The following is a 72,089-nucleotide window of genomic DNA, read 5'->3' on the forward strand; positions in this document are numbered from 1 at the left end:
GGGGCTCACCAGGGCGAACTGCTCGGTCTAATGAACCCTTTGTCTAACAGCTCCTGCAACTGTGTAGAAAACCCCTGCATCTTGGGAGGAGCCAACCGATATGGTGCCTTGGTTATCGGAGCTGCACCAGGGACTAGGTCGATCCGAAACTCCACCTGTCTCTCCGGAGGTATCCCAGGTAGTTCCTCTGGGAAAATGTCCGAGTATTCTTGCACCACTGGTACATCACTCACAGTCTCCTTATCCGCCTCCCGGGTATCCATAACGTAGGCGACATACCCTGCACAACCCTGCTGAAGGTAGCGCCTAACCCTCGCTGCCGAACACATAGCGGGTCCACGTTGCAGCCTCTCGCCCTGAATCACCAGCTCTCCCCCACTTGGGGTCCTAGAACATACCTACTGCTGTGCACAGCCGATCACCGCCCCATTTGTCACACCCCAAACCGGAACGGTGGAAACGTTCGAGGGCGGAGGATGTCATGTCAAGTATCACAACACATGAATTATAGTAATCAAAGTACAACAACCATTGCATTAATAAGGTATAAGTTTTTACATAAGTGTTTAAACATTACCTATTCAAACATCAAAAGTAGATATAGAAAACGACAAAAGACACAGCATGGTAATAGGATGTCTTCTGAAAATCTCCGGGAGTATACCTGTCTACTGGATTCCTGAGAATACAAGTTATTTTGAAAGAGAGGATCAACATTTAAGCTGGTGAGTTCATAAGTATTAGTTATAGTTTCTCTAGTTTTAAGAAAGTGATTGATTAAGTTCCAGAAAATCCTATATTTCCTGCTTTACAACTGAAAAGTAGTTTTAATCCCATAAAACCGTTCTGTTTAAGTATTATTGTACTTATAATAAAGTTTATCATAATTTTAACTATCCATAAAATTATAAGAAGAATGTCTTCTGTTTTGTTGATGAAAATTAGTTTTAATCCCATAAAACCGTTCTGTTTTGATTGTGGAAAGTGATTAATACAGTAGTATTTCTTAAAAATAAACTACTTGTGAATAACTACCCTATTATTAAGTTGATTAATTAGGGTTAAAATGTGATAAAGTTGTAACCATGCTGATAGACTAGAATAAACATGACGGCCTGCTAGAGTCGAAACTGAATATGTGACATTTGTCACCCGTAGATCGATAGGTCCCACTGTAGCTAGCAGCGAGGTGTGGGATTGTCAGTCCCGTATAGATCTATACACACAATGCACGGTCTCCCTCCAGGAGATTCTGGTTACAAGAGTGTAACATAGCAAGTATATTGCTATGTCCTGAAAACGTACCATCACATTTAGGTTTAAGTAAAGATCGAATTATAATCCTTTTCTTGACAAAGCAGTTTAAACCTGGTATACTTATCTAGTAAAATAGATTTCCGATTTTTTCATAAATTATACATATTATAATTTATACGTTCTATCTGATTAGAATGATCTCTCATGGATGAACACTTGTACTGGGATGCCGTTCACATGGAACGATCCAAAACAAAACACATAACATAGCACATAAATATCATAATCGACATGAAATTAGAGTTAGGGAGAAGAAAACATAACTGTCACCACATCCGGTACAGTAAGTGCCTCCTCGGCGGTTAGCTGAAATGATCGAATACTCACTACTTGAGCATCCGTGTTGCCCTGTCGGCCATCCGTGATCCGTAGGGTCGCTGGAGCTAGCGCCACCACTGGCGGTCCTGATGTCGGTTGAGGGCAGTTGGCCTTTTTATGGCCCCTTTGATCGTAATGAAAACATATCAGGTACAACGTATGAATGGTAGGGGTAGGGGCTGTATAATCTTTGCTAAAGTGCCCGGTCTTGCCGCAATTGTAGTATCCCGAGCCCCCAGCTCCTGAAACCCTAGTAACCTGCCCAGCCTCCGCCTTCCTCTTCCGGAGGTGCTCTATGTCAATATCCCTCTCCCTTGCCCTGGCTATCATATCCTCCAAGGTCGGACATGCCGAGTAGCTGACATGTTTCTGGATGTCCGCCCTCAACATGTCGTGGTACCGAGTCTTCCTTATCTCCTCATCCCCTGCATACTGAGGCACCAATAAGGCCCTCTCCCTGAACTTGGCGGTAATCTCCGCCACCGAATCAGTCGTCTGCCTAATATCCAGAAACTCTTTGGCCAGCTGCTAAAGCTCCACAGCCGGCATAAACTTAGCCCTAAACCTGGTCACAAAGTCCGACAGGTCATAGCCTCAATGGTTGGGTTCCCAATGAATCACTGACCGCCTCCCACCAATCTCGAGCTCGGTCTCTCAAACAACCCGCAGCATACCGGACCTTCGACCCTTCAGAGTAGAAGCTCGTCAATTGGGCAGACTCCATGTCTGCAATCCACCTCCTGGCCGCAATGGGGTCCTTCACCCCATGAAAGTCTGGCGCACCACATCCCCATAAATCCTTGAAGGAGAGTGTGCGCGTCCATGTCTGGCCAGATGCCATGTCACTTCTGAACGTCCTAAGGCAATCCTCCATCAGCTCGATGAACCTTTCCTTGATCGACCCGAAAATCACCGGGGTCGCCTCAAGGATGCCTCTCGTAATATCTGATGCGATAAACTTGCGTAGTCCGTCATCAACCGACTCGGAACACGCACCTGAACCTGAACCTGAACCTGATCCCTACCCTTAACCCCCTGCTCCGAAATGTGTCACCACCATTCTGAAACAAAATACATAATCTTCAGGGTCATATATAATGTCGAGAGGTCTCACGCACTCTACAAGTTCCCTAGTTCTATCTCAGCCCTCCTTGATTTGAGTACGGATCCTCTGCTTTCAGTAGTGTGGGCCTATACTACCTTCCACATCTATCCGTACTTTCCTTAAGGATTGCCATGACTTCACCAAGTCCCTTTCACTACTACTGATTGCTGTACTGATCTTATCCTAGGCTTACCCTAGGGTGACTCTCCGACCTACTATTCGCCATCAGCTGCATAAGAAATCCCTACTATCTTTACCTAACTAGCTCGCGGATACCATTACATATCATTAAGACAGGATAATTCTTCAAATCAGAGGTCCTACCCTACAATGGTTGTACTCAAACAAGAGCTGCGAAATAGGGCTAGACCTAACCTTTTGAAATTATTTAGTCCTCGCAATATGTAACTTAAGGTATTCTTTTACTAATTAGTTAAAGATAACTAGAACTCCTAAAAGCACAAAGCAAGTAACATTCAGGCATTAAGTAACCCAAACCAAGCATATCCTATTGAGGCCATCATATCACTGACTAATCAGTTCTAGCATGTAATTCAATAAGCACATAAAGCAGACACATAAGGCATCTTCCTAGATCCTTAGCCTAATCTAGCATGTAGTTCTCATACATAAAATAGGCACATAAGGCATCCTTCCTAGATCCTTAGACCTAATCTAGCATGCAGTTCTCATAATCATATCATATATCATAACAAACATGTATGTGTATCTTGGGGAAAACTTACTTGAGCTCGGCCGATTGTACACATCACACACCTTGTTCTTTCTCAAAACTCTTTATATTAATTTTTAGAAAACTATTTTCTTGTAAAATCCTTTCAAACCCTCGATTTGAGTCCAGACACACCCGAAGGTGTGTCTGAATCCCTCAAACCAAGGCTCTGATACCAACTTGTAACACCCCAAAAATACGGACCAAAAATTTCATTTTTGATATAACAATTCATAAAAATATTTATAAAGAACATCATCAAGCTAATTCATTTCATCATAAGCCATAGATCATAAGTCTCAAATATATGTCATAACATAGTAACAATGTCAGAGTACAATCCCAAGGATCTCATGTGCGGAAATCGTGTGTTTGATGCGCTGCTACCGCACCGGCTCCTTTACTTTCGTGGAAGAAGTACCTGAAACCAAAACTGAAAACTGTAAGCACGAAGCTTAGTGAGTTCCCCCATCATACCACATACCATACAATAAATATACTGCCAGGCATATCTGGGTGCCCGACCTACCCTGCTGAGCATATCTGGGTGCTCAACCTACCCTTGTCAAGCATATCAGGGTGCCCGGCGTACCCCTTGTCAAGCATATCTGGGTGCTCAACCTACCCTGCCAGGCATATCTGGGTGCCCGACCTACCCTCCGATTTATTTCAACCGGTTACGAGGACTATTCTACCCCATACCACTACCACATAATAACATAACATAATATACTATCAGACATATCTGGGTGCCCGACCTACCCTGTCGGTCCTTACAACCGATATTGGGGTCTATCCTACCCCTCCTACCACTATCACATACAAACATAGCATACTAGCACACAACACATAACATATAGTGGCATACCAGACAATTATCACAAGGACAATCATCTCTACTATAATAAACTACTAGTGGGTCGGCATTGGTGCCTTCGACCCAATTCTACTGGAAGGTAACTCACCTCAATGTCGTGAAGTAGCTGAACTGTCCTCGGCACTGGGATCAACTCCTCTCAAACTCCTACACATAACAATCTCCTTTAATTACCCTTTTATACTTATAACCCCTTTAAGGGTCAACTCTGGTCAAAGGTCAAAGTCAAAGGTCAACACTCTGGTCAAAGTCAACCTTCTGGTCCAAGTCAACCTTCTGGTTGACTCAACTCGCCGGGTTGATCTATCAACTCGTCGAGTTCCCAGGTCTATAAAACTCTCGAGTCTCGATCCTACTCGTCGAGTTCTTCCACGATACAAGTCGGGGCATTTCACTCACAACTCGCCGAGTTCATCCTTGAACTCGTCGAGTTCCTCTTCATATCAGTTGGGACATTTTGCTCTCAACTCACCGAGTTCATCCTTGAACTCGCCGAGTTCCTCTTCATATCATTCGGGACATTTTTCTCTTAACTCGCCGAGTTCATCCTTGAACTCGTCGAGTTCCTTGATCTTCAAATCCATAAATACGTCTAACTCGCTGAGTCATCTTTTAGACTCAACGAGTTTGCTTAGTAACAACAACGGTTGGGGGACCACGACCCAACTCGTTGAGTCGTATGAACGACTCATCGAGTCCCCCAAAGTCTAAATCTATCCAGTCGATTTTGGTCGGGCTTAATGCATCCAAAACATAGATCTGGTTCCCTAGGGTCAATATATCACGTAAAGTTTCAAACTTTACGTTCATACATGGGTTATTTAGCTCAAAAAGGCTCTAAACGTGGTTCATATGATGCATGGGACTCCCATTGCCATAAAGTTGGCACCTTTATGCCATGGAGTCCCTCAAAGACTCTGGATATGAAGTTATAACTGATAGGTTTTATACAAACAATCCTATGTGTGCATGCAACCCTAATTGGATTTATGTTTTCACTATTAGACATACAACTTTATGAACACAAAAAGAAACCTGGAATGCTCCTCTAATTTTCGAAATCTACATAGGAGAATAGAATACATACCTTTTGTTGTTATATAGCAATAACAACTAGTTCCTTGAATTTCCTTAGCTCTTGAAAGCAAGTACCACAAGTGTAGTACCTCTAATGGCTCACAAACACACTAGGTGAAAGGATGAATATGGGAGAGAGGAGAGAAGGGTATCTTGCCCTAAAATTCGTCCCTTTTAGGGTTTCCCAAGGGTTGGACGAATTCTAGTGCCTTAGGGTGCTATTTATACTGGAGGCTAGCTAGGGTTTCAAGGTGGAAACCCTAATCCCTTAGCTTAGGGCCTAAGCAAGTCCATGGACTCCTTTCCTTAAGCCCTTGGACGAAAACTCCTAGATCCTTCTAGGATTTTCGTTCAAGCCTTAATAAAGGTGATCCAATAGCCCAAAGTCTCAACTATCAAATAATTACAAAACAGCCCCTATACTTTTAATTAATTCCTTTAATCCCGAAATTAATTCCTAATTAATTTCTGATTAAATACTAATTAATAATATGATTCCAAATTATTATATTAATCATATAATATAATAAATAAATCATATTTATGCCCTAATCAACCTCTCTCCTCAACTGTCATCCTGTCTAGTCACCCGTGTGAAGGCAACCCAAAAGGACCATGCTCACAATCGGGTCAAGTACATACCAAAATAGTTATGGACTTAGACACTAATCCAACAGTCTCCCACTTGGATAAGTCTAATAACTATTCTGCGTATGACTTCAGAACCTGATCAGCAATCGTAGCTTTCAAAAGCCGCTGTCTACTCTGATCTTATCAGATACGCGTGTCCTTTAGATAAGGGATTATATATTCCTCCATTCTCAAAATATCGTATAGACACAAGACGTGAATTTTAATCATTCTCTCTATAATGTTTCCCGACTTCCGATTTATGACGACTGACAACAGACTACAATTGAACACATCAACTTAGTCCCGGCTTGGCCAAGCACTTAGGGTGTCATCACTAAATCATCGAGAGGCCCACAGATATCGCTTTTATCCCACTTTGGGTAAAATGAATGGATAAACTTCGACTCAAATGCTCGCTTGCATTTACTGATCGAATCACACACAACAATAAGTTTTATAAAACCAAGTTACTGGTGCGTTTACTTATCATTAATGTGCAACCGACCAGCAAATAACAACTCACACGTCTCGGTTTCAAGAATATACAATGTTATCGTCTCACTAATCACCCGTGATAAATCCATGAAGTGACTCAAGTGAGCATGGGTTTAATCCAATACTTTAATCTTACCAAAGCACTCATGAACTCTGCAGCAAACTTGTGCTATGTCTAAACACTTTAGACAATCTGCAGACAGATTCATGACAGTCTTCCTTCATACCTACTTCCAACGTATGACCGAATGTGGAGGTTCGAATAACCCAATTATTCTGGAAGTCAAAACATGCAAAGTGAAACGCAATAATAATATTAATCCTATATGGCCCCAAAACTTTTGAGCGTAAATAAAAACACTTTTATTTAAACACCATATTGATTACTCATTATTCATTGCTTACTGTTTCAGAAAATCAACTTATTACTTGAATTATAACCACAATTGTCCCATGCTCCAAGCATGCACACTTTGGTTTCCTATGGTCCATACTTTGCGAAATAGATCAATTGAAAAACTTTTCCAATGAAACTCATTTCACAATCCCCAATCCTTATTATTAGTATAAGAATACCAAATTCTTGCCACTTTTAGAATATGTCAGATTCTAACATTTTATGCAATGATTCTTTCGTAATGTCATAGCACAAAAGTCACCAAGACCCGGCTAATGAAATTACAAGGTATTCTATCGGAAATTGTTACAAGACAATTCCATAGACGTGAAGTCTCACATTCAAAGTACATTCCTTTGAACATCCTTCTCGCATAAAAGTTTCTAATCTAGACATATTTCTTAATATCCAACTCCCATTAATGGAAACATTTTCATATTTGCCATATGACAACTCATTCTTAATAGAATATTATCTATTCATAATAATGTCAATATAGTCCATCTAGTACTATACTTCCAACTACTCACAAGCGACAAATCCTCAGTGAACCTCAGATCGTCCTTTGATAGTTGTTTAATTATTTTAGTCAAAACCGATTCTAGTCCCTTTTTCCCTCTTAATGCCCTAGGCATTTGGAAATTTTAGAATGGTCAAATATTACAGCATATGCAATCGATCCTATACCCGAAGCGTATTGGACACGATGCATAATGTCTCACATAAAGACATGATACTTTATCAGTCTTTTGCCATAATATTTTCTTAGCCATGTTCTCACAATTCGAACTATGAAGAGGGATTCCGTAATCATAATCGAATTTTGAGAACGTGCTATGTATCCTTGACTAAATTTTATTAACATTTCTTGATCTAAGCTTTTAGATTTTGAAACGAAGTATAATATTCTCTCCCTTAATTATAGCAAAACAACTTTTCAACCCCTACAACTTTGCGAAGTTAATCTTTGTTTTCTATAATTAATATTGCTAACTCGCAATACTTGAAATAATAATCATGCTCCCACTAACACAATGATTATTTCCATACAAGCATAACACTTATGCTCCCACTAGCTTTGACATGTATTCAGAAAACACTTGAACTTCTAGAAAACAATGCTTATTGAATTCCTTAAGTTCATATTTCTAATACCTAATGCTTTGTAAGCCTTTATCTAAGCTTTTTAAGCTCATACACCTTTCCTTAGATAGCTCACATGTGTGTCTAAACAATTCAGAATTTATGTTACTAAGTCCCAGATGTTCAGACTAATTGCCAAATCTCATAATTCGAACTATGAAGAGGGATGCCGTAATCATAATCAAATTTGAGAATACAATTATCACAATTGCTATCTTCTTAAAATCTCTCTTAGTGAAAGCATTTCCTCACAATCATTTTCATGAAGGAGGGAGACCTTGTGACACTTAGATTTTAAAGTGTATGTGTTCCTATCCATTTGAATTTGTCATAACAATAATCGTAAGACAATGTTCGTGACAAATCTAACTCATATGGACTGAACTTGTTCAATCTCGATTTCATGCCTCATGGTAGCACGAATGCCCACCATTGCTTCCAGGTCGTTGAGTAGTTCACCCTTTCCTATCAATGTACTTTCCATTGATTAGGGTGCCTTGCCTTTATGCAATCAATTCATAGAACTCGTATTGCATAGTTGACTTCATCTGGAATGGCGCAGAAACAAAATTATATCAACACGATAGGTCGCCAACCTCAAGTCGTGTGCTAGTGATTATCTATCGGTTTATTCTTGATTTGTTCTTGAAACTTTTCAAGACAATTGAGACTCCCACTGACCTCTTGACATATATGATTCTCTTGTCAGGAACCTTTCCTAGACAAAATAAATATTCAAGAGTTAGTGTAGTTCTTATCAAGACAAAACACTTCACATAATTGGTCCTAGTTGGTCTTTGTCTTATCCAAGACAACCAACTTACCAATTTCAAATGTGCAAGAATAAGAAAGCCTTTTCCAAACTCCACATTTGATGAGTGTTATAAACCTACTTAAGACTTGTCACTCAATTCACAATCTTGGAATATAACTCTAAGACTTGATATTGGAACGAAGTATGATTGACTTCTTGATTTTAACCATTTCTACAATTCTTGATTCCTGTTCTTAGACATGCAAATGCACTAAGACTCACTTGGAGGATCAATTGAGATATGGTTTTTAATCATTAAGACTTATCATAAAACACAATAAAAGGTACTCTCCCTTCTTCTTAGAATAGAGAAACTTTTATCTTTCTGCCTACTTGATTCTTCTTATTCGTTCTGCTATTGATTGAAACTCTTTCAATCAACTCAGAATTATACTTAATCTTATAAGTATAACCATATTTACTAAACTTTAGTAAATCATGACGAATATCTTTATCACTATTGTGGTGGACTTGATCAATGCACAACCTAGTGTACTCGATCTCCTAGTCCTTCTCTTGACACTTTGTCAAAGAATTAGTCTAATTTCCAAATATGAAGTTTCTCATTCATCACACAACCAAGTTGCATGACTCCAAGTTTCTGTCCAACTGAAACTTGGGCGATGAGAATCTTCCCTTATTTGGCAAATTCTCGACATTTCCACAAATAACATAATTAAGAATCAAATCCATTATTTCTAACAATAGAAACAATCAAACATCAATTTTTCATACACACCATTGCAAGGATAAATAAATAAGACAAAATCAAAATTTATTTTATTGCGGAAAAATTTGTCCTTACAATGCAATTCAACTGAAAAACTATGCTATTACATATTTCTTATCAATCTATCCTAACTCTAGAGTAGCAGCTCAAAAATCTGATCCTCGAGTCCATGCGATCGAAATCCATTTCTTCATGATCAGATTCAGCACGCTTCTTCCTTAAGCTTCCTCTCTTTTCTTCGATCCTGCAAAAACATCAAAATGTAATCTTGTCACATCATGTATTAAGAATCAAAGAATAGGAGCTTATAGAGTTAGTTAATAGATTTTACCTGAAGTAGAGTCATACGTCTTGACTCTCCCATCTCTCAGATCTCTCAGGTAAATAGGGCAGCTTCGTCTCCAATGCCCCTTCTCTTGGCAATAGAAGCAAATGCACTCTTTTGGAATGGCAAAAGGAACTATCTCAGAATTTTCCTTTTCTGGATTTCCAATGTCACCATTTTCAATGTCCATTGAAGTTTGGGAGTTTGATTCACCAGACAAATTTGCTTGATCAGCACGCCAAATCATTGCTGATTCAGCAGCTATAAGCAAATAGGTCAAATCAATGAGGGTCACGTCATGGTTCATCATATAGTACTCTCTAACGAACTCACTATATGATTCAGGAAGCGACTGAAGAACCCAGTCAACAGCTAACTCACCTGAAATCTCGACACCCAACATCCTTAACCTGTCAATGTGTGACTTTATCTCTAAGACGTGTGCACACACAGGTTTCCCATCTTCGTGTTTACTTGCCAATAGGGCTTGAGTGAGCTTGAACTTTTCAAGCCTTTGAACTTGTGGGTTAGGGAGAATAATTGGAGGAGGTGGAGGAAGTGAAGCATGACTCTCATTTCCTTGATCGTATCGTGGAACGTCATCTTCATTTGGAAAGCTTGTTCTAAGGGATTTGGGAAGACCATGATTGTCAGAACTAGACATCTACAAAACGGGAGAAAATTCAAGTTAAGTTGATTGAGTCTTTAATAAAACACCCAAATGAGATATTAAGGCTAGGATCCAACACAATACTCTACAACCTAGAAGAGGGATGCCGTAATCTAGTTGCAGAATATTTGAAGGTAGGTAAATGACGATGTACCAATTTCCACCATGAAAAACGAAAAATGAAGTTTAAGTTTTAAATGAATTGAAACTCCTAGATCTTTTTGAGATTCATTGAATCTTTCAGTGACATGTTTAATCTCGATTATGCCCTTCATATTTGTGACTGGGATGCCGAGGATCACAAACAAGGTGTGAATAACCATACGAATCACGTGGTGCACTCAATGATACTATCACCTAACCAATGTGCCGGTTATCCACACACGCTCCATTGATCTATGATAAACATCGAGCCACCCTTCGCCACCAATGTCAACCCCAAATTAGTGTGCCGGTTAACCACACACGCTCCACTAACGTTTGACAATGGTACGAAGTGTAATTCCATGGATTAGCATACAATTTCACATTTTGCATAAAGTAACTAGAATTTGGGAATTTGTAAAAGCATGTAGTTACTTTGTACTTCATTATAATTATAATGCAAGGTTTCGTCCTATCCTACCCGTTCGGCTAACGACCCTCCACTAGTCAAGAGTGCGGTGGGTAAGAGTGGATACCCATTCAATCGCCATTTTATAGGCAATTTCCTTAAACACCCCTTATAGACCAGCTTCGTGAATGAGGCCTACTAACGGTAAGACTGACTGTTTACTCATACATATATATAATTTTAGACTTTTAATGTTATATATAGTATAGGGTGTATTTTATACTTTTAAAATACTAGGTGGTCTAATTTAATAAATTATACTTTTAATTTAATTAAATTTAAACCAAAACTTTATGGAATTATTAACTCTCCTTTAATTATACACTTTAATTAATTAATAAAACCATAAGGGTGTAATTTGAACTTTTCAAAATACTAGGGTTTTAATCATATTTAACTTTTTCGAAAAATTAAAACTTTTTAATTTTAAACTCTTAAATATTAAAGTTATTGATTTAATAATTATCCAAAATTAAACAATTAATTTAAAATTATTAAATCTTGTAGGATTATCTATTAAATTAGACAATTAATTTAATCTAATCCTATATCCCCTAAGATTTGAAAATTTATGGAATGAGATAATCCATAAGATCTTTAATTATCTATTTAAGGAATCAAGGATAATTACAAGATATGGCATTATCCAAATCCATAAAATTTGGGAATCCTATCTAGGGGACAAGGCAAATTTCGAAATTCTAGGGTTAGACAACCCTAAAATCGAAATCTTGGGGCCAAAGGAAAGGGTTTAGGAAACCCTACCAAAATTTCGAAATCTAGGGTTTAGAAACCCTAATTTCGAAAATCAAGCCTCCAGGGTTTATTAGCCATAAACCCTAATTGTCATATTCATACATTTGTATCAAATCTAATTGAAAACAAAAACCTAAGGCTCTGATACCACTGATAGGTTTTATACAAACAATCCTATGTGTGCATGCAACCCTAATTAGATTTATGTTTTCACTATTAGACATACAACTTTATGAACACAAAAAGAAACCTGGAATGCTCCTCTAATTTTCGAAATCTACATAGGAGAATAGAATACATACCTTTTGTTGTTATATAGCAATAACAACTAGTTCCTTGAATTTCCTTAGCTCTTGAAAGCAAGTACCACAAGTGTAGTACCTCTAATGGCTCACAAACACACTAGGTGAAAGGATGAATATGGGAGAGAGGAGAGAAGGGTATCTTGCCCTAAAATTCGTCCATTTTAGGGTTTCCCAAGGGTTGGACGAATTCTAGTGCCTTAGGGTGCTATTTATACTGGAGGCTAGCTAGGGTTTCAAGGTGGAAACCCTAATCCCTTAGCTTAGGGCCTAAGCAAGTCCATGGACTCCTTTCCTTAAGCCCTTGGACGAAAACTCCTAGATCCTTCTAGGATTTTCGTTCAAGCCTTAATAAAGGTGATCCAATAGCCCAAAGTCTCAACTATCAAATAATTACAAAACAGCCCCTATACTTTTAATTAATTCCTTTAATCCCGAAATTAATTCCTAATTAATTTCTGATTAAATACTAATTAATAATATGATTCCAAATTATTATATTAATCATATAATATAATAAATAAATCATATTTATGCCCTAATCAACCTCTCTCCTCAACTGTCATCCTGTCTAGTCACCCATGTGAAGGCAACCCAAAAGGACCATGCTCACAATCGGGTCAAGTACATACCAAAATAGTTATGGACTTAGACACTAATCCAACAATAACCCCAAACCATGCTTGCATCCATGAATGGTTCTATAATATGCTCCAAATGGCCCTAAACTACCCCATGAAAAGATCTAGTAGATGAATAGTCAAGGTATAGACTTTATAACTCAAATGAGTCAGGAATTCATCACAAACTCTGGATCTACTTGCTTCCTCTAGAACCCCCAAACTTCCTCTTCAAGCTTCAAAATTACCAAAAACACACAACAATGGCTCAAGAGCACTCAAAATTGGTTAGGGTTTCATGACTAAGGTTTGGAGGTGATAGAGGCTATAGTTGAGGCCAATTAAAGTGTTTAAATAGGGTGCAAACCCTGAAAATTAGGGTTTCACTCTGGCAGCCCTACTCGTCGAGTTGAGGCTCTAAACTCGTCGAGTAGACTTCAAGTCCCACGTCCAATAATTCCATTCCTACTCGATGAGTTTGGGGCCTCCAACTCGTTGAGTCCCTTTGCACAAATGAGTAATTCATAATTAAAAATACATACCAGGAACTGGGCGTTACACCAAGTTAGTGTGCCGGTTAACCACACACGCTCCACTAACGACTTGGTAAAGTGCAATGTGCAATTTCATGGATTAGCATCAAATTCACATTTTCCTAAAGTAACTAAGATTGAGAATTTATGAAAACATTTAGTTACTTTATATTTATCATTATACTTATTAATGAGAGAATTAATGTCCTATCCTACCCGTTCGGCTACAGACCCTCCACCAATCAAGGAAGCGGTGGGTGAGAGTGGACACTCATTCAACCGCCATTTATTAGGCAGTTTCCTTATACCCCCATTATAGATCGATTTCGTAAATGAGGCATACTAACGGTAAGACTGACTCATATATATATATATATATATATATATATATATATATATATAAATCAAACTTTTAATATTATAATAGTGATGGTGTATTTTAAACTTTTAAAACACTAGGGTTTTAGAATTTAATATTTCAAAATTAACCTTTTAATTAAATTTTAAATTCCAAAACTTCAAGGGTACAATTTGAAACTTTTCAAAATCATTAGACAAAATTTTAAATAATAAAATTAATCACATAATTTTGTCATTATCTTAAATTTGACAAAATCCATCTACTTTTGATAAGGAAATCAGATTACCATTCAGGAAGTTTCAAAATTACCAAAAATTACCAAAAACACACAACAATGGCTCAAGAGCACCCAAACTTCCTCTTCAAGCTTCAAAATTACCAAAAACACACAACAATGGCTCAAGAGCACTCAAAATGGGTTAGGGTTTCATGACTAAGGTTTGGAGGTGATAGAGGCTATAGTTGAGGCCAGTTAAAGTGTTTAAATAGGGTGCAAACCCTGAAAATTAGGGTTTCACTCTGGCAGCCCTACTCGTCGAGTTGAGGCTCTAAACTCGTCGAGTAGACTTCAAGTCCCACGTCCAATAATTCCAATTCCTACTCGATGAGTTTGGGGCCTCCAACTCGTTGAGTCCCTTTGCACAAATGAGTAACTCATAATTAAAAATACATACCAGGAACTGGGCGTTACACCAAGTTAGTGTGCCGGTTAACCACATACGCTCCACTAACGACTTGGTAAAGTGCAATGTGCAATTTCATGGATTAGCATCAAATTCACATTTTCCTAAAGTAACTAAGATTGAGAATTTATGAAAACATTTAGTTACTTTATATTTATCATTATACTTATTAATGAGAGAATTAATGTCCTATCCTACCCGTTCGGCTACGGACCCTCCACCAATCAAGGAAGCGGTGGGTGAGAGTGGACACTCATTCAACCGCCATTTTATAGGCAGTTTCCTTATACCCCCATTATAGATCGGTTTCGTAAATGAGACATATTAACGGTAAGACTGACTCATATATATATATATATATATATATATATATATATATATATAATCAAACTTTTAATATTATAAGAGTGATGGTGTATTTTAAACTTTTAAAACACTAGGGTTTTAGAATTTAATATTTCAAAATTAACCTTTTAATTAAATTTTAAATTCCAAAACTTCAAGGGTACAATTTGAAACTTTTCAAAATCATTAGACAAAATTTTAAATAATAAAATTAATCACATAATTTTGTCATTATCTTAAATTTGACAAAATCCATCTACTTTTGATAAGGAAATCAGATTACCATTCAGGAAATTCAATTTATGGTGATAAAAACGAATTATGGTAATTATCCTAATCCAAATCGATCAAAAATTCAAAAAAAAAAAAAAAACAGCTAACAGACGAGCCAATTTGTCGAGTCTGGGCATGGACTCGTCGAGTTCATCATAGAACTCATCGAGTTTGGCAAGCAGAAAACGATTTCTGCTTTCCATTTGATTTGGATAGTTCACTATTGCATCAAATATAACAAAAAAATATCCTAGTCTCTGATACCACTGATGGGTTTTGAGCATAACAACATCCTATGTGATCATGCAACCCTAATTGCTTTGGATCTAAGTTTTTCTCTAGTTAAACATGCAAATAAAAATTCCAAAGCAATAACCCTAATACTTTCATACATTTTTTGGAAATCAATATGAAACTAGGGTTAGAATATTACCTTGCTTGCTATCTAGTAATAACAAGAATTCCACAAATGATCTTGACTCTTGAAAGCTTAGTGCCCTAAGTGTTGCACCTCTAATGGAGTCACAAACACTAAAAGTAAAGGATGAGTGAGAGAGAGACAGAAAATCGGCTAAAGTTTTTCCTTGGGAAGCAGTGGCCGATTTTAGGAGGTTTAGGGGCCTTTATATAGCTATAGCTGCTAGGGTTTTCAGGTGGAAACCCTAATCCTTGCTTAGGCTCCAAGCAGTCCATGGACATCCCTTCTGGAAGGCCTTGGACAATTTTTATAGGGCCTCCCTATAGAAATTTGTCCACCCCATTCCAAGGGAGTCCAGCAGCCCAGTTTGCAACTATCAATGATTTGTAAAACCAGTCCCCGTACTTTTAATCAGTTCCTTTAATCCCAAAATTAATACCAAATTAATTTCTGATTAAATACTAATTAAATAATATGATTTCTAATTAATATATTATTCTTATAGTATATTAATAAATCATTAAATAACTTCTCTCTCCAAGAGTCATCCTGTCAAGTTGCTATGGTGAAGGCAACCCAAAAGGACCATGCTACTATCAAATCAAGTGCATACCAATTATAGTTATGGGCTTAGACACCTAATCCAACATTATATCTATATAATTTGCTAGTATTTTGTTATATTTAGGATTGATTTTACCTTGCATTTTGGTATTCTATTTTGTCTATTGTTAGTTAGTATGCTTTATGTTATTTTATTTTATGAATTCAAAGGTTTGGATAGCCATTTTTTTAGTTTGTGGGATAATTATTGAATTTAATTATTTGTTTGCTGTGCGATTAAGCTTCTATTAGGTTTAGATTTTTAAAAGTTTCTCTAAATTTTTTTAGTGTCTGGTGGTAGCAGATCCAAGAATGGATTGGCATGTTATTTTCCTTTTAAAACATTTTAGGTCATGTATCTTGAAGATGCTAGCTATCCAAGAGCTCTAGAGGAGAAGATACATAGCTAACCATGATTTAATTATCAGAATAAACAATCCATATCTTTTGGTGCAATTGTGACCAAATTGTTTCTTTTTATTTGTAAAAGATATTCGTGAAGTAAAGTATTATTATATTCAGGAACTGGCCATAAATTGTAGTGATGGCCACTTGATTACCCTTTTCTCTTTTTTATTATTGTATTCAGGAATTGCAAACAATGTAGGAGCTTTACTAGTGGTTGGAAGAGGACTGGTGATTGTTCCAAAACTGATTTATCCGTTGCCACCTCCCATTCACTCACCAGAAAACACTTCAGAACATATCCAAGATGACACCTAGATGCAGGTACTAACCAAACTACTTTTCACCATTAAATCCCTTAAATAATTATAAAATCAGGTAATCCACATGTAATTCACATATGAATTACATGTGATTCATATGTAAATCACAAATGAATCACATATGATCTACATGTGAATCACATGTAATTCACATGTAAATCACATATGAATTACATGTGAATCACATGTAATTCACATATAAATCACATGTAATTCACATGTAAATCACAAGTGAATCACATATGAATTATATGTGATTCACATGTAAATCACATATGAATTACATGTGATTGACATGTAATTCATAAGTGATTTACTTGTGAATCACAAATAATTCATGTTTGATTCATTTGTGATTTACATGTGAATCACATGTAATTCACATATAAATCATATGTAATTCACATGTAAATCACAAGTGAATCACACATGAATTATATGTGATTCACATGTAAATCACATATGAATTATATGTGATTCACATATAAATCACAAGTGAATTACATATGAATTACATATGATTCACATATAAATCACAATTGAATCACGAATTACGTCTATATAAACACATGCATTTTGTGTGGGTGTTCTTCATTATTATTATTATTATTTTTTAATTTTTCTTATAAATTTCACATTTGAATCTTAAAAGATACAATCACATGTGAATATCACATTATATAATCATATGTGAATCTTACATGAAATATAAATATGCATTTTTGTGAGTGTTCTTGCATTAATCGATTTTTTTTTATTTTTATTGTAGATTTGGACGAATTTGTAGAAAATATTAAAGATGTGAAAAGTGATAAATTGAAGAAAATATGAAAATCTTGATATGAAGACTTGAAAACGCTTTAAAATTTTATAGTATTTTTTTTATATTTTATTTTGTATCGAATAAAATACTTGTATTATTGTGTTTATAGATTAGTAATAAAAATAGGTGTTTTTTAATGAATTACTTATGAATATTATAGTATAAGAAATATGCATATACACACCTAAAATGTTGATTTGTTGGGTTAAAAGAACTATAGTTTTTTTTAAACATTTCAGTTTTTTTTAAATTACTGTTTTTAAAAAAATGACAGTTAAATTTTTTTTTTCAATTTTTGTTATAAAAGTTCATGTTTTCAAAAAAAATTAAAAAATTTTCATTTTAAAAAAAAAATAAAAAAGTATTATTATTATAAAAAAAATCTGAAAATGTTATTTATTATGTCAATATTTAGACATTTTTATTGATATTTCAAATAACACAAAAAATTAAACATTGGACGAGATTGGTAAGATGACGATCATATCCCATTAATGAGTTAATTTTGATTTAATGCTCCACCTTTAGTTCTCAGGTTCTCGGGAAACTATGAGTTCTCAACGGATCTCAACAATATATATATATATATATATATATATATATATATATATATATATATATATATATATATATATATATATATATATATATATATATAATGGTTGTAAAAATCGCTCGGCGGTAGCTTGGCAGTTGACTGACGATAAACGATTAATCAGACTCGGCGGGGATTAATCGGGGACCCTAAATTATTAATAAAATTATTAATAAAATTATTTAAAAAATCAATATTTCCTAAGAAGTTAAGTATTTGGAAATTTTAAATTTTAAAATTTTGAAATTTTAAAAATTTTAGTATAATATTTTAAAATTTGAAAGCTTAATAATTTAAAATTTTAAAAATTTTGGTGTAATATTTGAAAATTATTATTTTTTAATTTTTTAAATATTTCCCACCTATGACCGCCGAGGACCGCCAAGCCCGAGTTTGACCGATTTTGACCAATTTCTGCCAAACACCCTAATCGTAATCGGTTCGAGGCCGCCAAGTGATTAATCGCCAATTAATCGGCCGTCAAGACCGATTTCTACAACACTGATATATATATATATATATATATATATATATATATATATATATATATATATATATATATATATATATATATATATATATATATATATAATTTTAACGGAGGTATATATGAAAATTTCTAATTATTATATAATTAGGTGTGAGACCCATATATTACATGAGTTAATTTAAAAAAAAACTATATATAAATGTCAAAATATTTAAGAACTTTGAATTTATAAGAAAATAAGAAAAATAATGAATTATTAAAATGAAAATGTTTTTTATATTTTAAATTTAAAAAAATAATTTAAATAAATAAAAGAAACTAATGAACTTTAATTTTGTTAATTTTGAAATTAAAAGGTAAATTCATTAATGAAATTATATCAATTTATTACTAAATTTATTGTAATTATTAAATTAAAATATTACGTGTAATTTAATAAAATAGAACAACTTATAAAAAATGATATGTAGAAAAAAAATAATAATCAAAATAACCGCAAAATAACATTTGACAAATTGAATGAAAAAAAAAAAAAATAAATAAATAAAAATTTACTTAGCAAAAGCAAAAAAAAAAAAAAAAAAAAAAAAAAAAAAAAAAAAAATTCATATGGTATAATCCATAAAAGTCGTTTTTAGTCAATAAGATTCCTTTAGCATTAAAAAACCAAAGTAAGTGGAGCTGACTGGAGTAGTGGAGCATACGGTCCCATATGGTGTGTATCGTCGCCGGCTTCTCGGTTTCAAGGGGCTGTGACATTATAGCAGCAATCGTTTAAAGGGGCTGTGACATTATAGCAGCAATCGTCTGCACAAAGCATAATATTGTGATGAACTCGAAACTCGAAAGGGTTGAATCATCCCAATATTCTCACTTCTCGGTTTACGTAAGGTAAGATGAACTCGAATATATAATATATTTTGTCTTACATTTCAATTTTGAATTAACAGAATAATAAGATTAATCTAGGGCTTACTATTTTGATAAGGTTTAAGATTTCAAGTGTGTTTTATGCTTGTATGGTTCACAGTTCAGAGTTCACATGAGTTGCGGTAACTTTTTTGAAATGGAAATATAGAATTTTGTTTGTAATTGAAAATAATCTGGGAGTATGCCTGTACTGTGTACACGTCAAGCCCAACACCATTGAATTTTGTTAATTTCAAATTGAAATTTGCAATGGAGTAATTTTTTCAAATTTCCGGCATTTACACTCTGCTATTTGCTAATTTGGTATTTGTCATTTGTTTTATATGTGAGACAGTGGCAGCGAAATATGTTGAGGAGTACAGAAATGAAGGGCTTGACTCTTGTACCAAAAAAGCTAGAATAAGTATTTTTTTTCATAAATCTGGGGATTTTTATGAAATTTACGTCAGCCTTTTTTTCTTCTTCTCCTGGCCCGAATCCAAAATATGTTTGGACCTGCCAACCATCACTAAAACATCTTAATTTGTGTCATTCAAAAATTCTCCTCCCTCCAAATTCATTTGTGTTCTGATTTTTACTTGATAAACACAAACACCATGTCTTCATCCTTTTCCAAACACTTTGCCCGCTTACAAATCCCACTGAAAGATATAGATTCCGCCACCAACAGCTTTTCTGATACAAATCTGATTGGAGAAAATGCATTGAGAAAGACCTACAAAGGAAAACTCTCGCGATCTAAACAACAGATTGATATCGTCGCGAAGAGGCTACTTGGTAAAGATGAATACAAGAAGGCTATATTGCAGGCGGAGATTTCGACTCTTTCTAGTCTTAAGCATGAAAATCTGGTCTCTGTTGTTGGGTTCTGTGATGAGAAAGATGAGAAGATCATCATATACAAGCATGAGGCCAATGGAAGTCTCGAGAAACATCTGAAAGACCCGTGTCTTACATGGATTCAAAGATTGGAAATATGTGTTGGCGTTGCACGTGCATTAAGTTATATCCATTATGATAAGGAACGCAATTTTAGCCTCATACATTGTAACATCACGAGCTCCAATGTTTTACTAGATGTCAACTGGAATACCAAGTTATCAGGTTTTGAATTTTTCAAGATAATAACAGCAGCTCGAAGAAACCGACTTAAATTTGCAAATTTTAATGGCACGAAAGGGTATATAGACCCTAGTTATATAAAGACTGGATTCGTATCTCACAAAACGGACGTGTACTCGTTCGGGGTTGTATTATTTGAGGTCCTCTGTGGAAGGAGAGCATATGTTCCTTGGCAACAAGATTGGCAAGAGGACACTGTGGGAAAACTGGAGGAGATTGTAGAGGAGGACAGGGGCTCATCTCAGTGCACAGAGGAATTGCCATCATTGGCCAAACACCATTCCAGTGTGACAAAGCAGGATGCTGTGGAGGCGGGGTCGGGCCAAGATACATCAGACAACTTTCCTATGCAGATGCTGTCGTTGGAGGATCTTGACTGGAGGCGAGGAAGATCACAAATGGGGATGTCGTTTGGGGAAACGGTGCACTTGAGGCCAGACTCGTCAGATTTTGTGGGGATGTCACTTGTGGGACATAATTTTAAGAAGTTTTACCCCTTTGAAAGTCAAGAGAAAGAGTTGTTAGCTCCATTGGCCATATCCCATTATGAAAAAGGAAAATTAGAGGATATGATCAATCCAGATCTCTGGAAGCAAATAGAAAAAGATTCATTAGAAATCTTTTCAGAAACAGCCTATAGCTGCTTAAAGCAGGAATGAGCAGAACGCCCACACATAGATCAAATCATCATAAGACTTGAGAAAGCCTTGGATCTGCAAAGGAAACATGAAAATAGTGTACGAACGTAGTTTTTTCTTTCTGTTTCCCCCTTTTTACTTCCTTTTTTGTTTCATCTGTCTACAGATCAATCTGCATATTCATTCTGTTATATCCCAATTCACTGGTTGCAGTTAATAGTAATAAAGGCAAAATCAGAGGTTGCTGCTGAGGTTGAAGGTCCATCAACCACTAAATTCAAGGTAATTACGTTCATTGAAGTTAATAATTTCAAAATGATTTACAACTAGGGTGATATTACCCCCGCATTGTGGGGTCGTAATCTGTAAATTTTCTATTAGACAGGGATCATTTTTGTAATTTTTTAAACACACGGACTGTTTCTGAAAGAAAAATCTGCACAAGGACATCTTTTGTAAGTTACAAGGCAAGGTTTAAAAATACGGAAACGAGCCTGGAGGCGTTTGCCCTCCGCTTCACGAGGCGTAATCTTGAGGCAGAATAATAAAAATAATTATAAAATATTATATAACTTATAAAAAACAATATAAAAGTCCAAACCAAACTTAAATAATCATAGATCAGATGAAAATTAATGTCTTCATCCCAAAAACAATGGCCTCAGATTTTCTTGAACGAAGTAAGGAAGACTTAGACCGGAGGGAGTGGTGCGGTTCCAGACTGCAGTTTTGCCACCGTGACAGCTGAACACCGCCCCTCCGGTGCGGTTAAGGTGTGGCTAAGGCCGCAGTGCGGCAATGGAAGGGAGCACTTGGTGATGGTTTGTGATTGGCTGCCGTTTCAAATGCTCGTTTTTCAAACTTTTTTTATTTTTTAACTAACTATATATATATATATATATATATATATATATATATATATATATATATATATATATATATATAAGGTTTTAAGATTCGAAAGGGAAGCTACTTGAGGCTAGGAATTGAATTATTTTCAAAAATTCGAGTTTGGGTTTGTTAACAATGGAGGAAATCAGGCAGCAGGAGCTGCGAGAAAGAAGACATCCTATTTTCTGAATTTGGCATAATAGGTCCCTGGAGTTTGGTCTACCAACAGAAAAAAACCCCTGCTTAACTTCTCTCTACATAATTAGTTTCAGAAATGACACAATCCACCCTTGACTTATAAATCCCAATTATTTATTAAACAAAAAAAAAAAAAAAAAGTCAAAGTGTGGCACCACTCCTTGTGTGTGGTATGAAACCACACTTTTATGGTAAATGGTGACGTGGCGCCTACGTGGCACTGCGGTTTCATGAGGGAGTGTGGCACCACTCCCTTCAGCCTTATCTGATATGTTTGAATAAAGAAGAAGAAAAAACAGGAAGGTCAAAGTAACAGGAAAACATATCGATTCTAGAGTAGGTCAAAAAGTGTGAAATTGATATTTTGGGTAGTCTTACAACTTACTTTCTTGCAGAAGTAAAACTAAAAAACAAAGCTGTGGAAAAACTGCTAGGTAAAAAACATAAAAACAAAAGCCTAGAAGACAAAAAAAATTTCTTGAACGCCTCCACAGTCCACATAAAACACACCTCATTCATCTGCTTTCCTCTGCTTTTCTCCGCCTCAAACATCTAAGGCGTATGCCCTAAACCAGACCCTAGAATCGGCGCCTCAAACTCGTTTCGGCCCCGAATCGCGCCTCAAGGCGTACGCCTCAACCGCTTTTTTAAACAATGTTACAAGGACAACCTTTGTAAATTATTTTCTACACAAGGAGCAATCCTGTCAACATACGAAAGTCTTAAACACATGGACCGTTTCTGTAAAAAAAAATCTTCACATGGACCTTTTATGTAAATTACAGGGACAATTTTGTAATTTACTTTCTACACAGGGACCAAACCTGCCAACATATGAAAGTCTTAAAGACATGTTCCATTTCTGTAAATAAATCTGCATAGGGACCTTTTCTTTAAAAAAATCTGCACAGTGACCTTTTTTGTAAATTACAATGGCATTTAAAAAAAAAATTCTACATAGGGACCAAATTGCCAATATATGAAACTGTTGTGGCCAAATTATGATATGTAAAAGTATTGTGTGAAAGTATAAAATGTAAAATTATACTATTTATTTGACAATTCAAATTAGTATATATAATAATAATATGGAAAAAAGAAATTCAAAATATTATGTACAAAATGCAATTTGGTTGCTAGTGAAGACCCAAAAGTTATTATCGGAATGAAAAAAAGCATATTATGTCATACGCATTACTTAAAGTGCTTATTAACTTATTGTCCTTTGAGACAATAATAAACATTTTTAATTGTTTAAATAACATAAAAGAGTAAATTATAGAAATGATTCTAGTGGTTTAGTGAAATTCACAATATAATTCCAAGTTTCAAAAATCATGCACCATGCGTCCTCATGCTTTTATTTTCTTTCAAGATTGGTCCTTCAGTTTAATTCCATTAGTAAACTCCGTTAAATGTTAAATGCATGTAAAATGAGTAAATGACCAATAAACCCCTTATTTTGTCTATTCTGAAAAGTTGAATTAAAGTTGAGAAAAAGAAGCACTGTGATCATCAGAATATCAACCCAAACACCTGGGACAAGAAAAGAAATGAAGTATGATAATTAATCAGTTGCATCAGCAGGAGAAGCACTGAAATTTTGTTTTTAATCTGCAAAGAATAGACAAACGAAAAGATGACAGAGAGAATAGGAGACGTGGAGTCCATAAAGAGACTCATTTCTCTTGGCGTACAATGTTGAAGTTTTGGTTTCAAATTTGTATATAAAACACATGCATGTTCTTTTAAATTTCATTCTCAGCCTTACTACTCTCCTTTTCCTTACCACACACATGTATTGATGTAACACTCATTTCCCTTGGCATATAATGTTGCAGTGGAAGGGCATGGAACACTTGATGATTGGATATAATGATATAGAGGTGGCCACACAGAAATTTACTGAAAACCGCATTGGGTTCGGTGCATTTGGTGATGTCTACAAAGCAGAGCTTGAACATTTTGATAGTGAAAAATATTCCTCGGCAGTAGAAGAAAAAGATTTAAGTAGTCTGCCCAAGATATGCAGCACTGTAGCTGTAAAACGCCTCTTCAAAAGAACAGGCACACAAGCAGACACATCGTTTGCTGCAGAAATTAAGACTCTTACAAGTTGTAAGCATCCCAACATAGTCTCTCTTCTTGGATTTTGTGAGGAAGATTCTAAGATGCTCCTGGTCTACGAGTATGTTCCCAAGGGAAGCCTTGATGACAATTTGCGAAGTAAAGATAACATGATTAATCTTAAATGGGCAATGCGTCTGCAAATCTGTCTTGATATTGCAGAGGGACTAAATTACCTTCATACCCAAAAGAGGATAATACACCGGGACATAAAGAGTGCCAACATTCTGCTAGACCATAAGTGGAGGGCAAAGATTGCTGATTTTGGGCTCTCTAAAATCATTCCCGAGAGTCAACAGGTCAGTTATCTCCATACAAAAGTTTCAGGTACAAGTGTCTACTTGGATCCTGAATATAAGAACACAAAGATTTTGAAAGCAGCATCAGATATTTATTCTTTGGGAGTTGTTCTATTTGAGATCGTATCCGGAACGTTGGCCTATGATGCAAGGTACACCAAGGAAAATCCCAACGGGATTGCACACTTCGCCCGACAACACTTCAATAAGGGAACACTAACATCAATGTTAGATCCTATTCTAAAGGAAGAGATTGATGAAAACAATTTTACTTTAAGTAAAGGACCCAATACAGGTTCTTTGAAGACATTCCTAAATATCGCACATAAATGTTTGGCAGAGACTCAAGCCAACCGTCCGAAAATTGGATATGTCATAAGTAAAATCAAGGATGCAATGATTCTTCAAGTAAGTAAATTTTCTCTTAATATACAGTAATATATGATCCTTCATGCATTAGGCTCCTCAGCTCCTGTAGTGTTACACTAAAAAGATAGAATGTAAGCTTAACTACTGAAGCTTGCAAATCGAATCAGAGAATATTGACTCTTGTAGTATGTGATTAGGTTTAGTGCGTTGTAAGAGTTCAGTAATTCCTGAATAGAAGAAGACAATATTAAAACTCGATGATAAGAAGATTACAGGGTTAACATATTTGGCTGTGACTAGGGGTGGGAAATAGATAATTAAAAAAAAACTATCTAATAACCCTATTATAAAAACTAAATAAACAATGTTTCCAAAATGGGGCCCTGCCCTTTTTTTTTTCTTTCGCTGTGTGTGTGTCTCTCTCTTCTTCACAATCCGCAACTATAAAACAAAGACACAGGTTGATGAGACAACGAATCAAGTATTGAACGAATTAGAGAGTAAATTCAAAGTAGAATTGAAAGGATTGAACACAGATGTAAATATGATCTGTTTGGCTCTATTACGCTTTTGCAAATTTTACAGAGTACAATGAATATTCTGTAAAGACCTTTTTTTTTAAGACACTAGTAACCACTCCTATTTATAGAAGAGAAAAGCGTACAAAAAATATACTAAGGACTAAACATGAAGCTTCGAATATTATACCCTAGTAAAATACATTATAAAAATATTCGAAGACCCTAAATACAAACTTCGACTATTACAACATTTCGAACCTAACAATCTCTCCCTTTGTAATCAAAGTCGAAGTCTTCAGTTTGTAAGTAGAGTAATGGAGTACAACAAAACTCTTCGAACCTCAGTATACCAAGAAATAATTTTCTTCAATTCCTTCTTGTCTCCTTCATTGTTCTTTTTGCAGTGGTTCATACGAACAATCAAGTTCGTATATTGAGATGTAGAATATCTCTCCACTTCGCTAGCTTGGAACAAAAACCGCTTCGCTTTTCCAGCTTTATCCTTTCCAGCAAAAACTATTCCAAATGGCTTTAAACATATTTCTCCATCAGCATATTTCTTTAACTCAGTCTGAGTCAACGAAGGAGCCATTGGAACTTTTACTTCCATTCCCTTTGCAGTAGCCAAATCCACATCAGTCAGTGCTAGGCACTCATAATAATTCTCAATGAAGATTTTGATGTGAGCAACTTCAAGTTTGAATTCTTCTGGATCTGTGTTTTGCAGAAAAGAAAAGGATTTGTCTTTCAGAAGCAATGCCACTTGTATAAGGTCATACAAGTTCATCAGAGGAAAATCTGCAATAGTGAATTCGCATGTTTTTCCATTTGCCCTGGCCACAACATATTTAACATTTTGAACAATGTTTTCAAAGACCACATCCTTTTTCATGCTTATCACCTTCTTGATCTTGATCAGTGACCATACATCCTCAGGGGCTTTGCCAAGTACTGCATGAAAACGAATTTTCATATGAGTCCCTTCATCTTTTTCTTTGAAATTCCCTTCAGCTTTGAATTGAGGCATGATGAACATCATCTCATTTATAGGGAAATCCAACTGGCATGCATCAGTGTTTGTAACCACATAACTCTGTTTTGGCTTCTTATCAAATGAGTACATGTAATTAAAGGCAACCAAGGCTTCGATTGTTTCATAGTTGTAATGTTTTGCTGGATCACCTTTATTCATGCCCTTCGGATCACCAACCCTCTGAGTCATGATGCTTTGAATAAGCCTCATTTTCTCGAGTTCAGCTTCAGCTTCAGCCTTCTTTTCTTCTTTAGATTTTTCAACCAGAATTGATTTTCCTTTGTCTTTCGAAGCAGATTTTTCAGTTACGTCTTTTAGCTTCGAACCACTTCCACCAGATTCCAAAGGTTTACCAATTACAATTCCTTTCGAAATTGTTCTTGTAATTGGTAATGTTGTTACGATTGTTGAGGTCACTGGTTGAGCAGACACAATTACTGGTTTTGTTGAAGGGATGCTAGATGGAAATACCTTGCCCACCACTTTCGCTTCTTCTTCTGTTGACTTCCTTTCTCCCCCTTGCACCCCTGTGAAAACAGGAGGGGCAGTAGTTGTGGGAAGAAGACTAGATATGCGAAATAGTGGAGCAAGTTGCTTGTTAAGTATGGCTTCGAACTGCACAAACTTCTAGGATAAAAATTCTGGAGTAATCAACGGTGACGAAACCGGTTTCGTTGAGATCTCCTTCAGCTCCTTTAACAACTTGATCACACCTTCAAAATTTTCACTTTCAGACTTGGAGATTTGAGTTATTTGAGGACTCAAACCTTCGTATAGCTTGACAAATCGAGTGACAGCATCACAAATGATATCGACCTTCTGATTCAAGGACGCATAATCATGTTGAACAGATAAAATTTCCTTTTTCATGTCTTCACGAAGTTCGTGAATTTGGGAGTTAACATCCTCCCTCACTTTCTTGACTTCCTGAACAAAAAGAACATGTCGTTCTTTTGTTATGCTTCGCAGATCCTTAACTTCTCCCATAAAATCAGATCTGAGAGTTTTAACACGAAGCTCAGAATTCTGATCTGTATAATCAACCTTTTCTAAAATAACAGACTCTGAAGCTTTTATCATTCCAGAAACTTTGTTGATTACTCTTGATTCAAACATCTTGAGCATAGAATCAACCTCCAAACTTGAAATAGATGAACCTCCGCCAAGATCAGCTTGAGATTGAATGATGGAGTTCAACTTTTGATTAAGAATTTTGTATTGCTTCATTGTCATTAACATATGATCAGGAAATTCTTCTTCTTCATCATGAAACTCTAGGTCTTCGAATGTTCCACCAAACCCTTCATTATCAGTTTCAGTGGGTGAAGATGGTTTGGGTGTATCAGTGGATTGAGAGGAAAAAATGGAAGTAATTGGTTGATTGATGATATGTTTAAAGGTTGGTGAAACAGTGGTTGATGTGAGAGGAATAGTACATGTTGGTGTAACATAAACCAATGATTCGAAAGGAGTAGAGATAATTGGACCTTGATCTGCATCTTTCGAACCACCTTCACCCATGTTGACATTTGCATCCGTATCAGATACGTGTGCAGGGATGCCTGAAGTTCGAACCTCCTCAAAAATTGACTTGGCAATCGAAACTTCGGGTGGTATGATAACAGTCTTCTCAGGAATGGAACTTGTAATGATAGAAGTGAACTCTGGAGTTTCTGGTATTCGTTCATCCTCTTCTGTAGACTTAGTAGATAAAACAATCTTTCGAGTCTTCTTCGTCTTCTTCTTTTTCGGTTGTGACAAGTGTTTTGCCATATCTTCTGCTGCTCTTTTCTTGGATCCGGGAGAAACAGGAACAGGTACCTCACGAATTAAAACTCCTTGGTGAGTAATTTGAGGCTTGCGAATCAACTTTTGTGATGGTGACTTTCGTTTGTGGGTGGATTTCATCTTGATTCTTCGAAACATCCCTGTTTTCGAAGGAATAATCACGTTCTCTTAAGTCTCTTCCACTATTGGCTCAATCACTTGTGTTGCTTCAACTGTCACTGCAACATTTTCTGTCTTCTTCTTTGAAGATTTAGAGGATGTTGAACCCTTCGTTTTCTTTTCAGGTGAAGCAGGATCAGCTTTCTTCGACTTTTTGATCTTCTTTTCGTCGCGTGGCAACAAAATTCCCGTAGAAATAGAAGAATCGAATGTTTTCAGATATGCAATCAAAACAGGATTCGTAGGATCCACCCTTTTAAGCATCGCGTCTGGAATCCGAGCAACGTTTGGAAATTCATCATCATTGTCAACAACTTCCTTCGGAAAGTGATAAGATTGAAAAGTAACCTTCTCTTCTTCATTTGAAACCAAGATGCCTTCCTTGTTGTAAAAATGTTGCAGAATTAGACTCCAGTACCTAGCACACGAAATGCCATGAACAACATTCGTATGTTCTACTCCTTTTTGGAATTCCTTCCATAGCTGTGTAGAGTAGTCTGCTGGAAGATCATAGTATAAACCAGCCACCATGGCATAAACCTCCATCCTTCCTTTATCTAATCCAATTGTTCTTCTGGTTAAACAACGCAAAAATATCCCAAACAAAAAATTCCATAATTTTGGAAGACCAGACTTCTTAAAGTCACTTATCTTTGACAATGGGGGCTGATATCCCATTTCATTAAACATATGAATTATTTGGCAGAATTGAAATTCAACAAAAGGAGGTGTATTTGGAATGTCAAGAATCTGACAAAACAGTTTCTTGGAAAGCCTAACCTTTTGTCATTGATTAGGTGAAAAGTAATCGAATAAGAGGCTTTGTTGTATGTGGTAGTAGATCCTGCTTGAGAAAGCCAGGATACCGGAACAGAAAAGGAATTGAACATTGCTTTGGATAAAACAGAGTGTTTTAAAGAAACAATAAGCATCTTGAATTCTTCTGGACATTGAGAAAGTTCACCATCCACATAATAATTGGTAGATTGAATCTTCATAACTGGTGCAGAAGAAGTATCTTCAGTAGAAGGATCGACATGAGCAGTAGTCGCCATTGTTAGGGTTTGAAAAAGATGAAGAACAGAGAATTTGGGAAGTTTTGAGTTTTGATCGCATAAACGTATAAAGTACTCTTGAACCCCCTTTTATATGTAACCCTAAATGATTTGAATTTGAAGCGGGATGCATTTAATGAGATCCGACGTGGCACCTTGAAAATCGGACCTGTACAGCGGAAAGGTAGCCATGCGTCAAAAAGTGTCTGTCACATCACCTGGAAAACCGGGCAAAATACCATACGTCACGTATACACAGCCTGTCATTATCCCCTTAATAGAATTGTAACCGTTAGAACCCTTCGAATGGAGGCAAGGCTCTTTCACTTTTGGGATAAAAAGCGAAGTCATTTGCCAGATGTTCGAAATCATCAGCCTGAGTTGGTATTACTCAGAACCTCAAGGATTTCGTGTGTGTAGTGTGCCAAAGAAAGTTTAGACAAGAAACAACAATTTTTTTTTTTTTTTTTTTTTTTTTTTTTTTTTTTTTTTAAATTTTGTGATGTCAAAAACTTAATTTGACACGAAGGCAATTAAACCCCGGGCAAAGGTTGCTTCGTTAATCATCAAGAGAGATGATCAACAGCTTGTGTATGTTCCCGTGAATTACAATCGAATACTTTTTGATAAGTATCAAAGGGCTTCTTTTAAGAATGCTTCGTGGGTAGGTTCAATATTTCGTTACATGTCAAACTAAACATAAGGTGATAAAGTGTAACAGAAATTACTTGTATGACCAGTGTAGTCAGTTACAAGTCGGCTTTGAAAAATTTTAACATGACTAGGACATTCGAATGAAACTCACACGGAAATCATATTCATAAAAAATTTGTATACTGGATCTTGTTGGGTAACAAACATCGTGGGTTTCGAATGCTTGATCAAGACCACTCATTCGAAATGAATATGATTTGGAGTTTCGAACATTGGTACAGAAACAAAAGTTTTGTATATATCTGGAACAATGTTCTCCGTCAATTCCTTAATTTGTAAGATTTTTGGGTTTCACTTCCATCACGGACTCATGATGTCAGATCATAAACACAGAGTTTTTATATATCTAAGTCTCGATGGGTTTGATCAGAGACCTCTCGGATATACGTCTTTGTGTGTGATCGTGTAAGAATGTTTTGGATGAAAAAGATTGGTGTAAGACACGAAAAGTACCTCTGTTATGTTTTGGACCAAACATGAAACTCTTAACTCATTGTGAGAAGAGTAAGGTAGCTCAGAGACTAATGTGAATATAAGCCTGATTGGGAAGAAATTTTCATACGAAACATTTCATTAAGGCTTTCGTACACACACATTGAGTCATGGAGGCTTTGGACGACATGCAGCAGCATGCTTCTAGGGACAACCTAACTAATTCGAATAATGAAAAACATATTAATTCATACGAAAAATTTTACCTGACCCTAAAACTGCCTGCATTGTCCCCTCTGAATCATCATCATAATCTGCAACAAAAGTCTAAAAAATAAAAATATTTTTGTTGTTTTGAATTTTTTTTTTTAAATAAAGACCGAACAAACAAAAATCTTTTTGGATTTTTGATTTTTCGAAAATTTAAGGACAAAACAAAAGAAAATCTTTTTGAATTTTTGATTTTTCGAAAATTTAAAGACAAAACAAAAGAAAATCTTTTTGAAATTTTGATTTTTCGAAAATTTAAAGACAAAACAAAAGAAAATCTTTTTGAATTTTTGATTTTTCGAAAATTTAAAGACAAAACAAAAGAAAATCTTTTTGAATTTGTTTTAAACAGACGAATATTTGGCATTCCTTGAAGAGTGACAAATGTACGAATTCGAAGCGTTGACTATGAACAGTAACCATAAACTCAACGCTGAGAATAAGTGACAATCATGCGAATTCGAAGCGTTCGAAGCGTTGATTATGAACAGTAACCATTAACTCAACGCTGAAAATAAGTGACAATCATGCGAATTCGAAGCGGTCGAAGCATTGACCATGAACAGTAACCTCTGAATGCTGAATGACTTTGTGTTATCTTTTATTCAGCGCCTCTGATTCATTCTTTTTCGCCTATCATTCTTCTTTTTCGCATGAAACAAAATTGCCATCGATCATTCCAAGACCTTCTATTATTCGCATTAGAGATTTTTCATCCAAAGCTTTCGTGAATATATCAGCTAACTGATCAGTTGTTTTCACGAAATGTATTTCAATGTTTCCATCCTCCACGTGATCTTTAATGAAATGATAACGAAGAGCTATGTGTTTAGTCTTTGAATGCTGCACAGGATTATGACAAATTCTTATTGCACTTTGAGAATCACAATATAATGGAATCTTTTTCATATTAATTGCATAATCACGCAATTGACTTTGGATCCATATTATTTGCGAAGTGCAAGCAGCAGCAGCCACATATTCTGCTTCAGCTGTGGAAATTGACACACACGTTTGCTTTTTCGACTGCCAGCTGACTAATTTGCCATCAAGAAATTGACATCCTCCACTTGTGCTTTTTCGATCAAGATTACAACCACCCAAGTCTGCATCTGAGTATGCTTGAACGAAGAATCCAGTTTTCGAAGGATACCACAATCCTAACGAAATTGTGCCTTTAAGGTAACGAAAAATATTCTTCACTGCAGTAAGATGTGGTTCGCGTGGATTAGACTGATACCTAGCACAATTACACACAGAAAACATGATATCAGGTCCTTGCTGTTAGATAAAGTAATGAACCAATCATGCTCCTATACAACGTTATATCAACAGCAGGTTTGTCCAACGATGGTGTTAGCTTTATGCCTGTTGCCATTGGTACACGAAGCTTTGTGCTATTCGTCAATCCAAACTTTTCTAACAGATTTTTCGTATATTTTTCCTGATTAATGAAAATCCCTTCTCTGTTTTGACGAATATTCAATCCAAGGAAATTATTGATTTTTCCCATCATGCTCATTTCAAATTTGTTTTTCATCAATTCTTCGAATTCTCTAGACAAAGCAGGGTCAGTCGAGCCAAAAATAATATCATCAACATAAATTTGAACAAACATTAGATGATTCCCCACTTTCTTTCGAAATAATGTGGGATCAATTGATCCTTGTTTAAATTTAGATTGTTTCAAAAATGATGTAAGTGTTGCATACCATGCTCTTGGTGCTTGTTTCAGACCATAAACTGCCTTATCTAAAATATAAACATGATTAGGATATTCTTCGTTAATAAACCTGGGGGTTGTTCCACATAAATTGTTTCTTCAAGCTCTCCATTGAGAAATGCACATTTCATGTCCATTTGATAAACATCAAAATCTTTGTGAGCTGCATAAGCCAAAAATATTCGAACCGCCTCGAGTCTTGCGACAGGGGCAAAAGTTTCTTCATAGTCGATTCCTTCTTGTTGTGAATATCCTTTTACAACAAGTCTGGCTTTATTTCGAATAATGTTTCCATCTTTGTCGGTTTTATTTTTAAAAATCCATTTTAACCCGACAATCGAAACATTTTCAGGTTTAGGAATTAATCTCCAAACCTTGTTTCGTTCAAATTCAGACAACTCCGATTGCATTGCAACAACCCAATCTGAGTGTTCCATTGCATTCTTAATTGTTTTTGGTTCAATTTTAGAGATGAAAACATTAAACATGCAAAATTCTTGATGAGTATTCAATACCTCATTCTTTGCACGAATTTGAGCTCTTGTCAGAACTCCCTCTTGTGGATTCCCAATAACTTGATCCTTCGGATGGTCTCTTGTCCATTTTTCCATGGGTGGATATGCTGGATCAAATTCCAAAGAGGCATCTTTGTATATTTCATCATTTTCTGAGCTTGCATTCGAACAAGCATCATCAACATTATGCTCCCCCCTCAACAACATGCCCCCCCTCAATTTCAGCATTCAATTGTTCTTTCTCCCCCTCGAAAGAATGCTCTTCATCATCTAAAGTATTCGAATCCAATTGCTCCCCCTCCAGTGGACTATCACTCATAGTTTCGCCTTCTTGAGGAGTCGATGGTGAATCATCAGTAAGTTTTGAAAATTCTGGTATGTGATTATCAGGAGCATGAACTTCAGCATCAACTGCATGATCTGAAATTCCAAAAATCAAATCATAATCAATATCATCCATTTGTATAGATTCAGTTTCAACTTGTGTTTCTTGTAAAATTGGATGATTCGTAAATCTATGCTCATTTGATTTAACATAATAATCATCGAATGTGAGATTGAACGTTTCTTCCACTTTTCGTGTTCGCTTATTTAACACTCGATATGCCACTGAATTGTGCGAATATCCAAGAAAAATTCCTTCATCAGCTTTTGCTTGAAACTTCGAAAGATGATCCTTGAGATTCATAATAAAACACCTACATCCGAAAACATGAAAAAACTTCACATTAGGTTTACGATTATTCAGAATTTCGTATGGTGTAATATTAAATCGACGATGAATGAACGATCTGTTTTGAGTAAAACATGCAGTTGAAACAGCTTCAGCCCATAGATATTGAGGTAAATTCGCATATGCCAACATGGTTCTTGCTGCTTCGCATAATGAACGATTCCTTCGTTCTACAACACCATTTTGTTGTGGTGTATATGGTGATGAAAAATTATGCGAAATTCCTTTGTCCACCAAAAATGAATCAAGAACTTTGTTCTTAAATTCAGTTCCATGATCACTCTTGATTTTTCTAACAGTCTTCTTCAACGTGGTTTCTATCTTTTTGATAAAGTCAATCATAATTTGTGCAACTTCAGATTTGAGCCTGAGAAAATAAACCCACGTAAATCTGGAAAAATCGTCAACAATAACTAAAATGTACCGTTTATTGTTGAGAGTTGAAACAGTCGAAGGACCACACAAATCAATATGTATCAACTCAAGAGGTGCAACAATTTTCGAATCAATTGTGATTGGATGACCTTGTTTATGTTGCTTTCCAACTTCACAAGCTGCACATAAATAATCATTGTCAAATGTAAGTATAGGTAAACCTCTTACCAGATCTTGTACCACAAGTTTATTTATGTTTCGAAAGTTGAGATGTGAAAGTCTTCGATGCCATAACCAGCTTAAATCAGATGTAGCTTTCGAAAGAAGACATACTGCTGGTTTGCCTACAATTGGATTGATGTCCAAAGTGAACATGTCACCTTTCCTTTTAGATTTCAGTAATATTTCGTTTGTGTTAACATTCGAAATAACACTTCCTTCTTCGTTGAAAAGAACTTGATTGCCAGTGCCCACAACAAGTTGAGAAACACTAATCAAATTATGTTGAAGACCTTCAACATATGCAACACGATTCACTGTGAATTATCCATTTGTGATTTTTTCATATCCCATGACTTGACACTTTTGATTGTTCCCAAACTTTACTACTCCAACATTTTTGAGACTTCGAAAATCTCTTAAATTCTCCTTCTTTCCAGTCATGTGACGAGAGCAACCACTATCAATGTACCATTTGTTATCATATTGCTCGTCACACAATACCTGCAATCAATGAAAAATTTTAGGTACCCAAGGCTTTTTGGGTCCTTGGAAATTAGATTTCAATTTCGAATGAAATGAAGAACTTTTAACCCAATCACAAACTTTTGTTTTGAGACTATTAATTAAGTTCACTTCATCATCTAAAGGAACTGAAACATAAGTGTTTGATAGTTTCGAATGTTCACTGACTTTTCCCTTCGCATCTTGAGTTTGTGATTGAACAGTCTTCGCTTTTGTGACAGGTCTCCATGTTTTGACTGAGATATTCGAATCCTTAGATGATGAGCTGCCATTCGACGAAGTATTGACATACTTTTCGTATGCTTCATGAATTTGCTCTTTTGAATATTTATTTGACTGATACATTTTTCCTCTTCCGTCAAGCCAATGATCAATGTTCTTCCTTGAAGTAATTCCTTTTTCCCGTGACGTCCTCATAGTTTCTTTCTTTGTGTAATTAGGAAAATTTGGCTTTTGAGGTACAAAATCAACTTTGGGTTTGGTAACATAAGAGTAAGCATAGGATGTATCAATTTTTGATTTAAAATGTTGACGTTGAAAAACTTTTTGATTTGAATTGGATCTTTTTGAAAAATCTCTTGTTTTGTTAGTTTCAGAAACTTTCGAAAACTTTGTTTGCTTATGTACTTCAGACCTTGTTTGATTTGATTGAGATGATTGTTGAGTTTTTGAAAAAGAATCATTTTTAACTTTGAAAACCTTTTTGATGGATTGTGATTCAGACATCGTTTGAGACTCAATATTTTGCCAAAATATTTTCTTTCGTGCTTGTCTTTTTGAAATGTTGTTTTCCTTCGAAAATTTGTCAATTTGATCTTTAAATTCCTTAGAGTTTAATTTGACAACTTTTTCATTTTCCTTTTCAACACGAATTACTTTCTCTTTTTCAACTTTTGATTTTTCAACCCATTGTTTTTGTGGTTTTTGTCGTTGAAAAATATATGAATTCTTTGTTAAGTTGTTTTCAACTGTGTTTTGATTTGCGAAAAAACCTTCCTCAGTTGTTTTTGAATTATCCTCCTCAACCATCTTCTTGAACTCTGGTTTGATATTCTCAACATTTCCGGTAGTTACGAAAACTTGATTTGGAAAAATGACATCATCTGTGCATTTGAAATTTGGAAAAACCACCGTGTTTGTTTCAAGATAATGTTCACCTTTTTCATTCATCACTTTTTCGAACTTTTGTGTATCACCATACACTTGGTCAACAACTATTCGTGGAATTACTTCTTTCTTTGAAGATTTCTTTTCTTTCGAAACTTTCTCTACATCTTCATCATCACTATCATCAGTTTGGTAATCTTTGAGATCCACGAAGTTCATTTCACTATCTTTCGAAGTTGAGGGAATATCAGTTTCATTCTCAACTATCAAATCCTTAACTTTTTCTTTCCCTTTAGAATTCGAAGCAACATTAACAATAGACAACTGAGAACAATCAACATCTTCAAGCTCACTAATTTCACTAATATTGTCAGAATTATCTTCAATATCAGCAAAATTAGATTGAGAATCAGATGATGAATTCTCAGTCTTTTTCAAAATGTGAATTTGTTCAGATTTAGTCAAAGTATCATTTACAATGTTAACTAAATCATTCGAATCAAGACATTCATCAACCTTGACAATTCCATATCTATACTTGTCATTCGGAACTTTGTCAAAATCAGCTATTTCTTTTTCACAGTCATACGAAATGTTATCTACCTTAGCTCTTTCATAAGCTAAAAATGGCAGCAATTTTCTATGTTGTTCTTTACTGATTTCGCATGAATGATGAAGTTCAGTTATTTTCCCATATAATCTTTTAGCAGCATTACAGTAAATGTTTCTTTGTGCTAACAACAGTTTATTATCACTAGATAAATTGTCCCTATCAACCATGATATTCGTTATTTGAAGTTCTAGACAATCTATCTTAGTGATTTTCGAATCTAATTTCTTCTGTGTCTCTAGCAATTGCATTGACAGCTTCTTAGCCTCATTGCTAGCAGATACCACAATAGAATCAAAATAAGTAACAGTTTCATCAAAAGATACTAATTCAGAATTATAAGCATGTACTGGAATATTAAAAGATTCAAGAATGTTTCGTACCTTTGTGGTCATTGGTGATTTGTCAGCAGCTTTTGATACGAAGCATCTTCCATGCACTTCGTATGTTTCCTCCTCTGATTCTTCCTCCATTTTTTGCAAACATAGCTCCATGGGTTGGATTTCGCATTTCCTCATCATCTGATCCAGATGACCAGATTTGATAAGTACCATCTTCATCCTCATTCGCACCCTTTGCAACCAGAGACAAATTCTTGGCTTTCGCACGAACCTCCTCCAACTTTTCAGCATAGTACGCCTCATCCTTGACCTTATTCTTTCTCTCATCCTTCTTTCGAAGCATACAGTCATTAGCAAGGTGATTAGCACCATTGCAATAATGACAATCAATCCCAGCATCTCCCTTTAGCTTCTTCTCAGACTTTCCCTCAACATGCTTCGAATCTTTCATCTCATCTTTCTTTTTCTCTTCCCTAGCACTTTTACTCAGAAAGTTCCCTTTTGTCTCAGACGACTTTGCCTTCGGATTGAAAGGCTTTTTGAAGAACTTTTTCACACGATTGTTTGAATAAAAGGCAACTGCCTCATCATCTGAGTTCATGATGAACCCTTCATTTTCATCCGAAGCATCTTTCTCAGCATCTTTTTCAGAGATCTTCGAAACCAAAGCTAGTGGACCTCCCAACATAGCCTTCGATTCTTCAGCTATTTCGTTCACTTCGCTTTCATGAGTCTTAAGTTGGTTGTACAAGTCATTCAATGTTGACGTATCAAAGCTCTGTTGATTCTTCACCATCATGCTCACACTACGCCATTCCTTTCGAAGTCCCATAACAAATATCATATTGAATTCCATGGCTGATCTAGTGATACCATATCGATTGCATCGATATATCAATTCATTAAAACGATCGTAATAAACTTCAATTGTTTCACCATCTTTCTGTCTGAAGTCCTTCAGCTCCACTAAACATTGCTTCACAGAATTAACTTTCGTCTTCTCACTTCCCTGAAATTTTTCCTTGAGATTGTTCCAGATTTCCTTTGCAGTTGTACAACTCCTCACGTAGTTGTAAACAACTGGAGGCAAAGCTCCTCTTAGCTCTCTTACACACCTTTTCTCCAGCTTTTTCAGACGATCAGATTGATTTTCAACTTCAGAGTTTCCAGAGGAAGAACCAATTGGTTGAACATTCGATGGTGGATTGAGATTGCCAGAAATGCAATTCCACGGTTCTTCATCCAATCCATTGAGATAATCCTGCATACGATCAGCCCACTGATCGTAATACTCAGGGATGAGCATAGGAATTTTGGTGGATGATCCTAGAAGATGAGAAAATGAAGTCATGGAATTCAGATTGAATGACGCCATTGTTGTACGGAATAGATCCTTGAGAATTTTTGAAGAAACTTTGAGAATTTGACAACAAACTGTATGATTCAAATCACAATCACTCTTAGAACACTCGATTCAATGAATTAAGTGCAGAATCGAATCACATACTTAGATCTAAACAATTTTTCACTTTCAAAAAGTGCGGAAACTTTTGAATCAAAAAGTTGACTCAAAAACCTTTTGAACAAAGTGAAAATCAGATAAGAGATATGATTCCTGCTCTGATACCAATTGATGAGACAACGAATCAAGTATTGAACGAATTAGAGAGTAAATTCAAAGTAGAATTGAAAGGATTGAACACAAATGTAAATATGATTTGTTTGGCTCTATTACGCTTTTGCAAATTTTACAGAGTACAATGAATATTCTGTAAAAACCTTTTTTTTAAGACACTAGTAACCACTCTTATTTATAGAAGAGAAAAGCGTACAAAAAATATACTAAGGACTAAACATGAAGCTTCGAATATTATGCCCTAGTAAAATACATTATAAAAATGTTCGAAGACCCTAAATACAAACTTCGACTATTACAACATTTCGACCCTAACACAGGTTTGCTTGCTAAAGGCTTATGAAAGTAGTATTAGTAGATAACTTATAGTCCAACCCGGTTCTTATATGTTAGCCCAAGCATTGTATTTGGTGTATATATATTGTTGTATCATGTACATTCATGATTCAAGGAAATATACCAACTATTATGGTATTAGAGCTGGTCAATCAAATCTCCTAGAATCTCTATAATCAAATCTCCTGGAATCTCTATAATCAAACCTTTGTCAAACTCATTATGAAATGTATGCCAAGTTGGCAAACACGGTTTTTACCTTTTTATGCTTCAAAATACTATTGTTGATGCTCCGTTTGATTTAATGATTTAATCCATTCCGATCTATGGACACCCTCCATTGCTAGATTAAGCGGCCTAAAATACATCATTTTTCTAGACCATAATTCACATTACTTGTGGGTCTATCCCTTAGGATGCTAAGTTGATGGCATATCAAAATTCTTACATTTTCGACCATGGGGGAGTGTTTGACAACACTCTTCACCAAAACTACGCGGACCATGCTTATTTTTGTCGCTTCCCAACAACGGCCAATTCACCGGCCGAATGTCAAAAATGCATTCCTTCACGGCCACCTCTTCGAGACATTTTCATGCATCGACAACCCGGTTTCACAAATCCGGATTTTCCACACCACGTTTGCAAATTACAAAAGTCTCTAAAGGCCTAAAACAGGCCCCACATGCTATGCTTTGGCCAAAACAAAACCGGCCCTTCTCACTTCATTCTCATTCTACGCTGAGGGCAAGAGCTTGCATGTCTACTTTTATATGTAGATGATATGTTCCTCACGGATTCCGGAAAGTCTCTCATGTTACGATTATTTCACATCTTAGTGCCGAGTTTTCCATGAAAGACTTGGGTGTTGGCTTCTTTAAGAGATGATTGTGACTTTTCACATAGACAAAGAACAGGGGACAAATAAGGTGTATCACAGTGAACAAAAAAAAACTTGGGACATAAAAGTAACTCACACAAAGGGGCAAAAAGGCTGCACTTGTTATTCACTAACCTTTTAAAAGAGAGTTACAAACGTAAACTTTCTGCCTTGTATTTAAACTAGAAAAAGAACCACCTAACATAAAGGAAACAAACTACCCCTGTGTATACAGGGAACAACTATCCAACATGGCTTGGACCTATTCAAACTTGAAGACTAAGCAAAATAACAAAAAAACGTGCAGAAATCTTAAAATTAATCTGCCAAACCTGGATTATGACAATATTCTCCCCCTAATCCAGAGTTTGGTACCTGTTTGACTCCAATCAGCTCCCGCATTTCCTTATGCTTCACATGTTGTCAATGTGGCAGCCATGAACTCTGCTTCACACGAGGATAGAGCTACACACCGCTGTTTCTGAGATGCCCATGAGACAATGTTTTCGTTGATGTAAAATGTCATACCACTTGTACTTCTTCGATCATTCACATCCATTGCCAAATCACTGTCAGAGTAACCAGAAATCTTGTTTTCGTCATTCCCTTTGGAGTAGACTAAACCAAAGTCCAGGGTACCTTTCACATATCTGAGAATTCCTTTCACAGCTTGGAGGTGCTTTGTGGTTGGTCTCTCCATGAAACGACTAACCACACCAACCGCAAAGGACAAATCTGGATGGGTATGGGTTAAGCACCTCAAGCTTCCCACGATTCTTCTATACTCAGTTGAATTCACCAGCTCTCCGCCTACATCTTTGGTCAGTTGTGACTTATGTTCCATAGGGCATTTGGTGGGGTTGCAGTCAGCCATGTTGGTCTTGGCTAGAATATTCTTTGCATAGGACTCTTGTTTCAACGTGATTCCTCCTTCATGTTGACTCACCTCTATTCCCAAGTAATAAGTTAACAACCCCAGATCATTCATCTCAAACCTTTTTTCCATCTGATCCTTGAAGATTTTTATCTCCTCATTGCAAGTTCCTGTCACAAGCAGGTCATCTACATACACTGCCATAATTAAGACTTTACCAACTTTGTTTCAAGTGTACACAGAGTATTCTTGAGAGCACCTTGCAAATTCCAAATCCTTCAAGTATCTGTCTAAGCAAGCGTTCCATGCTCTAGGCGCTTGCTTCAACCCATATAGAGCCTTCTTCAGTTTGAACACTTTGTTTAGCTGACCTTGTTGGATTAATGTCTAAGTCCATAACTATATTTGGTATGTACTTGACCCGACCCGGCATGGTCCATTTGGGTTGCACTTCACCGGCACAATTTATATGGATAGTCTTTTGAGAATAGTATATTTATGATTTATATTAATATATTATAAGTTCTAATATATTAATATGGAATCATATTATTTAATTAGTATTGATCAAGAATTAATTTAGAATTAATTAAGTGATCAAAAAGAACTAATTAAATATGGACTCTTATATATATGGAATGGGCCAAGTTCATTTAGGTTGGGCTAAGCTTTCATGGATGGTCCATGGTGCTTTTAACCCATGTATCCTATGTAAATGAAAGGTCATGGGTATTAGGGTTTACATGGATGTAACCCTAATCCTCCATAATATATAAAGGGGTCCTTGGCTCACAAAATTGGCACAAGTGTGTGAAAATAAGAGTGGGCCGATTTTAGTGTGCATACATATTCTCTCAAGTTCTTCCAAGGTGTTTTGGTGATTTGTGATTCCATTTGAGGCTTCCACACTATTGGGGCTAAGCTCTTAAAGCTTGAAGACATCAAGCTACATCAAAAGGTATATCATCTAACTAGAACTTTGTAGTATAGGTGCTTCATAATATGCTAGTTAGGATGAAACCTTGGAATAGTTAATATTTGCATGTATAATAGAGAAAACATAGATCCAAGGTTTATAGGGTTGCATGTACACCATAGGAGTGTTAAAATGCTCAAAACCCAACAGACCTTTCTTCTCGAATCCCTCTGGTTGAGATACGTAAACTTCTTGCTCTAAGTTGCCATTCAAAAAAGCCGATTTCACATCTAGATGGTGCACAAGCCATCGTTTGTTCCTGCAAGGGCGAGTATTACTCGTACTGTTTCAAGTCTAGCTACGGTTGCAAAGACTTCGCCATAGTCTATCCTCGGTTTTTGGACATACCCTCTTGCTACCAATCTTACCTTATGCTTCACTATCTTTCCTTTTGGATCTTTCTTCACCTTGAAAACCCACTTCAGCCCTATTGCTTTTCGATCTTTAGGTAGTTCGACCAAATCCCATGCCTTGTTTCTTTCAATTGAATCAAGCTCTGATTTCATAGCCTCAACCTATTCGTCTTGCTTGCTTGCCTCCGTATACGACGATGGCTCTTCATTATTTTGAATCAACAATAATCGATCAGTATTTTCATACAGATCGGTTAGTAGACGATACCTTTTGGGAGCCCCTCCACCCATGGAGCTTGAGACTGAGCTCGATGACCCAATTGACGACGTCGGGGTGTGTGGAGACGATACGACCTGTTGAGGTGTGCCTTGTGGGCTTGTGAGTGATTCCAATTGAGAAGTAATGGGCTGTACAGGAGTATTAAAAGGCTGCGACATGTCTTCATTAAATGGCCCACTTTCAGTCAATGTTGGACTATCTTGATAAGGTCCAACGTTTGACTCATTAGGCGTATTAGGTATTGATCCCTCTATTTCAAAGGTATCATCGTTGTACCCATCCACTGTGAACACCATTCCTGGAACATCTCTGATCTTTCTTGCCATCTCCCATGGCCAACTTTTATTTTCTTCAAAACACACGTTCCTGCTCACATATATTAAACCCGTGTCTGGATCCTACACTCTATATGCTTTCGTCCCTCTTTCTACTTCAAGATGAACAACTTTCATGCTTCTATCTTCTAACTTCTTCAAGTAGCTCTTGGACACCCTCATGTGCCCAACACACCCAAAACACCCTAAGATGCTCTACCTGTGACTTTCTACCCGTCCATACTTCATACGCTGTAGAATCTTTAAGAGCTTTTGTGTTAAATCTATTTAGAACATACACAACGTGACTTACTGCCTCTCCCCACAAAACATCAGGCACCTTCATGAATTTCAAGCTACTTCTAACCATCTCCAGAACAGTTCGATTTCGCCTCTCCACAACCCTAATTTGTTGTGGAGAGTATGGTGCAGTATAATGGCGATCTAGACCTATCTCGTTGCAGTATGAGGTGAACTGGTTTGACAGAAATTTACCACCACGATCCGTTCTAAGAACCTTCATCTTCTCCCCTGTTTTAATTTCTACTTTTTCTCTGAAGTTCTTAAAGACTTGAAAGGCTTCATCTTTTGTTTTCATTAAGTAGACCCACATCACTCTACTGTAATCATCAACAAGCAACATGAAGTACCTGTTTCCTGCGGGTGTGGGAGGTGAGACCGGTCCACACAAGTCACCATGGACAAGCTCCAATCTTTTCTTTGCCTTGAAATTTGCTTGTGAAGGATAGGAGTTTCGTGACTGTTTTCCTACTAGGCAACCTTCACATAGCTGATTTGGGATGAGTATCTTTGGCATGCATTCAACTAACTTCTTATCAGACATGAGTTTTAGAGAGTGAAAATTCACATGGCCCATCCTAGCGTGCCAAAGCCACGAGGGTTCAATGATTTCAGCAACTAAGCATGTTGACTTCACTTCTTCTAATTCAATCTTGTAGAGCCGATTTGGAGATCTCTGGACCCTCATCAATAGCCTTCCAGAAGTGTCATGAACCCATAAAAACGGATCCTTTATTCAGATTTCATCTCCACCTTCCGCCAACTGTCCCAGTCATATTATGTTGCTACATAAGTCTGGGATAATAAACCTCATCCAACTTGCGATGTTCTCCATTCTTGCACTGGAAAACAATTGAGCCTTTTCCTTCAATTCTCACTCTAGCTTCATTCCCATACTTCACATAACCTTGAATAATTTGTTTAAATTTCTAAACTTGTACTTCTCACCTGTCATGTGGTTACTAGCCCATGTATCCAGATACCACATATTTAATTGTTTCACTGTATCTCCTCTTGTCTTCAATGGTGGGTTTAAGTTTTCTTCATTCAAGAACACTTCACCAATTTCTACAGTTGCATCAAAAGATGCCAACAAGAGTGCTGATTCGTTGTCAAACTGTTTTTGAATCAAGTTATTCACTTGATTTCTTTCTTTTCTTGGATTCTTACACTCTGCAACATAATGTCCATAGTCTTGACAATTGTAACATTGTACACTACTCTTGTCTTGACTGCTGGACCCACCATTGTTTCCGTTGTTCTTCTGGTGAAAATAGTTTCCTCTGCCACAACCACCGCGTCCACCTTGATTACCACCTCTGATCCTACCTCTACCCTGTCCTCGTGAGCCTCCACCACGATTCCCTTTGTGGTTGGATTTGGAGTCTTCGTCTATCTTCTTCTTACTTTTTTCTGTCCATTCTTGATGAGTCAAGAGAAGCTTCCTGTCATCAGTTTCACCTTGACCCCACATTCTTTCTTCATGAGCCTTTAACCTTCCTATCACTTCCTCAACTGTCATCTCATCTAAATCACCAAACTGCTCAAGAGTTGAAGCAATCTGCAGAAATTTAGATGTCACTGCCCGTAGTAATTTCTTCACCACATACGACTCTTCAACTGTTTCGCCCAAGGAATGTTGCTCACGATGTTACTCACTTTCACAGCAAATTCATCTACTACCTCCGTATCTTTCATGCTTAAAGCTTCAAATTCTGCCTTCAGAGTTTGAATTCTTGCTATCTTCACTCTATCTGCCCTAAGAAATCTTGTCTTCAATGCATCCCATGATTCCTTTGTTGTTTGCTTCTCCGCCAAAGATAGCAACATGTCTTCTGGGATGCCTTGGTAGATGGCTGCCAAAGCCATCTTGTCTTTCTTCACTTCAACCATTGTGTTTGATGTTCTGGGCTCAACTGCATCCCATACTCCTTGAGCCTGCATGAAGACTTTCATTTTTATAGTCCAGGCAACATAATTGGTTCTTGACAACATAGGGTAGTGGAGTGTGATCTGCTCCTCCTTCTCGTTGTGGTTGTTTCCTGTCATCTCTCTCTCATGGGGTTGGTATTTGGGCATGCACCAGTTTGTGCTCTGATCCCAAATGTTGGCTTCTTTAAGAGATAATTGTGACTTTTCACAGAGACAAAGAACAGGGGACAAATAAGGTGTATCACAGTGAACAAAAAAAAACTTGGGACAAAAAAGTAACTCACATATAGGGAATGACACCTTCACGCACTCAAGTAACATTTACTGGACCGCTTTTGCTGTCTAGCAAGTGTTTGTTTACGTGCACAATCCCCAGGAATGGCACCTTCACGCACTCAAGTGCATCCAAAGCTACATCCCAGGCACTCTAGACCACAAACTTCCATTACTTCCTCGGTTCTAACAACTTACTCTTCGACAATTTAGTATTGTGGTTCTCCAAACGACAACACACCGTTTCCAGAGCGTTGAGGCCAAGCATTGTGGCTTAGCCAAAACTGTGGTCGAAACTGCATGGCTTCATAATCTCCTACGAGAACTTCATCTCTCAACTTGTTATGCTGCTATTGTCTCCTGTGACAATGTCGACGCCATATACATGTCAGCAAATATGGTTCAACATCAGTGAATCAAACACATCAAGCTTGATATCAACTTTATCCGAGACAAGGTTGATATCGGTCATGTTCGCGTCCTTCATATCCCATCCGGATATCAGTACGCTGACATGCTCACCAAAGGGCTTCCATCTCCTTTGTTCACACATAGTTTCGTATCAGTTTGAGTGTTACTTCCTATCCCGCTCAAACTGCCGGGGCATCTTAGTAGACAGCTTATAGTCCGTCCGAGTTCTTATAGGTTAGGCCATGTATATCCCAAGGTTTATATATATATATATATATATATATATATATATATATATATATATATATAGTTGTATCATGTACATTCATGATTCAAGGAAATATACCAAATATTAAGCAGAAGAATCCTTTAATTTTTGTTGCTAAACTAATTTAGTTACTCTGATATATATATATATATATATATATATATATATATATATATATATATATATATATATATATATATATATATATATATATATATATATATATATATATATATATATATATATATATATATATATATATATATATATATATATATATATATTCATGATTCAAGGAAATATACCAAATATTAAGCAGAAGAATCCTTTAATTTTTGTTGCTAAACTAATTTAGTTACTCTGATTTCAAAATATTTCAGTTTGGGACGAAACATATCTAAACACATTAGTGCAAGAAATAACCATATATAGAACCAAAATAGATTTTGATATGAATTAATTCCAATTTGTTTTGAGTTTTTAAATTCATTGGGGTCCCAATATTATGTATAAGAAAATCACAGGGATAATCTCAAGATTTCACTTGAAGACATAAAATTGGCCACTAATAACTTCAGTGATAACAACCTCATTGGAAGAGGAGGATATGCGAGAGTTTACAGAGGGGAAGTTACTCGCGCTAACCAATGTCATACAGTTGTTACAAAACGATTGAATAGCGATGGTGGTCAACACAAAAATGAATTTATGACGGAACTTGAAATTCTTCAGGATTATAAACATGAGAGTGTCATTAGTCTTGTAGGCTTTTGCTACGAAATTGTCGAAAATATTATTATTTATGAATTTGCATCTAGAGGAAGTCTCGATATGCACTTGAAGGACTATGCCCTTACGTGGATGAAACGACTTCAGATAAGCATTGATATTGCCAGCGGGTTGGATTTCCTTCATGGATCTGGAGGTGAAAGACAAGAGGTGGTGATACATAGAGACATCAAAAGCTCAAGCATTCTACTCACTGATGATTGGAAAGCAAAAATTTGTGATTTTGGGCTTTCATTAATAAGTCCAATAAATAGTGAAATGGACTTTGTCACCGACAATGCTTGTGGCGCAATAAATTATCGTGACCCAGTGTACTTGAAACTGGGCTACTTAACAGAGCACTCTGACATCTACTCGTTTGGTGTAGTTTTAATTGAGATCTTATGTGGGAGATTAGTACATGAAGACAACAGTATCCAAATTGCAGATCTAACAGGCTTGTATAAAAATCATTATGAAAATGGAACACTAGATGAGATCGTGTTTGGAGGTATAAAGGAACAAGCTGTGCCAGAATCATTGATTACATTTCAAAATCTTGCTTATGAATGCTTATATCATGAAAGAGAAAAGCGACCAACAACACATGACGTGCTACTACGACTGAAGAAAGCATTGGAATTTCAACTAAGATTACGTTTTGTTTGGAATTTGTTTTCATTTATTGTGTTGACAATGTGTAAATAAATAGGTATCAAGGCCTAACCAAATTAAAAGTTTGTATGAATATTAAACAATATTTTTTCATAAGCAATAAATAAATAGAGGGTATGAGTAATATAAAGACCATTTGGTTGAATTTATTATTTTCATCGTAAAGTGAAAAAAGAAAAAGAATATATGAATGAAATTGAGTTGCTTATTAAAATGCAGATAATTGTGTGGTGCTAGAATTGAAATATTGATTTTCTTATATATTGATAAAAAATATACAGGAAGATTATGTAATATGGAAGCCCAAATTGCCTAATGACTATGAAGAAATATTCAAGATGTCAAATTCTTGTGATGTCTACTCAACCGAAAAGAAAAAGGAACTCTACAACATGCTCCGCAAAGGAATCCTTCTTCAACATGACAAAGTGGTAATTAGCTCCTTCTCATATCCATCCATGTTCTGTTTTCTGTACAATCCAAGCATTTTTTGTTCTTTAAAATGCATGAAGGCCGATATACATTTTCGATTTTCCGGTTTATGTAATTTCACTCGATCTTTCAAATGACCATATCTTAAAGTTCCACAAAATAACCCTCCAAGTTTAGAACTAAAGTACTCTTGCTTCTGATTGTTCACAATTAGGGGCCGTGGCGGTCCTACAGTGGGGGCAGCTGCCCCCACAAAAAATAAAAATAAAAATAAAAATAAAAATAAAAAAATAGTTTTTTTTTTCAAAAAATATTATATTTTAACCCTTCAAAATTATATATTTTGACTCTTCAAAAATATTTGCCCCCCATAAAAAGTTATAAATTTTTTTTACCCTCTTTGGAAAATTCTTGGGTCCGCCCCTGATTAGGGGTGACACTACAGCTCTGTCAGTTCCAGCACCGATTCTGATGTGAATTGTTCTGGTTTCGGTTTCTAAAATATGGAACTGATAGGGACTGGTTTTGATTATGGTTTTGGTTCTTACTTTTTTGAACCTTTACCTGTTGGGTACCATTTGGAACCGGTTTCGAGATACTATGTGTTCTCTTATTGTTTTATTATCTAAAAAATTGACTCAACTTTTGCATTTCTTTAATTACTGTTCATTTAAAAACTAATTATGTTTATACAAGAATACTTGTTAATCTAATCATCATTTTTGTTAAATGTTAATAGGATTTAGTAGCAAACATGATTTGATAAAGATCCCTACAGGTTGATGTATGGGTTTCAAGAGACTTCATATTAAATAATAAAAATTATATTTTGTTATCTCCTAAAAACGGATACTTGAATTTATATTGCTTGCTAATATAGTAATATATACCAGCGATATAAAGTTTCTGTCATTTCCTATTATATAATATAATTACTAAAGACAGTCCATTGTATTTGTGATAGATATATCTCTAGTCACTCTTGTCAATTTGGAAAGCTGGGCTTTATAGTAATGATACAACTTCTCATGCAAAATAGAAAATAGTGATCCAATTTATAATACTAGTTAAATTTGTAACTGTGTGCCAAACGTCCCCTTAGGTTTTATAGGTTGAAATGATTAATGCTTATCGTTTATAATAGTTATCTTTTTTTTTTTTTTTTGGTTTGAACTTTGTAATGGATTTAGTTTTTATGGTTTCTAATGTTATATTTATGGTTTGTAATTAATGACTACATTTAAAAAAACTTTAAGAACCACACACCCAGTACCTGAATGGGTTCCAAATTCTAAGGACCACTGTTCTAGTACCCACTTATGCTCACCATAAATGACAATTGCTTTCCATGACATCCTTTACAAAAGATATCATTCATTTATTTATGCTATTTTCGATTCTTTTAATTTAAATGAATATTTCCATACGAATCATACATGTACTTACAAATAATAGAAATTGAGTTTGATTTATTTTGTCTTGTATAACAGTTGTTTTCACTAGGAGATAATGGGGAAAGAAATGAAATGATATCAGCACGAAAGTTTTCATAAAAACACCGTCTCTCACATAAGTGGCAATCTATTCCAGAATCAAGGTTCCACTCTCTTTCTCAGATGTGTTTTTATATGTGGGTGTAAAGATGCACCCTCCTTAATTTCATTGTAATTTTGGATAGGGATTCGGATATAAACATTAACATGCTACGAAATATGCAGGTTTCCTAAAGTAGCGAAGATGTCAGATCTCTCGAATCTAAAGATCCGATTAAAGATAAGACCTCAACTTTTAGCTCGTGGGGTCAATTATAGTGTTCATCTCTTCTTTAAATTTTGTGGTCCAAGAAAATCTCTAGCTAAAGGGATGTACGTGAACTTGAAGTACAAATTGGGGATCGAGACCTTACATGCATATTTCGCAACATGGAGAGAAGATGGATGGATGATGATTGAATTGTGTCGATTCTCAAATGACGAGGAAGATATTGATTTTGAGTTTCTACTAGAGAGCTTTTCACGATGCTATTGTGGAAGTCGTGCCATCTATGTCGAAGGCATTCAGTTTCTAGCCATTGACAATGCAAGTTTCAAAATATTCTTTGGTTCCCATTCTATATGCTTTGTTTGTATACTGTAAAAAAGGATTCACGGACAACATTTTCATGTTCTATGTTACATGTTTATAACATCCTCGTACAACTTGTGTACAGGTGAAAGATGAAGAAATCGATGAATTAAAGAATGTCCCAAAAGTCTTGAAATCAGACTTAAACATGGACCAGTTGCAAAAATTGCCAACTAATTGTGAAGAAATATTTAATGATGGTGAAAAGATTCTTTTGCTGGTGAATGGAAAGAAACATCTTATGCTTTCAGCGAAGGCGGCTCTTTTGGAATATCCTAATGCAATGCCATTTCAGATGAAACCATCAACTCAATCCAGGTTTGTGATTTGAATCCAACTTAATTATGCCTATAAAAGTTTAGCAATGCTTAGCTTTGTTTAGCTAAATATTAAATAAAATTGATCATGATAACCAAGATGTCATAATTGGAAGTCAGAGTCTTGTGTATTTGATAATAAAGTACCAATGATGCATCAATACCTTATTGAGAAAAGTTATATTTTATCCAAGTGATTTCAAAGACTTCAATAAAAGGTATATATGTAATGACATATGTATGTGCAGATTCAGAGAGGAGATTGAGCTCCTACCACAGCAAGTACTCCGTATCAATTGCAGGATAAAAAGTGAATGGTTATCCAGAGATACCGAGTATGTGTGCTACCTTGTGTTTAAGATTTCAGAAAAATGTATTGGGCTGCATTGTCCTGTGAAAGTACATAATTTACTCCATGGAAACAACAAAAAGCCTGAAATTCTTTATTTTAGATTCCCATGGCCTTGGAATTTACATGATACAAATCAAGCTCCAAAACAACGGGCCGATGGATGGATGGAGGTTAGGGTTTGGAAATTGAACTCAAAGCACAGACTTGAAAATGATCATTTTCATGTCAAATTGAAACTAATTATTTACGAAGGAACTATGTCAGGCCTTATCTTATGTGGTCTGGAATTTCGAGCAATGTAAGAATATATACAATGAAATGATGAATGCAAACTCACTCAACAATACATTTGTGCATTCTTACGTATATATTATTTTTTATATAATAAATAAACATGTAGCAATATAATCGCAACAATCTTTTTAAGATTTGTAATCTTACAAATTAAATTAGGAGTGTTATTCGGGCCGGAACCGGATCGGATCCGAATAAACCAAAAACCAAAGAAGACTAATCGGAGAAATCGAAAGCTAGACTGATTAATCCAATACGGGTTCGGTTCTTACCCGAATAAACTGAATAACATTTACACTATGACTAAGAACCGAAAAGAACCGAATAAAAACGAATAAACTGTATTGTTTGGTACTTTTAAAAAAAAACTTAGAGGATTTTTTTATAATTAGTTAAGATATTAGAAATTAATGTAATAAGATATATTTTTGGATGTATTAAACTATTTCCGTTGTTGAGTTTCACAGTTTTTTAAATAATATTTTTATTTTATCTTTTTAACATTTTATGATTTTAATGTTAAATGCCAACTCATATCAATTTATCTATAAAAAATATTCACCATTGATTATAGGTAACTATAAATTGTATGCATGCATCCAAGAACTGAACCAGATAGCTTATTCGGTCCGGTTCCTTTAGAACTGATTAAACAGTTATTTGGGTAACTCGAAATACCTGAAAACCAAATAGCTAAGTCTAAAATAAATACTCGAGAACTGAACCCGATAGTTTATTCAGTCCTAATTCGGTTTGGTTCGGTTCCTGCTCCGGTTTAAATATTCGGTCCAAACGCCCTATACTAAACTGTCGATTAATATACAAGTTATAAAAAAGTAGTATTTTATTGGAAAATGTAAGAAACAAGGTCATCTTATTCGTCATGATATTTATGCATTCCTCCTATAAGTAGGACCATATTGGAATAAGCAAAAAAATATCATTGGTCTGGTAGGCTATATTACAAAGAAAAGAATGAAAGAGTCATTAATGGTTTATGAGAATGCATCTAAATGAAGTCTCGATGGGTATTTAAGAGATCTCAATCTTACATGGACTAAACAACTTGAGATATGCACGGATGTTGCGTGCAGGTTTGATTTCCTTCATGGAGGTGACGTAACACAAGAGGTTGTGGTGCATAGGAGCATTATAAGCTCTAGCATTCTACTAGATGGTGAATGGGAAACAAGAACTAGTGATATTAGGCTTTCCGTTTTAAGTTCAATAGGTAATGAAATTGAATTTAACATCATTGGTACTTGTCTAAAGAAACACAAAGAAATACAACTTGAACATTTCTTTAATTATGAATAAGAACTAGCTGGATCTTAAAGAGCCGTAGGGGTCGTTTGATAGTTGCTGAGTGGGTTAGAGCTGATCGACTGGGTTAGAAGCTAACTATGTTAGTGTTAGGGGCAAGATCCTTGAATCATATTCGGGATCCTCAAATATTTATGAAGCCTCAGGATCCTTAAACATATCCCAGGATCCTGACAATTACCACTAATATTTCTAACACTTGTAATGACTATATTTTCTTTATTTTTCTCACATGTGCAGAACTAGTCGACACAAGACCTATTCTCAACGGAGAGTCATCTCAACCAGGCAAAAGACCCGGAATACCAAGTCAAATAACGTCCATATGTTGATTCCGGAGGATTTCAGAATTAACGGACTTCTTGTTACTTACACTAGACTATAAATAACACATGTATCTAGCACACAACATACACGATTAGCCCTAGCATTACTTTCATAATCTTTGTACACTCAAATTAAAATCAATAAAACATATCAAGGCAGGTGATTATTATCACCTCCCATGGTTTTATGCCGGAGATCCTACAAAGGATCAAGGGCTTTCCTTGTGACTTATTTGTCTAACTTTGATTACCATTTGATACTTACATTACACTAACACCACAACCTCTCATACAATTTGGTCGAATTACACTTGATCAATTTTTGACTAAAACAATTTGGTGCCCACCGTGGGGTCATGGTGTTCATAATCCTTTGATAATCATGTCTACCCAACCGACCATATCCTCTTCCTCAAATCCTCCCATTTCCTCTAAAAATCTTCCTCCACCCCTAGGTGGAGCTCCCAAGAAAACCTCTGAGGCACCAAAGAAAAACACCTCTTCGGTCGCTACCCAAGGATTTCAGGATCCTTGTGTAATGATTTCGAATAACGAAATCCAAGCTATGATGAAAAGACTGGAATGAAAAGTCACTCAACAGCAGGAGGACAACAAGACGATACTCGAGGAAGTGGAGAGAATAAGGACAGAGATTCGCAAGCCGTAGGAAGCAGCACCCTCGATCTTGCAGCCCAAGATCCTAAATTTCGACAACATAGGATCCTCAGCTAACCGCCGCGAGATAAGATCCTCAACACCGACCTGTGTTACCGCCTGGGACATGGTTCCAAGAGAGCAAGCCCACACGATCCAGGATCCCGACAAAAACTTCGTTACTCCCAATAACAAGGATCCTGGTAACTTTGTCAATAATAATACCTTTACTACTAACTCTATGAATGTTGATGTAGGAATGAGCCCGATCATGGCCAAATAACTTCAACAGCTACGACAAATGATCTCAAACGTACCTCGAGTAGTCCAACCTATACCGAAAGTCTCCCCAACAAGCCACATGATATCGAGACTTACTCCTACAATCGTTGACACCGAGGTCCCAAAGAGCTTCCAAACTCTGAGCATGAATGTAACACCCTGTTCTGAATCGTTTCCTAATTCAGGGTCGTGACCCGATGAACGATTATGATAAGGCTTAGGGCCCTTAGGGATGAGAGTCTTAGACCCCCTTTTGGTGTTGGAAATGTAGATTGGATGACCCGGGAGTTCGGTTTGTGTTTCGAAGCCAAAGGGTATATGGGTAAAGTGACACTTTGGGCCTTTTATGAATTCTAAGTTCAAGTCGGGAAGTTTTAAGGCAAGGAAGAGTTGGTAGAAGTGTAGATCTTCTCGTTACTTTTCCGGGGATATAAGGATCATCAAAAACGGACTTAGAACGAAGAAGTTACGGCCTTCAGAATCTTGGTGGTTTAGGGCTAAGCCTAGTACGTGGGGCGTACATGGAGTACGCGGGGCGTACTAGGCAGGATGATAGCGGATGCCCTTTTAAGTATGGTGGGAGTAGCAAGAGTACGTAGGACGTACTCTAGTAAGATCCAAACCCTAATTTAGGGTTTTGGTCCCTATTTAATGGCCTTAACTCAACTCTAAACATTCCTACCATCAGCATCCACCCCATTAAACCCTAGATACGAAACCCTAGCCCCTATTTGAGTGGGTCTTCAGTTCTTGGGTGTGATTTCTTGTGTTTTGTTGCTTATTCAAGAAGAAGGAGCCTCTTCAAGGAGTGTTGGATGGCTTGAAACTTTTGGATCCTAACTTTGTGCATCTTGATCCATCTTCTAGAGGTATAAAGTCTCAATCTTGGTAGCTTATTTGTATAGATCCAGTTTTGGGTGGTACTTATCATGTTTTGGTCCCAAGGTTGTGGTTCATGTGAGTAGAAGTTACTCCAAAACCTTTAAGCCCCATATTTGGCCTTTATTGAGGTTATTAAGTCACAAAAATGTCATCTTGAGGGTTTTTGTTGAAGCATGCTAAAGTTGGCGATTCTTAGGTTGGATAAAAACAAGTTTGGGTCCCATTAAGGCATGCAAAGGAGTAAAGTTGGCAACTTTACGTGTTAAGACTTTGATTAGGATCGGATTTGAGAAGTGAACTTAGTGGCTTAACCATTTAAGCACTTAATAAGGAGAATGGGCTGTTGGGGAGTACGTTGGGCGTACCCAGCTTGTACGAAGCACTTACTGATCAAGGATGGCGTACGCTAGGCGTAGACTGAGTACGTAGGGTGTACTCAGTCGTTTGACTTCCGTTGAATTTTGTTGACTTTCGCCGTATTGGACTATATTTTGGACTTTTAGGGGTTGGGCCTTGTTGGACCAATAGTCTTTTGATATTGGGGCATTATAAAGCTTAGGGCCTTCTTGGATTAGGCCCATGATGGGTTTTGGGCCCAATTGGGAGTTTGGGCCTTATTAGGCTTACGGGGATATTGGATTGGGCCTCGGATTTTGGGCCAAGTGAGTAGAGGGTAAAATGAACTTTTACCCTGAGGGTTGGACATCAGACCAGGATTTTAGTTATGGGTTGTGGACCAATTATCAACTGGATATTATTTAATAGTTTTAGCGCGGAGTTTTTCCGAATCTGCTGATGAGATTTTATCTGAGAGATTCAGCAGCTTGAGGTGAGTTTTCCTCATTGTGCCTGTGGGTTGAAGGCACCAATGTCGCCCCCTTTAGTTATGTATCTTGGTATATAGGATGTTGTTATACGGTAGTGATATGTAGATCTGTCTGCTAGTCTATTAACTAGTTATATGGTTATCTATTGTTGGATATATGTTATTTGTTATGTATATGTCAACATGGTATGGTGGGGTTGAGACTGTACTGCTTTGTGCTATCCGTCAATAGACCGGGGCATTCCAATTGAAAGGTTGTGGTCCAGGGAATTCCAATTGAAAGGTTGTGGGCTGGGGGTAATCCAACCAGGAGGTTGTGGACCCGTTATATATAGGGCAATCCAACCGAAAGGTTGTGGGACTGAGCATTCCAACCGAAAGGTTGTGGGCCGGGGCATTCCAACCGAAAGGTTATGGGCCAAGGGTAATCCAACCAGGTGGTTGTGGACCCGTTATCTGTTTGACTATATGTTTGTGTGGTGGTACTCTGGGGGATCTCACTAAGCTTTGGCTTATAGTTTTAGTTTAAGGTTTCAGGTATTTCAGAGGATCGTGGGAAAGCGAAGGTGTAGTCGTGCACAACTTCCTGTGTTATGTCACTGGGTATTGGGAAAACTCTGATTTTGAATAATGTTTTGGAAACAATGAATTCTTTTGTAAACAGTGTTGTTAAATGGTTTATTTTGAAAATTTTAAATTTCCTTGATTTTTGGAGTGTTACAAGTTGGTATCAGAGCCTTGGTTTGAGAGAATTGGATGAACATTCGTTGAATCTAGACTCCAACTAGGGAACTTCAAAAGTTTTTAAATGGTTTTCAGAATTGTTTTCAAAAACAACCAAGGAAGGATGCGGTGTGTACGATCAGCCAGAGCAAGAAAGTGTACCCCAAGTTACCCACACTATTATTTGATATCAAGTTTATGTTAGATTAGCATGCTAGTTGTAGGATAGGGATCTTTAGGAATTGCATGATACAGGATGCCTTATTTGTAACACCGTAAATTTTCAAACAAAAATTTCATTTTAAAATCACATAATTCTCATCAACATATTTCACAAAACCCCAAAAGTGTCAAATCATCAAAATTACAAAAGCATAATTGTTTGAATAAAATCCAGGATCCTCAAAAACATAACTTCATCCCATGTGTACAATCAAGCCGTCGCCTTCCCACGATCCTGAGAAGTACATGAAACACATATCACATAACACGGTAAGCATGAAGCTTAGTGAGTTCCCCAAAATACCACATACATCTCATTAGCCTCTCATGGCTATATCTCAATGAAGACCCTCCGGTCAATGTGTCTCAGTGGAGACCCTCCAGTCCCACAACTCGGGTTGGACCCCCCGGTCCTAACTCAATAAATCTCAAAATAATACACAACATAAATCACAAAGATATAATGCAGGATAACACAATACTCAATAATAGCATACAAGACTCTTCGGTCACACATAATTACCACTCATGGTAAGTATAGCGAGAAGACTCACCTCGTAAGTAAACAAGTAAGCCTCGTACCCCTCGAACGGTCTAATCCCCGACTACATGTCATAATCATCTCTAATTAACACTTACAACAAAAAATCTAAACAATTTAAGCTAACCCCTGTCTCTAACTTTTGGAATGGGTAAAAGACCATTTTACCCCTCCATGGTCTCCTTAATCCTTGTTTTGACCAACCCTAAAAGTCTATAGAAGTCAACACTCGAGTCAACAATCCATATTGACTCAACTCATCGAGTGCCTCTATGCGACTCGTTGAGTTCCCTCGTTTTCTCAGAAATATCGTGAAAGTCCCACTCAACTCGTCGAGTTGTCTCATCAACTCGCCGAGTCACAACATGTCCAGACTCATCGGGGAAAACCCTAGCCGACTCGTCGCGTCCCTTCAACCCTTTTTCTCATTCAGACGATTTTAGGCAGAAATGGTGTCTTATACTCTGGATCTAGCCTTCTAAGGCTCACTTATCACGTAAAGCTGCAAGCTTTACATTCATGCATGGCATCTACGGCTCAAAATGCCAAAACTAGCTCCATAAGAGGTCTCATGCATGGAAACTTGTCCAAAGCTTGATAAAGCTTGGATCTTTGGGCTCATGGGACCTCAATATGTCCAGATCTGGAGTCTCAATTCCATGACAAGCCCATAACACTCTAGAACTCAAAGAAGGATGGGAAAAGGCCCTAAACTCCCTAAAAACGAGATCTAACTAAACAATGAGCAAGATAGTGACTTTTTACCTTCAAACAGAAGCTAAGAATGAGTGAATGAAGGGTCCAGTTAATGGTTTGGTCTAGGCTTACATTGTAATAGTTCAGTATGAGTATTTAATGCATTCTGTGAGTTGTTTAGGGTTTTACGGTCAGGAAGTGAGTTTACGGCCGTAAACCCAGTTTGCGGCCCAGACGGGTATATATAGTGGAGGTGTAGGTCTTTGTCTAGTTGTTGATGCCATAGTGTTTACAGATTATTCCATCGAGTTGTACCTCACGTTTTTATGATATAAACATGTGCAAGCTTGATTTCTTTTCCTCTTCTACTTCTATTGTGATTGTTTGTTGCTTGATCATTGGTAAAGATCCTCTTGAGGACCTTACAATTGGTATCAGAGCAAAAACCGGTGTCAAAGCTTCATTCAATCGAGTTTTCGGATGTTTAGACTGACATTCTTTATTGTTCGAGTTTGGTTTTAGTGTTTTTCGTGGTTAAAGGGACTGAATCTACTGCAAAAACGCGTTTTTGAAGAACTTCTGGGAGCTTACTGTTGACCGTAAACCCTGTTTACGGTTGTAAACTCAAGAACTTGAACAACCTTAAACTGTGAATCTTCATTAACCGTAATCTAAGCTTCAATAACCGTAAACGCTTAAACCGTAAACGTACAAACCGTAATCATCCAAACCGTAAACATAGTTTACGATCGTAAACACTTCAACCGTTAACCAAGTTTACGTTCGTAAACGCTTCAACCGTAAACACAGTTTATGGTCGTAATCTCATCATCATCAACCGTAAACTCTTTTCTGAATTTAATTTGCTTTAATTTCAAATGGAATCTCAAAGTCAAACTCATTTTCACGAACTTGATACTGTCATGGGCACTACTACGCGTATTCCAAGATTAATGTCTGCAGATGGTTTTCCTGAGTGGAAGTACAGAATTGAAAAATACATTAAAATGAAGGACTTTAAGGTTTGGAGAAGCATTCTTAGAGGCCCAGTTAGAATCACTATGACAGTTGGAGGACAAGTGATTGACAAGGCTGTTGAAAACTACACAGATGAAGAGTTTGAAAAGGTGGAAGAACAGGAAAGGGCTTTAGCCACTCTAACCATGGCATTATCTCCTGATATTGCTCAAGGTTTCCGAGAGTATACTTCAGCTAAAGATTTGTGGGAAGCACTAATTGAGGTATATGAGGGCAATGAAGATATGAAGGAGAGTCGCCAGGACATGTTGAGACAAAAGTTCAATATGTTCAACTACATTCCCGGAGAGACTCTTGAGGCACAGATGCAGCGGTTCACAACTCTCACCACTGACATGAATATATCTGGGATTTTCTTGACCAAGTCAGAGATTAACAAGAAGCTTCTAAATGCTCTTCCTAGATCATGGGATATGAATGTTGCTGTGATTAAGAAGACCAAGGATCTAAATCGCCTCACTCTTGCTGAAATCATGGCGATCATCAAGGCTTGTGATATTGATGACAAGCAGAGAGAAATTAACCATGTGAACTCGTACTCTACTGCAAATCTTGGAATCTCATCCAATAATGCTCTCTCCTCAATCATGTCTTCCTCAGGTCAAGTATTTTCTGCTCAACAACCTCAGATTCAGACATTCGCTGCTGCATCATCCATTCCTCATTCTCAAAACCAGCCATTTGTCATTCCACAAGCTGTTCCCCCTCCAAATGTGCCAGTTGTAGCCTCTTCCTCAAACACTAAAGACACTGATGAAAATCTGGCTCTAGCTACTGGGCTTGTTAACTGCTACAATGCTCTTGTAGCTGGAGAACTTCCACCTCAGCTGTCATTTACTGACCTGTATCAGATTCATCCAGAAGACGTGGAAGAGATGGACATTACATGGCAGATTGCTATGGTTGTTTTCAGGGACAAGCAGTTTGCTAAGAAGACAGGGAATAACAACTGGGGCATGAATGCAGACAAGAAGGTGGGATTCAACAAGGGCATGCTGTGATGTTTTAACTGCCACGAGCCGGGTCACTTTGCTCGTGAGTGTCCAAAGCCAGATCGTAGGAAGAACAACAACAGGACAATGGTTGCAGTGGGAAACAACCGTGCAGGTGCTGCGGTCAATGGTGAGACTGCTATGGTCGCTCAGTCCTTTGACTGGGAGGACCAGATTCAGGCCTTGAATATTTCGGGGCCAGAAAACGCTCACCTAGCTCAAATTGATGATGCTTCCCTGAAGAATGATGCAGCTGATCCTGAAGCAGAAATGATGGAGCTGCAGTTTGCTCTGATGGTGTCTTCTACTTCCGAGCCCAGGAAAAGTGAGGTAAATCTACCGTCTTGTTCTCAGGCATGTAATGAATATGTTAAACTTCTTCATGATGAAATTCAATTATTGCGTAGAGAAGTAGAGGACCTTAGATATGAGGGCTATCAACTTAGGAAAGGACAAAAACCCCTTAAGGCCCAGTTAGAGACAAAAATAAAAGATTTTAAAAGAATTCAAACAGAATACAGTGAAAAATGTGAGCTTTATGATTATGTTAAGAGACAAAATGATGAGTTAATTACCGAGCTTGATACATTAAAACGACAATTTGAAACTGCAAATTTTGATTTTAGAAAATTTGATGGATCAAGCGAGGTAGTTGCCAACATGATTGATCACTGCATGCAGTTCAAACGAAATCAGTCAAAGGGTTTAGGATATGATAGTGTACCTCCTCCTTATAATCATACATATCAGTATCAACCCTTATCCAAGGATGAGATTGCCAACGAACCATTTATGGTTTATGGCAAGCCGTCTGGTTTTATTTCAGGCGGATTTATTAATGTTGAAAGTACTAACATTTCTACTTCCCCTGCAGATCAACCCTTAGATCAGGCAAAGCGTGAAGTTGGAGAATCTGTTTCTGTTTCTGATTCTGATATTTTTGTTTCAAATGAAAAAGTTTTTGTTTCTGATGTTAAGACTGATAATGTTTCGTGTGATGTTTCCACATCTGCTACTGTTGAACTTAATTTCTTTGATATGTTTGATGAACTGTTTGGTAATTCTGATGCTTGTGATTCTCATGAAAACCCATCAATTCCACAAGTCACACCATCTGAGGCACCCTCACTTATATCACAACCTATTTCTCATGCATGTTTTTCTGAGAAGAGTAAGAGTGTCTGTCAAGAAAATAAATCTGAGAAATGCAGTACAAGTTCAAATAATAAACAGATTTGTTTTAATTGTGGTGTTGGTGGTCATATAGCTAGGAATTGTCAAAATAGGATCTTTGTGAATTATATGTCACCAAGAGGAGAGAACGAATTTCGAGGAAGGTCTTTAATTAGAAAATCCTCAAGAACTTGTTCTCGAAATGATGATTGGAAAGATGATCGAAGCAGAAAAAGGGCTGTTTTTCAAAAGAATAAAAAGGTTTTTAATAACAAAGCTCCAAATAGTTTGCCAAAACTGAATAAGGCTCCGCCAAGATCGGCTTCGTGAAAAAGCAATTCTGGATCTTCAACCACTTATGGTAGAACATCCAGAGGCTCAGTGCAAACTAATAAGAAACCTATTTCAAAACCACCTGAGAATGTTATAAAACCTAAATATCATTGGATGCCCAAATCAATTTCCAATCCATCATCACCATCCTCTGAAGTGATTAGGAATGAGGATCCTAATTTGAAAACATTAAAAGATAAATCAGAGAAAGCAAAAAGGAAACCCAGGACAGTGATGACCTGGGTTCCCAAATCTAAATGATTCCGCTCATTTTGCAGGGACAGTTGCGGAGGAATGTCGTTCGTCCTTGGTAAGTCGACAGCGGCTGCTCCCGGCATATGACAGGAGACATCTCCCAATTGAGCGACATTCAATCTTTTAATGGGGGGTATGTTTCCTTCGCGGGCGGAGATGGTGGCAAGATCACTCAAAGAGGAACAGTTACAAATGGAGTGCTAAGCTTTGAAAATGTCAACTTTTCTCCCGAGTTAAAGCATAGCTTGTTGAGTGTTTCCCAAATTTGCGACAAAGGCTATTCTACCCATTTTACCGATAAAGAATGCATGATTCTCAAGCCAGGCATTATCATCCCGGAAGAGTGGATTCTCGTCAAATCTAAGCGGGATGGGAATGCTTACATTATTGACATGAACAGTAACATACATGAACAAGTCACTTGCCTATTTTCAAAAGTGTCCGAACAAAATGCAATGTTGTGGCACCGACGACTCGGTCATGCTAACGCGAAAAACCTGAATCGCCTTGCTAAGAATGAAATGGTCCGAGGCTTACCTGTCAGAAACTTTATTACATTTGAGAAGTGTGTGTCCTGTGCCCAAGGAAAACATCATAGAAAACCACACCTGCCAAAGCAAGTCAACTCAATTAGTCAGGTGCTTCAATTATTGCATATGGACTTATTTGGTCCGGTCAACGTCCTGAGCATCAACAGAAGTTCGTACTGTCTAGTTGTGATCGATGATTTCTCTCGTTTTACGTGGGTCTTCTTCTTATCCAACAAAGCTGGGGTTGCTGATCTGATAAAGAAGTTCGTTGTGATGATTGAGAAACAAACCAACAACCAGGTGAAGGCGCTTCGTACTGATAATGGCACTGAGTTCAAGAATGCGGTTCTTGACCATTTTTGCGCAGAAAGGGGGATCGTGTGTCAATACAGCTCTGCTCACACGCCTCAACAAAATGGTGTTGCTGAAAGGAGAAATAGAACTTTAAAAGACGCTGCAAGGACAATGCTTTGTGATTCTAAATTACCTGTTTTCTTTTGGGCCGAGGCGATTAACACTGCTTGCTATGTATAGAATCGTGTTCTAATCAACAAAGCTCAGATGAAGACACCGTACGAGATTCTCTATGGACACAAGCCTTCAGTCAGCCATTTCTGTGTATTTGGCTGTCCTTGCACCCTTCTTCACTTGGAATCCAACCCTAAATTCAATGCCAAAGCCGATGATTGTTATTTCATAGGGTATGATGCGCGCACCGCGTATAGGGTTTACAACAAGAAGACTAAGCAGATTGTCGAATCCTATGATGTGCGCTGGTTGGAGGAGAATGAAACAGACGCTCGAGTGGGTCCTGACTGGCTATTTGATTACACATCGCTTTTCAAATCCCTAAATGTGTCTTCAGATGGTTCAAATGGATCCTCTTCTGGTTCGAAGATTGTTTCTGAAGACGAAAACGAAGAAGTGGTTTACAGACCTCCAACGGTTGAGGGGGAGTCTTCTGCTCCATCTGAGGGGGAGTCCTCTGCTCCATCTGAGGGGGAGTCATCTGATCGACTTAATAGTCCAGAGTCTAAAGTTCAAACTGGAACTCCTAATGCTGATGCTACTCCTCTTACCCCTGTTGAAAGAGAGTTCATGTCTAGAGATGCTTCCGTTGTCACTCCAACTTTTATGGAACTACTCTTTCCTGAAGAAATTGCTAATGAGTTTGTAGCAGATTCATCTAATGTGGATCAATCAGCAAATGATGGAGGTTTCAACATTCACACTCTTCCTGTTTCACTCAATGATATCAGCCAAGACATACCTTCAAGAATTCAACGCGATCATCCGATCGATAACGTCATAGGCCCGCTGGGTGATGGAGTTAAAACCAGAAGTCAGAATGGAGATGTCAACGCATGTCTCTATTCTTGCTTTATATCTCAAATAGAGCCCAAAAACGTTGAAATGGCTTTGAATGAGCCCAGCTGGGTAGACGCGATGCATGAAGAGCTAAATCAGTTTGAAAAGCTCGGGGTTTGGAAATTAGTTGAGTTACCAAAGGGCAAAAGGTCTCTTGACACACGCTGGGTCTATCGAAACAAGCAGGATGATTCTGGTGTAATAGTGCGCAATAAAGCAAGGTTGGTGGTTCGCGGGTTTCGACAAGTCGAGGGTCTTGATTATACTGAGGTTTATGCTCCCGTGGCTTGCTTGGAGACTATTCGTATCTTCCTTGCATATGCTTCCTACATGAAATTCACGGTTTACCAAATGGATGTCAAGACTGCCTTCTTGTATGGCAAGGTGAAGGAAGAAATCTACGTTGATCAACCCCCTGGGTTTGTTAACTCAAAGTTTTCTAATCATGTCTACAAGTTGGACAAGGCGTTGTATGGGTTACATCAGGCTCCTCGAGCATGGTATGCGACTATCACAAATCACTTGCTCGAGCATGGATACTCTCGTGGCACTATTGATCAAACTTTATTCATCAAGCATGCTGGTAATGATCAGATTATAGTCCAGATCTACGTTGACGACATTATCTTCGGTTCTACCAGTCCACAACTATGCAAAGAATTTGAAGGCGTGATGAAAAAGAGGTTTGAGATGAGTTCACTGGGTGAAATGACCATGTTTCTGGGGCTTCAGGTCAAACAAAATTCAACCGGAATCCTGCTGCATCAAGCTAAGTATGTGGAGGATATTCTTGAGAAGTTCGGGTTTCAAGACGCAAAACCTGCATCGACACCAATGGCTGAAAGACCCCTGCTGAATCCAGATATTGATGGCGAATCCGTAGATCAGACACACTACAGATCGATGATCGGATCGTTGATGTATCTTACTGCAAGTCGTCCCGACATCATGTTTGCAGTTTGTCAATGCGCTCGCTATCAGGCTAATCCTAAACTTTCTCATCTTATTGCTGTCAAAAGGATTTTTCGGTATATCAAAGGGAGCCCAAAATTGGGTCTCTGGTATCTGAAGAATTCTGAATTTGATTTATATGCTTTTGCTGACAGTAATTATGGAGGCTGTGAGCTTGACAGGAAATCTACTTCAGGAGGGTGCCAATTCCTTGGAGATAGGCTGGTGTCGTGGCAGTGCAAGAAACAGCATACCGTCTCTACCTCAACAGCAGAAGCGGAATATGTTGCTGCATCTGCTTGCTGTTCTCAAGTTATCTGGATCCAACATCAGCTGTTGGACTACGGTTTGAATTATCTAGAAACCCCCATTCACTGTGATAATGAGGCCGCGATTCAGATTACAAAAAATCATGTCCAACATTCCAAAACCAAGCACATTGATATCAAAATTCGTTTTATCAGAGATTGTTATGAGCGCTCGCTCATCCGGCTAGAACAGGTTCCCACTGCCAATAATGTGGCGGATCTGTTCACCAAGCCTTTTAACAAAGCTCGATTCGATGTGCTTGTGAGATTTTTAAAAATGATTCGTTTTGAGGATTAAATTTTTGTTTTTACTTAGGTTAGTTTAAATTTGCGCATTTACTTTCGTTTCTCTCCTGCACAAATTTAGGGGGAGAAATAAAAACAAAATAAAAATTAGAAAATTTTAAAAAAAAAATCCAAAAACATTAGAAAATCAGAAAATCCAAAAATATATTGGTTATGGAATGTGCTTGCAGGTGATGTTTTGGGAAGTGATATAATCATGTGATAACAGGCAATCTGAGTCTGTGTAACGTACCCAAAATTAAATTGTCTATGCTCTGTGTTTGATGCGCTGGTAGGCACGAAAGATTCTAAAAGGACTTGACTAGGCAGAGTTGAACTTAAGGAATTCATAGACTTGACAAATTTTGACCTAGTTAGATCCGTTTAGCCTGACAATACGACGCTTGGATAGGTTGAGCAGGGAGATAAATATGGGAATCTACTGGTCACATTAAAAGAACCTGTATCTGGAACTGTGGATTAACTTTTCCTCGATGTGCGGATTCTGTCCTTAATTCCGGTATTGATGGGGTGACTGGTGAATTCCGATAAATTAGGTCTGTAGAAAATTGTTTTCTCTCTATCTGTCTGTTAGTCATATGTTGCTTCCTTTGCGTGATCGAGAGATCCGACCTGGACTGTAACATATGCAGCTCTATTTCTCTGCATCCTCTATCTATGCAATTCTTTCTATTTGTTAGCCATATACTGTCTCCTTTGCGTGACTCACAATCCGACCTGGTACACAGTATATGCATCATTCTTTTTCTCAATCCCTCTAAAACTTCAGTTAGTCATATGTTTCACCCTCTGCGTGATTGGAAGAGATCCGACCTGGGTGTATAGCATATGCATTCTAAATCTATCTTCTCTCTTAATAATTGTCTGCTCACCCGATGTAAGGAGTATTCTGGAAGTCCTTGATTACTGGAGCATATCAGGAAGCGGGAAACATGTTCTAGTACAATTAAAATTGAACACTTACATATTGTCTATAGATCTCGTTGCTCAATTTAGGTGGACAACAATATCCCTGGTCGTCGTCAGCTGAATGGTCCTTAAGAAATAATATCTAGGAACTTAGGATCACTTTGTCTTGTAACTAATGGTATGTCCTAATTCTGTCACAATTTTTCGTGTTTAAGTGGATCACAATACCGACGATCGACCAGACAAAGACGTGAAGATAAAAGGTACTGACAAGTGGAGTAAGGTTGTCTAACAACTTTGATCCCAGTATCACAAAATTATTTTCAGTGACTTTTGAAATAAATTTTTGTCTGTATTTATTTTATCTTATTTTTATTTTTATTTTTATTTTATTTTATTTTATTTTTATAATTGTCAAAATTTAATTGTTTTAAATTTTTAAATTTTTAAATTTTAGAAATTATTTATTTTATTTTTTAGTTTAATTTTAATTTACTTTATTTTTAAAATCCTCAAAAGGTTTTATTTTTGAAAACTTAATCGGGATTTGGACTGTGCCTTCTACTGTGTGGGAGACAGGTAAAATTCTAAAGGGGTATAAAAGGTGGGATTTACTGCTGTAAACTCTTTCCACCTCAGTGTTCATCCTTCCACACTCTCTCTCATCTTTTCGATCGCAAACTCTCTCCACTCTCTCTCATCCTTGAAAATTTTTTTTGTGAGATTTTGCGAAATCGTTTAGTCCACAGCAAAGGTATGTTAAAACCGACTGAGGATATGTGGTTTGTTCATCGATTCGACTGAAACTGGAGGATTAATTGAGGTTTTTGTGTTCGTCGGCGTTTACGGTTTAGGGATGGTTTACGACCGTAAACGGTCTGAGCTTATGGTCTAGAAGCTTACGACCGTAAACTCCTTTTGGAGCTTACGACCGTAAACTCCCTTTTGAGCTTACGACCGTAAACTCCTTTTTGAGCTTACGACCATAAAATCAGTTTACAGTCAGGAGACCACTGCAAGGTTTACGGCCGTAAAACCCTATTTTGACCATTTTGACCGTAAACCCAACTTTGACCATGTTTGACCGTAAACTCCAAAGTCTTGATCAAAATTTCCTTTTAAGGCCAAAATAAAATTGATTAAGAAAACTTAAAGCTTTAATTGTTTAAATACTTTGTTTTCTTACTTGGCCTGGTTTAGTGCAGATCAATGGCAAGTCTTAAGTTTGCTGACATGCATAACCTGGCAATTGTATTGGATGACCCTCCTGTTGCTCATGGAGATTTCAGGTCGATGATATACAAACTGAGAGAATGTTGCCTGGCCCTTGCCATTACTGTGAATCCAGTCATCTATCAGAAGATTATCAGGGAGTTCTGGCAGACTGCTAAGATGACATCAAACAAAGGAGCAGTTACCATTGAAGCTATTGTGAAAGGATACAAGATTACAATCACTGAGCAGTTCATCAGAGAAACATTGCTGATTAATGATCAACCTGATTTTCCTACTGAAATCGGGATTGATGATGTTCAAAAGATTCTCAAGAAGATGGGATATGAAGGCATCTACCCTCCCACGGTGAAAAAGCTTCTGTCACCCTACTGGAGATTCTTGGCGCATGTGTTCGTGAGCTGTATCTCGGGCAGAATATCAGGTGCTGATGAAATCTCGCTCAGGAACACAGGGGCAATTGTTTCACTGGCTGCTGGCATCAAATTCAACTTCTGAAAGTTCATACTGGATGAGTTCTTAGTAAACATCAATGCTATAACCCGGGAGACCAGAGATGCCTTCTTGCTGTATCCTAGGTTTATTCAGATATTCATTGACACCCAATTTCCTGAGATGGTCAAAGAGGGAGACACACTGGATATAAAGTCGTTAGGCCCACACACGATTGGTCTCATTAAGCAGAATCGAAAGGGCAAAGTCACCTTCCAAGGATTACATCCTCTTGTGAAATTCGGAAAATTTGCTGAGATAAATGAATCCTCCGAATCTCATGGAACGTCAGACAAAATGTCATCTGAGCCCACTTCTTCTGAGAGAGTCATTTCGGAAGATGATGTTATTACAGTGTCAGATCGTGCTGATGAAGAAGAAAATCCAGCTCCTAATGCACAAGTAGCTGAGGAACATGAACTGGCATATGTTCAGGTTCAAGGAGATTATGATGAGGGGTCTTCGAAAAGCGTAACAGAGACTGATTTGTATGAAGACCTCGATCTCACAGGGTTCGATAACGATGAGACCCCTCTCAACTTTGGTAGTAATGAAGACTTCATGACCGGGGAAAGCCTCAACACGTTGCTTGACAATATCGATGAAGTTGCTCATCCGGCAACAGAGATAAGGGAAAATGAAGACGTTCTCGAAGCCACGCCTCCTCTTACCAATCCAATGGCGGAAATAGCAATTCCTATGGTGACAGTGTCATGGACTCCTCCCCTTGATGTTGTTTTACCTACATCTGGGCCATTGGAAAGTGATCGCACAACTACACAAGCCTCTCAACCTCCAACAAAAAGATGAAGACTTGACCCTAGACAGGGAATTCCTGTTTCGAGTGTAATTCAAAGCTTTACAACTCCACCAACAACAACTCCTGTTATCGTTTCATCTGAACCCGTCAGTGAAGGTCCTAGTACCTTCTATGAAGCTGGTGGCTCTTCCTTCCCCACGAATTTCTCTCCTCCCAGGCCAGACCATGATGCTGCCTCTATTAAGCTAGCCAAGTTTTTGGCTGAAGAACAATTCACAACGCCTCCCTCACGTGGCAAATGAATTTTTATTGGGGGTGGCAGCTCAGGAGAAGAGAATCCTTCAATACTTGGACTTCAGAAGGAGATCGATGCTCTGAATCAGAAAAATGTTGATTTAGATCAGAAAAATATTGAGCTGGATATCAAGGTTGCAGACCTTCAGACCGAAAATGCAAAGCTCAATATTCAAGTTGCCGAACTTGTTGAAGATAAAGCTCTGAAGTCGAAGCAAATCACTGATCTTCAGACGCATTTCGGCTTATTGACAGCCAGCTACTACGATCTAAAGAAGAAGCTGGAAGAAAACTTTGGCGACAAATTCAAGTCATCTGTTGATGAGCCAAAGATCTATCTTCCTGATCAAGATACTCCCATAGTTCCACAACCTAAAAAATCAACCACCGTTATTAACCGTTTTGACAAGGAACCGGCGCAAGCTCCGAATGTAGTGGCGTTGAAACGTGCGAAATTGGCCAAGTCAGCTGAAAAGGGTCAATTTCTAATCAAAAGAAGCGCAGATCATAATGCTCCCTGGGATCAATCACAGATCACCTTTACGAATCTGGGAGAACATCGTTTCAGAGACGTTTATGGTGACAGGTCAGGAATCATTTCGTGGGGATTCCATGACACTATGAACATGTGGATGGTGAGAAGAAAGAGCGGCAATACTGAAATGTACAAAGATGCTCACGATTTTCACTCTTTCACTAGGATTGACCTTACGGAGCTGTCTAATGCCCCTTTCTCAAATCCATCAAATAATCCCAGGGCGACTCAATTCAAATCATTTTTGGAAGATCAAGTAGCTAAGGGCTTTCCTTCAATGAAAACTGCAAAGTCTATCATCAAGATTTACCCTAGCGTCATTGATCCCAAAACAAATCAGCCACTTCGGTCAGTGATGTGGCCCGCTACTGCTCAAGTAAAGCAGATTCCCGTTCCTCAAAATCATCCAGATGGATCTCTCGTATCCATGCTATACTGGGTGTTTGATGAAACTACAGCTTCTGCTGTCATCAAGCTTAAAGACGATTGTATCCGTTTGTATGACAAGAGGGATTTGCTTCAATTTGGTAAGTGGGATATACATCAGCTCTCCATTCATCAGATCATGGTGGTTGAAGACCTTTTTGAGTCCGCTGCAAAGGAGTACACTTCAATGGTTGCTGAGATTATCGAGAAAGAGATGTGGAACGGAGCTATGGGAAAATCTGATGTGCTGGTGGTCGACAAAATCTGAATCTAAGCTAGGACCAGACCAAGGGGGAGATTGAAGGGTCCAGTTAATGGTTTGGTCTAGGCTTACATTGTAATAGTTCAATATGAGTCTTTAATGCATTTTGTGAGTTGTTTAGGTGTTTACGGTCAGGAAGTGAGTTTACGGCCGTAAACACGTTTACGGCCGTAAACCCAGTTTGCGGCCCAGACGGGTATATATAGTGGAGGTGTAGGTCTTTGTCTAGTTGTTGATGCCATAGTGTTTACAGATTATTCCATCTAGTTGTACCTGACGTTTTAATGATATAAACGTGTGCAAGCTTGATTTCTTTTCCTCTTCTACTTCTATTGTGATTGTTTGTTGCTTGATCATTGGTAAAGATCCTCTTGAGGACCTTACAGTGAACACCGGATCCAGAAGCTCCTTCTCGTCCAAGGTATCTTGTTCTTCAACTCTCCTCCAAGAATGCACTAAAACCCACAATATTAGCCTCTCTTTCTCTCACACAAGGTTACAACTCGATTAGGGTTTCTCACAGTGTAGTAGGGTGACAAGGGTGGTGCAAATGAGGGCTTAAGGTCCTTTAAATAGGACACAAACCCGGAAAATTAGGGTTTTCTCACACAACTCCTACTCGTCGAGTCGGGGTCCTCCGACTCATCGAGTATGCTCTAAAAATCCCGCGGCCATAATAGTCTCTACTCGACGACCTTCACCTTCCGATCCAAGATCGCTATCGGCCTCTCAATATAGTCCAGGCGATCATCAAACTGAATGTCCTCTAAAGGGACAAATGTCGTCTCATCGGCTACACACTTCCTCAACTGGGACACATGGAAGGTGTTATGAATCTGGCTCAACTCTGCAGGTTGCTCTAACCGATAAGCTACCTTCCCCACTCGAGCAGTCACTCTGAAAGGACCGATATATCTAGGACCTAACTTTCCCCGCTTCCTTAATCGGATCACCCCTTTCCACGGAGATACCTCCAGGAGTACAAAATCTCCGACCTGGAACTCTAGCTCAGATCGTCGCTGGTCTGCGTAACTCTTCTAACGACTCTGGGCCGTCAGTAACCGCTGTCTGACCTGCTGAATCTGCTCAATCGTCTTGAGCACTATCTCAGTGCTCCCCATCACTCTCTGCCCTACCTCTCCCCAACAAATGGGAGTCTAGCATATCCTCCCGTATAAGAGCTCGAAGGGAGGCATACCAATACTGGAATGATGGTTGTTGTTGTATGAAAACTCAGCCAGAGGCAAATAATTGTCCCAACTCCCACCGAAGTCTATAACACATGCACGAAGCATATCCTCGAGCGTCTGAATCGTCCGCTCACTCTGCCCGTCCGTCTGTGGGTGGTAGGCTGTACTGAAATGCAGTCGGGTACCCAACTCCTCATGAAACTTCTTCCAGAACCTGGAAGTAAATTGCACATCCCTATCTGACAATATCGATGTTGGCACCCCGTGCCGTGCCACCACCTCTCGAACATAGATCTCGGCCAATTTCTCAGCAGAAGAACTCTCACTGATCGCCAGGAAGTGAGCACTCTTCGTCAACCGGTCTACAATCACCCATATTGCATCAACCCCACGCGCAATCCTCGGTAACTTGGTGACAAAATCCATGGAAATCTGTTCCCACTTCCACTGGGGAATCTCTAAAGGCTGCAACGGGCCATGCAGACGCTGGTGCTCCGCCTTGACCTGACGACAAGTCAAACACCTCTCGACTACCCACGCCACATCTCTCTTCATACAGGGCCACCAATAATCCCTCTTCAGATCCAAATACATCTTAGTGGCCCCCATATGGATCGAGAATCTCGATCTATGTGCCTCCTCCATCAATATACGTCGAGATCCACCTGTATATGGCAACCATATCCACCCATGGAAGGTCATAAGCCCCCGGCTATTCGTCTCAAACTCAGAAATCTGCCCGATTACCCGCTCTCTCTTACGGTTCTCTGGTCTCACGACCACCACCTGGGCCTCTCGGATGGTATCTAAGACTGGAGTTATCACTGTCATCCTCATGCACACGTCTCAGATCAGAGCACTCACTACTCCGCGACTCAGGGCATCGGCTACCATATTAGCCTTGCCAGGGTGATACAAGATCTCACAGTCGTAGTGTTTCACTACATCCAACCACCTCCTCTGTCTCATATTCAGGTTGGGCTGATCCATAAG

The 72,089-nt window shown here is 37.4% G+C and overlaps 2 protein-coding genes across 3 annotated transcripts; both read left to right on the forward strand.

Annotated features, from left to right (window-relative positions):
* Positions 1-19,483: 19,483 nt before the first annotated feature.
* On the forward strand, positions 19,484-50,005 carry LOC145148734 (putative receptor-like protein kinase At5g59700). 2 transcript variants are annotated; one of them, XM_079075165.1, is made up of 7 exons: positions 19,484-19,668; positions 20,042-21,566; positions 21,681-21,749; positions 24,398-25,390; positions 48,029-48,178; positions 49,670-49,776; positions 49,898-50,005. In XM_079075165.1, the coding sequence occupies exons 4-6, from the start codon at positions 24,407-24,409 to the stop codon at positions 49,730-49,732; spliced, it is 1,197 nt and encodes a 398-aa protein (XP_078931291.1). In that variant the 5' UTR covers positions 19,484-19,668; positions 20,042-21,566; positions 21,681-21,749; positions 24,398-24,406; the 3' UTR covers positions 49,733-49,776; positions 49,898-50,005. The 2 variants fall into 2 exon arrangements, 1 of the variants encoding a protein (XP_078931291.1); XR_013729620.1 differs by lacking the exons at positions 24,398-25,390; positions 48,029-48,178; positions 49,670-49,776; positions 49,898-50,005 and having other exon boundaries at positions 21,681-21,989.
* Positions 49,902-51,318, forward strand: LOC145148755 (F-box protein At2g02240-like). Its single transcript, XM_079075166.1, has 3 exons — positions 49,902-50,258; positions 50,389-50,621; positions 50,869-51,318. The coding sequence occupies exons 1-3, from the start codon at positions 49,917-49,919 to the stop codon at positions 51,272-51,274; spliced, it is 981 nt and encodes a 326-aa protein (XP_078931292.1). The 5' UTR covers positions 49,902-49,916; the 3' UTR covers positions 51,275-51,318.
* The last annotated feature ends 20,771 nt before the right edge of the window (positions 51,319-72,089 follow it).

Source organism: Lactuca virosa, chromosome 1 (genome assembly GCF_052849685.1).
Source record: "Lactuca virosa cultivar CGN04683 chromosome 1, Lactuca_virosa_CGN04683_v6, whole genome shotgun sequence".
Taxonomy (NCBI): domain Eukaryota; kingdom Viridiplantae; phylum Streptophyta; class Magnoliopsida; order Asterales; family Asteraceae; genus Lactuca; species Lactuca virosa.

Bases quoted from the DNA above. Each gene is read 5' to 3' on its own strand.
- LOC145148755 (XM_079075166.1), top strand. From the start codon at position 49,917: ATGTCAGATCTCTCGAATCTAAAGATCCGATTAAAGATAAGACCTCAA. The intron at 50,259-50,388 runs GCAAGTTTCAAA...ACTTGTGTACAG, and splicing joins AGTTTCTAGCCATTGACAAT to GTGAAAGATGAAGAAATCGA. The intron at 50,622-50,868 runs GTTTGTGATTTG...ATGTATGTGCAG, and splicing joins AAACCATCAACTCAATCCAG to ATTCAGAGAGGAGATTGAGC.
- LOC145148734 (XM_079075165.1), top strand. From the start codon at position 24,407: ATGGAACACTTGATGATTGGATATAATGATATAGAGGTGGCCACACAG. The intron at 25,391-48,028 runs GTAAGTAAATTT...AAAAATATACAG, and splicing joins AGGATGCAATGATTCTTCAA to GAAGATTATGTAATATGGAA. The intron at 48,179-49,669 runs GTAATTAGCTCC...CTTGTATAACAG, and splicing joins TTCTTCAACATGACAAAGTG to TTGTTTTCACTAGGAGATAA.